Source organism: Nycticebus coucang, chromosome 24 (genome assembly GCF_027406575.1).
Source record: "Nycticebus coucang isolate mNycCou1 chromosome 24, mNycCou1.pri, whole genome shotgun sequence".
NCBI lineage: Eukaryota > Metazoa > Chordata > Mammalia > Primates > Lorisidae > Nycticebus > Nycticebus coucang.
In genome coordinates this window covers 23,845,116-23,916,792 of record NC_069803.1, presented here as the reverse complement: position 1 = coordinate 23,916,792, position 71,677 = coordinate 23,845,116, and the positions used below count along the sequence as shown (strand labels likewise).

The following is a 71,677-nucleotide window of genomic DNA, read 5'->3' as shown; positions in this document are numbered from 1 at the left end:
ATGCAGCTCCAACTGCAAATTCTGTGGAAGTTGAAAGACCCCGAGAGCAGAGCACGGCGAGTCTGCTGGCCGTGCAAAGGGGGCTGGCCCTTGCTTCTGCCCACCCAAGGGACGGCAGGGGACTCTGCACCTTTATCAGCTTCTCTCACTCTTCATGTCTCCTTCCTTTCTTTCCTCTAGATACTGTTGGCATCTCCAGATCAGGGGGCTGTTAAGGACTTTGAGTTGGGTTCACAGTGTAGGGAGAGAAGCCCAAGTTCAGCCAGTCACCTGACAACAAACAGCAGAGAGAGAACTGGAAGCTGCTGCTTCAACTTATCTAATGCCGGAAGACCTGCAGTTGCTTCCCTGATCCTCCTCACGTGACATCCCACTCCTCCAAATCCCAGGCTCACGGAAAACCTGGGTCTGCCCTGGGCCCACAGTTCCTCTGACAACCTGCCTCACCTACAAATGACCGCCGAGGGCCCCAAAGGGTAAACATTGCCGCAGAATGCTGCCAGTAACACCTAGCACACTGCACTAGGAGCTGCAGCCCACCAGGGACACTGTCACCAGAGGGCGGTCAAACTTTTCTCCTCCAAAGACTTCGAGTCTGATCCCCAGTGACTTCCTCAGTGTAAAGCAAATTCCTGGAAACAAATCAGATGCCTGTGAGTTGGTTGGACCCCACGTGCGTGTGTGTCAGGGACCCTGGAGAAGGGCTGTGGGCTTCTCCTCTGCTGTGAGATCGCTGCCACAGTATCCCTACTGAATCACGAGGGTCCCAATCAAATAGGCGGCCAGGAGTCCTTGGTGTCTCTAGCTCCCTCCCATCCTGGCCTAGCCCAGTGCTTCTTCTCCCGTCCAGCACCCACCCTACCCCATCCCTGAACACTAGGTCTTCACCCACCTTTCATGATGCCCAGAGTTCCCCATCAGAACAACCTCCATTTACGTTTTCGAGCCCCCACCACAAAAAGTGTCCTCCATCCCTAAATTACCTTTTCATTACCAGGCTTAAAATTCTGATTCCATAAGTTCCGGCAACCGGATGTGACTATAGTTAATAATAACTACATATTTGCGTATTTGAAATTGCTGAGAGAGTAGATCTCAAGCATGTTCACCACAAAGGGAGGGCAGTAACAGGTGAGGAGATATGTTAATTATGCAGATTGCGTTAATCATGTCACAGAGTACACATATCACCATATCATATTGTATACCTCAAATGTATATAATTTTTTTGGTCAATGATATGGAAGGAAAGGGCAAAAAATTAAAATTGTAATTCCCGTGTCAGTGTGATTTCAGCTAGCTGTGGGTGGGAATGAAAATCTATTTGATAAGAAGCTCCCGGTGATACAAAGAAATGAATGTGTCCTGGTGGCATTTTAAGTAGAATGCAGAAGAGAGAAAGATTCCGGAGGCTTGCGATAGATTAGAATCTCCAGGTTTGGGGGTTATCTAAAGAAAAGTTGAGTGAGGGAGAGAGAGGAGAAAGGAAAGAATAAGAGATTCTACCTAAACTCACTGGCGCTCCTCCCCAGAACCCACCTCAGTCGTATCAATGTGAAACATCAGCCGCCAACCACTAGGACCCTGTGTGCGCAGACAATCCCTGTCATGCGATGAGAAATGAGAACCACGTGCCCCACACGTCACATTCCTACTGTAAAGCATTGTGAAATACCCAGAGGTGAGGACCGTTTCCACCAGAAGTCAGCTCTAACGTCACTCACTGAGTCTGACAACCCTAAACTTTCCACGAAGACAATGGCAGCTAACTTAGGCCTTGGCGACGCGGCGGAGAGAGGGGGCAATGTGAGATGCCAGGAGCTTCAAAAGAAAAAGAAAAAATAAAGAAAAGAAACACTCACGCTTGTCCAGTAGCACCATCTAGGGGATTTATAAGGTAAAACTTTTCTTCAAGCAAGTAACTGAGCTAGGAGCATTCGCGATCCCCCACCCCGACCCAGCTGGGCAGCCACATCCGACGCCCCATGCCCAGGTCTAGGCATCTGTTGACAGTTGGCACACAACCAGGCTCCAGAAACGGGGCACTAGAGAGTGGGGGGAAGGAAGACTGTTTCTATGGACACTTTTATAATTCTGGGAAAGTAAAATATTGAAGATTCATGTTTCCAAGTCTTTGTACATGAAGATTTTTAACTAGGATGATTAATAGTTCAACATTCAAGGGATTTAACTGTTTTCTTTTGAACTGTAACCTTTTCATTTTCAAAGGTCATCAGCATTAGCATTATCTGACTTTATTCCTGAATTCCAAACCCCATCTGTAGCAGGCAGAGTTCCTTCAGTGAGATTGCTGGAAATTGTACCCACCAGCAGTGGGCGGGAAGGGGCCAGCACAGGGAGCCTTCCCTGCCTTCAGGACTTGAAGCAATAGGAAGAGAGAAGGTCCACAAAGTGGGGTCTTGGGAGAGTTAGGGGAGATGTGAGAGACCCATTCACTATGTCTGCAGCCTATCTGGGTCATTTAAAAGGAGACTCCAAAAAGTCCATTTACTCCGACCCTGATTTTAGTGATAGGGAATATGGACTCAGACATTCCCGTGTGATTTTTTTTTTTTTTTTTTTAGAGACAGCATCTCTCTTTGTCACCCTTGGTAAAGTGCTGTGGCATCACAGCTCACAGCAACCTCCAGCCCTTGGGCTTAGGTGATTCTCTTGCTCAGCCTCCAGAATATCTGGGACTACAGGTGCCTGCCACAATGCCCAGCTATTTTTGTGTTGCATTTTGGCTGGGGCCAGGTTTGAACTCACCACCCTTGGTATATGGGGCCGGCACCCTACTCACTGAGCCCAAGGCGCCGCCCCATCCCCATGTGATATTTAAAGGTAGGTTTCATTATTATTCAGATATAGCAAAGCCAACAGACCAGGATACTACTGCCACTGAAAAGATGATTTCTTAAAACAACAGCGTGATACCAGGACACACATATTAGAAGGGCCAGAATCAGAAAACTGACCACACCAAACACCAGCTAGGATCTGGGGCAACGGGAACTCCCATTCATTGTGGTGGAAATCCAAGATGGTACAGCTACTTTGGAAGACGTTTAGGTGGCTTCTTACACAACTAAGCATCAATCACCAATCACCATCCAATCCAGCACTCGTGCTTCTTAGTATTTGCTCAAGGATAGAAAAGTAATGTGCACACAGACACATGCACACTGATGTGTACACCACATTAGTCATAACTGCTGAAAGTTGGCAGTAACCACAGTATCCTTCAGCAGGTGAGTGGATCAATGGTGGAATGATATTCAGTGCTAAAAGCAAATAAGGTACTGAGTCACTAAGAGATGCAGAGGAAATTTAAATGCATATTACTAAGTCTGTCTGAAAGGAACCAGTCTGAAAAGACTGCATGCTTATTACTCCGATGATACGACATGCTGAAAACACAAAACTATAGAGACAGTACAAAGAATGGTGGTTGCTAGAGGTGGGGAGAGGAAGGGATGAAGAGGTGAAGCTCCTCTGTATGATACTATGAAAGTGGACACATGTCATTAGGCCCTAGTCCAAATCCACAGAATGTCCAACATCAAGAGTGAGCCCGAATGGAAACTATGGGCTCTGGGCGATAATGATTGGTTGATGAAGGTTCATTCATTGTAACAAATGCACCACCCTGGGGGGAGATATTAACAGAGGGGGGAGGCTGTTCCCATGTGGGACAGGAAGGGTGAAGGAAATCTGGGTACCTACTGTGATCCTAAACTACTCTAAAATATAGTCTATCCAAAAGATAATCTGCCTCTTTGGACAGAAGTATGGAGAATCCTCAAAGAATTCAAAATAGGCCTCCCATTTAATCCTGCCATCCCATTACTAGGCTTCTACCAGGAAGAAAAAAATTCATTTTATCTTAAGGACATTCGCACTAGATTGTTTATTGCAGCTCAATTTATCATCACCAAGATGTGGGAACAACCTAAATGCCCACCAATCCAGGAATGGATTAACAAGCTATGGTATATGTATGTCATGGAATACTATTCAGCCATAAAAAAGATGAAGACCTTACATCTATTGTATTAACTGAGATGGAGTTGAAACACATTCTCCTTAGTGAAGTGTCACAAGAATGGAAAAAGAAGTAGCCGATGTCCTTAATGCTAATACGAAGCCAGTAGATGATCTAATGCATGTCCACATAAGAGAAAAACACCATTCAATTCAAGCTGGGGGTAGGGGGAACGGGGACGAGAAGGGGGGATGAGAGCGCTCTGACTTAATGGGCACAATGTAAAGGTACATGGCACAGTTGTTGGTGCAGGTCACAACTACAAGAGGGACTCTACCTAACAAACACAAATATTGTAACCTAATTGTTTGTAAACTCACATTAAGCTGAAATGTTTTTTTAAAAGGTGGTTTGTTATTCAAAGTTCCGAAGAGGTGGGGATGGGGAGAGGAGGAGCACCCCGAGCCATGGAGGGCTATACAGGGAGCACTGGGGTAGCTCAGGAGGCAGAGGGTTTCTGTGGGAAAGATCTGGCACGTAAGTAAACAGGCTTGGGTTGGTTGGTGTGAATAATCTTAGCAGGCTTTGGACATGAGGGTATCCCTAGGTGTCTAGTACCTGGCCCTGGGGGAATTAGGGCAGGGGAATAGTGGCCCTGAGCATGAAAGCCCAATAAAGGAAGTGATTGAGGAATGGGCTCTAGGGTTGGGTTGATCCGCATTGTAACAAGGCAGGTCCTGAAAAAGGCAGGTCTGTTGCTGTCTGTAGAAAATGCCTAGCCCTGGGCCAGGCAGTCCCTCCAGCCTCAGGAGGCCCAGCTGTCAAAGCATCAGAAACACACGGTTAACACACCATGGTCACACGGTGCATTTCCTGTGGGACTCCAGTCTCTTCACCCAGTTCTCTTTTCCCTAACGTTTCCAGCAGCCCCTCCAGCCCAGCCCACACCATTCTCCTCCACCTTTCAAGCTCCAAATATTCTTTCTTAAGGAACTTACTTGTTTGACTCTACGCAGTTTCTTTCTCTAGCTCATCCTTTAACTTCGTCCTCTTAGAGCAACTTCTTTTCCAACAATGCTATCGTTTTTTATGCATGTGATACAATCCCACTGCACCCCGCTGGGGCTCATGTTGTAGGCCACTTTTTAAGACGTGTCTAATTAGCACACAGTGAGGCCAACACGTGAAATGAGCAGGAGCCGGCTCTCCATGTTCCCTCTGGGGCTGGACGGGGTTCCAGCCACCAGGAGAAGCTGTCCATGGAGGATCAGAGAGGCTTCACCCCTCACAGTTCAGGGGAAAGGGCAGTTAGCATCAGGGATATAGTATCTGTAACAAGATGCTCCTTCCCACAAGAAGAAACCCAAGCCCCAGGAGGAAGGACTCTGAAGTATAGACACACAGATCCTCAGAAGGTGCAGGTGTGAGCCATTGTGCTGCACACCCAGACAGGTGAGGGTGTACAGATCCTCAGAAGGTGCAGGTGTGAGCTATAGCACTGCACACCCAGACAGGTGAGAGTGTACAGATCCTCAGAAGGTGCAGGTGTGAGCCATCACACTGCACACCCAGACACGCGAGGCACCAGCAAGAGAGAGAGACAGACATGGCAGAACCTTCCATGTGGGCCAATAAGAACCCAAGGGGAAGTGAGCTCCTGTGACATCTGAACTCCTGGCAACCAGGCCAGACAGGGAGTCGACAAACATGGAATGAATAAAAGAACAAATGACAAAAATATATTGCATGCACAGCAAAGGCTGTGGCTATGAAACTTGGACAAAGAGCCCTGTTAAAAGGCCAAGGTCATCCATCATATATCATGGTGCAGAGGGAGCTAGGGAAATAACAAGACAGAGGTGTGTGGATTCAGGTCTGGATGGAGAGGAACAGTCACAAAGCTCAGCCAGTGGAGACTACTCCGGCCTCTGGTCAAAATTGGTCTGAAAACCGGTGCAGAAGCTGAGCCTGCAGCGGGCGATGAGTCAGCAGCCTGTCCTGCAGAAAGGCAATAGCAGAGGAAAGCAGGCAGAGTTAGGGTTGAGTTAGGGTTCATTGAGGGTTGGGGCAGGATTAGGGTTAGAATTGGCAGAGGGAAAGTAGATAATGGGGTAAGCAAAAAAAAAAGCTAATATTTATGCTTCTGAAAGCATCAGAACATCTTCAGGCTTGGGTAGTGGACCACGCTGGCCCTTCCAAAGCCGCCTTTATCCTATCCTCATGTCTTGCAGCAAAAAGAGGCATCTCTCTCCCTTCCTTCTCAATTCTCAAACCTGTATCACCATCCTCAGTTTGGAGAGAACATTTGATTTCAATCAGCACGAGGTTGAGAGCCCCTGTCCCCATGACACTGTACTTGTGTAACACCACTCAGCACGGGTGATCAGAGAGGCACCTTTGTAAGTCCCCTTCGTCTCCCACAAATACACATCGACACGCACACACACGCACCAGCTGTAGACCCATTATTCCTTCTCACAGCCCTTCTTACTTGGGCTGCTTCTTCAGTGCAATCTCTGTTTGAATATATTTTTACATTTTAACTTCCCTTTAAATGGGTCTGTAAGAAGAAGAAGAAGCCCAAGTGTCCATCAACCCATGAATGGATTAATAAATAATATGTATACCATGGAATACTATTTAGCATTTAAAAAATGGAGACTTTACCTCTTTTACGTTTACATGGATGGAGCTGGAAAATGTTCTTCTTAGTAAAGTATCTCAGGAATGGAAAAAAATCTCCAATGTACTCAGTACTACTGTGAAACCAATTTATAATCACTCACACTTGCATATGAAAAATGAAACACAACTATAGCCCAGGATGAAGGAGGGAAGGGGAGGGAGAGGGGAGGGGAGGGGGGTGGAGCGATAGAGGGAGGATTAGTAGGGGGACCCCACCTATGGAGCACATTGCAAGTACAAGTTGGATCTATCAGGTGTAGAACACAAATGTCTTAATGCTGTAATTGGGTAAATGAGGTGAAGGCTATGTTGATTAGTAGGCTGTAAGCGCTCCAATTTGTACAAATAATCAACATATGGAATCCCATAATGGCTAAGTGTATTTGTGATCTATGTACAAATGACCTAATAAAAAATAAAAATAACAAACAGATTGCAATAAGTCTGTCTCTGCATCAAGAGGTCATGTTATCAGAGGATAAATGTGAAGGATCGCATCCCTGTTTCCCGGGCCTCCCATCTCTGCTCTTCTGTGTGCTATTAGCTACCTCAATGCTCCATCATCACCCGTATTAAGCAGCTGGAATCCTCTTCAACAAGGCGGCTTCCTGCCCCAGAGCAGAACAGGAGAGAGAACACCTTGAGCGTGAGCCCTCCCAAAAAGGAAAAAGAAGATAACTGAAGGTTAAAAGAGACAATTGCTTAACGGGTTCTTCCTTTCCCTACAAAGGCCCCATATAAAGTGTATATGAAATCAGTACACCAAACCCCACATGCAGCAATGTGCACAGTTACAATTTAATAAAAAAATAAAATAAAATAATAAAGTGCGACAGTGCCTGGAAGCCCCAGAGAGCAAGCTGGTCGTGGTGGGGTCAACTCTGCAAGCTATAAATTCGCTCTAATTCCTTGCATTCTCTGCTAACTTCCTTTTCCCGAGTGGTAAAATGCCCTATTTCTTTAAATTCCCAGCTGGTCTTAGCTATGAGAAGAGACGCTTAAAAGTGGAAAAGAAAATTCTTAAGACTGGGGGCTCCACGCTAAGATGACTCCCGAAATAGAAGGGCAAAGTCAAAATGGCTTGGTCAGTGACCTCTGGTCACTAGGACACCTTCCTTTCTTTCATGGACATTCTGCATTTTTTGGAGAATTCTGCATTTTTGTTCTATAGCAAGGTGCCATTCCCACAGAGCTGACTCCAGGGTGTGGGTCAGGAAACTACTAAGTTCTCTAAAGCCCAACAATACACTTACCAAGGAAGGGAGGATGAGAAGGCGGTGAGTGGGTGGGCAGTGGGTCTCCTCCACTGTGGCCTCCATTGCGGGGACCAGGACCCATGAGGGAGGAGCCCCAGGAGGGAGAGAAGGAGGCTTCATAAGACTCATTTCCCTTCTGTGACATTTACTCCAGCGCTGACCACAGCCTCCTCTTCATTTGAGTTTAGAATCCAATAATAGCTCATTAGAAGTTTATCACTGACATCAAAGTTAACTCACTTATTCCTTGGTAAGCTAAAAACGTAAAGTCTCTTCTTTAAAATCTAGGGACATCCACTCTGTCCCCACCCTATCTTCTGGACTAGCAAGTGTGAACACACTAGGAAAATGTCTGGGCTGTCATTGGCAGGGAGGGGGTAACATGAGCGAATTCTGTCCCGGGCACAATTGCCGAAGGAAGGAGATAGGACAATTGGCGGAATATCAGGCTCCAGTGGAAGGCAGATAGGGCGGATTTGGAAATGAAGAGGAAGGGTATTTACATAGGCCAACGGTCTCCAGGCTTCGAACATGCAGTCACCTGAGTATCTCTGATAAATACCAGTGTCTGCCTCTTACTCCCAGACACTCTAATTTCAATGATGGGTCTGGGGTGTGATGGGGCATTAGGACTTCTAGAATCGTCCTGGGTAATTGGATTTATTTGCAGCAGTTGCTCCGACGAATCACCACAAACTTGGTGGCTTAAGAGAAAAGTCATCCTCTCACAGTTCCAGAGGCCAGGAGTACAAAATCAGGATCATAAGGCCAAAATTAAGGTAATAGCAGAGCTGAGCACTCCCTGCAGGCTCTGGGGGGAGAATCCAGTTCTTGCCTTTTCCTAATTTGACTGCATCACCCCAATCTCCGCCTCTGTCTCCACATCCGATTGTCTGTGTGGGTTGGAGGGGAAGTGGTGTCTAACCTCTCTCCACCTCTCTCTTGTAGGGACACTTAGGATGGCAGTTGAGGATAAGGGATAATGCAGAATTACTCCACTATCTCAAGATCCTTAACTTAATCTCCTCTACAAAGACCCTTTTTCCAAAGAAGGTAACTCTTCAAGCTTCCAAGAATTAGGACCCGATGTGTTTGGAGGCCAACCAAGCCAGTGCATGTCACAATCTGACCAGCAGAGGGCAGTGTTGGCTCAAAGTTGCCCCATGTCTCTCCACTCTGAGGCTTTCCCTCCTAACAGCATTGTTTCAGGAATTTTTGTTTTAGTAATAAAAAGAAAGGTACCAAAAATTACCCATTGTGCCATTACTTGCTTAAATTATATAAAGTAATCCCGACTCAAAAAGTTAGTAACTTGTTAATATTTGATTTGTACCCTTGCTCACTTGTTTAAGTTTAAACACACAAATCCACTGTGTATTTACACACACACACACACACACACACACGCATACACCCAAAGGTTTGTTGTTTTATTTTTTGCACATGTGGAACCCCATAAATTGTGTTCACCAAAAGCTCACATTTTTCACTTAAAAAAATACCACGCATGTCTTTCTTTCCAAATCCATACTTTTTTTTCCTTTTTTTTGTAGTTTTCTTGGCCAAGGCCAGTTTTGAACCTGCCACCTCTAGTATATGAGGCCAGCACCCTACTCCTTTGAGCCACAGGCACCGCCCTAAATCCATACATTTTTTAATTGGGGACATGCTATTTCATTGATCAATCATGAAAATGTATGTTAATTGAACATACATTTTTTTCTTAATTTGTTTCTTGCAAACACTTCTATTCTTGTTCTTGAACATAAATCTTTATTTAATCATGTCATGACTTTTGTAAAATACAAACAGAATTGTCAAGTCAAATCGCATATTTACTTTTCTTAATTTTCTGCGGTTTTGTTTTGTTTTAACAAATATTGAACACTTTCACAGTATATTTTGACATGTGCTATTCATTAAATAAACACCATACCAAATATTCAGAATCTAACTTTTTTAACTTTTTGGGGGTGGGGGGTTGTTCTTCTACAATTGGTTTTTTTTTTTTTCCAATTACAAGTATTTTGAGACTGGAATTTTTTGGCAGTGACTAAACCACACAGTGGATATGAGAGCATATTCTTTAAAATATACTCCACATTGGGCGGCGCCTGTGGCTCAGTTGGTAAGGCGCCGGCCCCATATACCGAGGGTGGCGGGTTCAAACCCAGCCCCGGCTGAACTGCAACCAAAAAATAGCTGGGCGTTGTGGCGGGCGCCTGTAGTCCCAGCTACTCGGGAGGCTGAGGCAAGAGAATCGCTTAAGCCCAGGAGTTGGAGGTTGCTGTGAGCTGTGTGAGGCCACAGCACTCTACTGAGGGCCATAAAGTGAGACTCTGTCTCTACAAAAAAAAAAATATATATATATACTCCACATCTATTCCACCATTAAAAAATTTGTTGTGTTGTCTTTCATGTCTTACAAAAAAACAGAAGAAATAATGCATATGGATATGTTTGTGGCTTTCCTTCAGACAAAATCAGAGAGGCAGGCTGGGCACGGTTGCTCACACTCGTAATCTAGCACTCTGGGAGGCCAAGGCAGGTGGATCGCCTGAGCTCAGGAGTTGGAAACAAGAGTGAGACCCAGCTGCTACAAAAAATAGAAAAAACGCCAGGTGCTGTGGAGGGTGCCTATAGTCCCAGTACTTGGGAGTCTGATGCAAGAGGATTGCTTACGCCCAAGAGTTTGAGGTTGCCGTGAGCTATGATGGCACAGCAGGCTACCCAGGCTGCCAAAGTTAAGATTCTGTCTCAAAAAAAAAAAATCAGAGAAGCAAATACACAGATTCCTAGTTGCACCACGGTGCTGGGATTCTATCTGTTAAGAATTACAGGACAAAGACTTCATCCTGCTATGGGAAGCCTAACCTTTTTGGCTTCCTCCAAGCCCTCTGTTCTGACTGGGAGAAAGGGATAATTTGGTTAAACTCCACTCATTACTCACACCACACTTGGAAACTGAGTTATTATCATCAGGTGATAATCAAGTGATAGGCTTTAGTGAGTTTCTAATTTGAAACCAAAAAATCTTGATGTCTTAACAGAGGAGCACAGAGGACCCTCTGTTTAAGAATCCGTTCGTTTGAGAGATTTTCTTCAAAAAGCATTTGGAGGGGAGCACATGATCTCAAGTGCAAACAGGTGAGAAGTCAAAAAAAAAAAGCAGGGGGACTCAGGACTTGAAGAACAGAAAACCCTTCGCGCCCTCCCCCTGGACGTCCACCACTGGGTTGCAAACTCAAAGCAAAATTTGGGTGCCCAGTTCAGAGAGGGGGGAGAAACCATGAAGTGTTTAAGAAATATTGTTTAACATCTAAGCAGATTTAAAATGACATGAAAATGAAAGAGGACAGTGGATTTTATAAAATCAGAGATTGAGTGGCAGGAAGCCTCTTGGGCAGTACAAGCCGGTTTGACCTCTTTCTAAAGGGTCTGGATTTGAAGTTTTCCTGGAGAAAAGCACAACCGTTTTCTCTTCTCTTTGGCTACTAGAGTTGCAAGTGCTTCCTACCTCACGACTCAGTCCCACCCTGTTCATTCAGCTATGATGTCTCGTCTGGTGGCGAACTGAAATCTAAACTCCTGCCCTGCCATGTTATGGAATAACGAAAGAAGAAAATTTTAAAATACGGTACCCAAGCAGCAGGAGAAAAGTTAGTTAGATGACATCTTAATCAGCTCTGTCAACATTGTGCTATCAACACCTAATTTTTAACTATTTCTCTTGCACATAAATGTTTTAAAAGCTAAGAATATCTGGTCGATGGCCGGGCACGGTGACTGGTGTATATAATCCTAGCACTCTGGGAGGCCAAGGTGGGTGGATCACTTGAGCTCAAGAGTTCGAGACCAGCATGAGCCAGAGCGAGACCTCATCTCTAAAAATAGCCGGGCATTGTGGCAGGTGCCTGTAGTCTCTGCTACTTAGGAGGCTAAGGCAAGAGAATCGCTTACGCCCAAGAGTTTGAGGTTGCTGTGAGCTGTGATGCCACAGCACTCTACCCAGGGTGACAAAGTGAGACACTCTCGAAAAAAAAAAGAAAAAGAAAAAGAATATCTGGTCGACTAGAAATAAAGGTTTGCCACTGCAGTGAAAGAACCATGTGAGATTAAAACCGAAGCTCAAAAGGGAGTAGAAATCTGATGCTCTGGGGCAGGTAAGGAGGGACTGCAGGACAAAGGTAACTCTACCAAGCATCTTACCAAATGGGAGGCATGACGCCCGTCCCAGAAAAGTGCAGAAGACGGCGTGTGCACATGCAGGTTGGAGAGAGAGCACGCTGACTGGCCTGCCTCATTATACTCAGAGGAAGATGAAGGGAGAATCAGTGTTGCTTGATGAACTGTGTCTCAGGAAGCAAAACGCCTGCTGGGAAGGCAGTGTCTCTACTGGCTGCGCTGACAGTAATTTTAAGCAGCCCCATAAACTCCTTCCATCTCCCCCCACAAGGAAATCATCTGTCTAGATGACGAAACGTCAAGATTTGTGATGATCTGCGCATAGAAGGCACTTTGTGAGCAGGAAGAACGCAAGGCCCAGACTTTTTTTTTTTTTTACATTTCATATTTATTAACAAAAAAGGTCAAATGATTGTGTCAAAGTGATAAGGTTTAAAATAAAAGTTATTTTAGCTGTATTTGTGGACTTTAATCAGACTTTTTTCTTTATTATTTTGAAACAGAGTCTCACTATGTCGCTCTGGGTAGAGTGCTCTGGTGTCACAACTCACAGCAACCTGCAACTCTTGGGCTTAAGAGATTCTCTTGCCTCTGCCTCCCAGGTAGCTGGGACTACAGGCGCCCACCACAACGCTCGGCTATTTTTTGGTTGCAGTTGTCATTGTTGTTTAGCTGACGGGGCGGGGTTCTAACCCACCAGCCTCGGTGTATGTGGCTGGCACCTTAGCCACTGAGTTATGGGTCCCACCGGTTATCCTTCCTCTTAATATGCTATTTTTGTTCTTTTCTTTTTCTTTTATTTATTTATTTATTTATTTTTTGGCAGCGTTTGGCTGGGGCTGGGTTTGAACCTGCCACCTCCTGCATATGGGGCCGGCGCCCTACTCCTTTGAGCCACAGGCGCCGCCCCTCTTTTCTTTTTTTTTTTTTTTCTCCAATCTCATAAAACTACTTTTATGATTGTTATGTCCATTCATGATTTGTTTGGTTTCAATCACCAATTTACCACCTTCTTGGTTTGCTATTCTTCTGTGGTGTCTGGAACTTCCCTTCTGGAATTACTTTCCTTGTACCTCAAGGGCATTGATTAAGGTCCACTGGTGAAAATGCTCTTTGTTAGTCTGATAATATCCTGCTAGGATACACAGCTCCAGGCTGTGTTTACTCCTGGTACCCTGAAGACACTCCTCCTCCCTCTTCTGGCTTCTCTGTTATGTCGAGAACTCTATCAATAAGCCAGCCATCCATCTAATCATTCTTCTTTGGAGTAACATGTCTTTCCTTTCCTTCTGCTTTACGATTTTCTCTGCATTTTGCAGCGTCCTCTGATGTATCTAATTATGCATTTCTAACCATGTTTCAAGACTGGGATTTGTTGAGACTCCACAATCTGAGAATTGATGTCTTTATCATTTGGGGAAAAGTGTCAGCCCAATCTCCTCCAATATTGCCTTGGCCTCATTTTCACTCTCCTTGTTTTGAGCACCTTCTGGAACTTAGGTGAGATATGTTTGACTTTTTGCTCCACCCTACTTTTCACAGTTTCTATCTCTTTGTCATTCTTTGAGCATTATCAGTAAGATCTGTACCTGCGTCATCTAGCTTACTAATTTTCTCTTTTTAATTTTTTTTTTGTTTGTTTGTTTGTTTTTTTGTAGAGACAGGGTCTCACTTTATGGCCCTCAGTAGAGTGCCGTGGCCTCACACAGCTCACAGCAACCTCCAACTCCTGGGCTTAAGCGATTCTCTTGCCTCAGCCTCCCGAGTAGCTGGGACTATAATTTTCTCTCTTGCGTCCAAGCTGCCTTGAAATGTGGCCAGTGACTTTCTAATTTTATCTGTTTATTTCCAAAATTACTAGTTATGTTTTAATTGGCTTAATTTTTGTATTGTCAATGCCCTTCGGACAAAGACTACCAAGCACACACCTGTAGATGAACACCTGAGTTCAGAATTCATGGCAGCGAGGGAAAATGTTCATTGTCATTTCAGTAAGAGGGGGGTTGAAAGAGCCTATTTTAAGACTCCAACTTTGGCTGGGTGATTAGAGGCAGGGTTTAAGGAAGCAGGGCTTTGCTTAAACCCTACCTCAAATCCTGGATGCCATCGGGAAGCAGGAATAATTCTATGATTTGGTATAAATATACAGCATCTTATCTAGAAGGAGGAAAGACCAGAACAAGACTAACGCAACAATTGCAGTCACTCAGATTAGCCAAGATGGGGGCTGATTGGTCACGTTTGCTATCAGGACAATGTTCATATTTTGTCGGACATGCAATGGCCTTGTGTTTACCTAAATCCATAATGGGCACAGACAGGCCTTCTGTGATGCTGATGTTCTGTGAAATGATCTATGTTCAACAGAAGAACAACATAGCCTGGGACTGAGGCTCACCTCATCACTCAGGTGACAGGGGCTGCTTTTCACTTTCTCAACAGTCTTTTACTTTTTTTTAATTTTTAGGCCTTTCCAAATATCTTTATACACAAGAAACATGTTCCTTTTGCATTCTAAGCCTGGATCATTTCAATATTTGAAATGTGTGGGGCCCTGATTTTGCTACCTGTGGTTTCCACTGGCCCTGGTTTATGACGCGTCGTGTGTCTGTACGGGCTTTGACTTCTGCCTTTGGTTTCGTATGCCAATTCCTGAGTGAATTCTGAGTCCATCACATATCTGCATTGCTTCCATCAGGTCCCTGAGGGCACCGCCAATCTATAAGTGTGTGTAACTAAACGACCAGCTTGATGTTCAGACCATCCTGGTAAGGTGAATTTGGGGTGCACACCTGTGCACCAGTCTAAGCTTGACCTTGCAGATAATGTTCTCTACCTCTGCCTCATTGACCTGCTGCATCTGTCTTTATAACTCCTGTGTACACAGAGAATGCCATGGCCTGGGGTCCCAGCTCTATGTAAAAAACCTTCGGTTAGTTTATTCCCAGTGATCCTTAGGCTCTACCTCCTTCTCTGGTGCCAGAAAAACTGAAACTCGAGTTCACAAGGATTTAGCAATGACTTTTGGGTGAAAGTTGCCTTCCCCGTTCTAATTACCTCTCTGCGTTCCAATTTTCACTTTGGGTTTGGGTTATTTTGTTGTGGCTGTTTTGCTTGTTTTAGTTTGTTTGTTTTTCACTGAGAATTCCATATTGTTATCATAGGCGGCCAGTACATTTAAAACAAAATTTTAATATCTTATCCAGAACTAGCCAGGCATTGGAGCAGGCACCTGTAGTTCCAGTTACTGGGGAGGCTGAGGCAAGAGGATCACTGGAGCCCAAGAGTTTAAGGTTGCTGTGAGCTGTGATGCCACGGCACTCTACCCTAGGGCAACAAAGTGAGACTCTGCCTCAAATATATGTGTGTATATAGGTGTTTGTGTGTGTGTGTGTATATATATATATACACACATACATATAAATATACATATATATATATATATTTCTTATCCAAAAGTATCAAATGAGTTCCCTTTGAGAAAAAAAATGGTCTCAGAAATGCATAATAAAATCCTCACTTATACCCCCGTGCGACTAGGCTCCTTTGAACGTATGTTTTAGTTTAAACCCAACATCACTCCACTATATCTTTTTTTTTGAGACCTGGGAATATCTTAGACCTTTGGAGTCAGAGGAACCTTAGAGCTCAGCCACCATCTTCCTCTATTAGAACAGGACATTAAGACCCAAAAAGTCAGCATGGCAGGGCATGGTGGCTCACACCTATAATCTTAGCACTCTGGGAGGCCAAGGCTGGCAGATTTCTTCGGTTCAGGGGTTTGAGACCAGCCTGAGCAAGAGTGAGACCCCATCTCTATTAAAAATAGAAAAACTAGCCAGGCATTGTGAAAGCCTTTTTTTTTTTTTTAAATTGAGACAGAGTCTCAGTTTGTCACCCTTGGTAGAGTGCCGTGGTGTCATAGCTCACAGCAACCTCAAATTCTTGGGCTGAAGAGATTCTCTTGCCTCAGCTTCCCTAGTAGTTAGGATTACAGGCACCTGCCACAATGCTGGCTATTTTTATTGTTGTTGTTGTTGTTTAACAGGGCTGGGTTCGAACTGGAGCTGGGTGCATAGCTCATGTGGCTAGCACCCTAACCACTGAGCTATGGATGCCCCCTAGCCAGACATTGCAGTGAGTGCCTGCAGTCCCAGGCATTAGGGAGGCTGAGGCAAGGGGATCACTTGAGCCTAAGAGTTTAAGGTTCCTGTGAGCTGTGATGCCCTGGCACTCTACCCAGGGCAACAGAGTGAGACTCTGTCTTTTTCTTTGAGATCGTGTCTCACATGTCAAAGAAAAAGCAAAGAGTTAGCAAGGGTTGTCTTTAGCAGAGATCAAGGTTCAGCCCCTAACAAAGGATATAGCCCTTCCATCCATGACATCAGGGAAATGTTCGTTAGAAAACCAATTGCAGGGTCCTTTCTGTCTTGTAAACTCCTGAGCAAGTGTAAATGTTTTGTTTTCTTGTTATTTTCTTTGGGTCCTGGGCTATCCTGCCAAGAAGAAAATGCCAACCGTACTTTTTCCTCTCTCTTTCTGAACTCGGATCTACCATGAAGGAGGGAACCACCCAGTAGCTTTGAGGCAAAAGAGCACAGATGTCTCTTGAAGCCTCATCTGGTCCTTTCTCCTGAGAGATGAGGCTGGCATGTAGGAGCTGAGAGCCTATTAAGCAGAGCTTGCAAAAACTGATGCCCTGGGCGGTGCCTGTGGCTCAAGAGAGTAGGGCGCCAGCCCCCATGCTGGAGGTGGCGGGTTCAAACCCAGCCCCGGCCAAACAAAAAAACTGATGCCCTGCTAGGGCCAGGGATGTATCATAAATGGGTGAAGTGAACAGGGCATAAAAGAAAGGCAGAGGGCAAGCCTAGGGAGCAATGCCCTACTGAAGGATATGGCTATGTGCGTAAATTGCTTCCTTCTGGGTAAAGGGGGTTAGATGAGATCATAGAATCTTGTGCTTGTGTTTGCACAGGAAACAGGAATGATTCCTCACAAGAAATCTACAGAGTGGCTACATGTTGAGGACAGTGATTGAAAAGGGGGGGGGAGGCAGGAATGAATGAGAGGAACATAGAGAATTTTTAGGAGAGTGAAACTATTCTGTATGCTACTGAAATTGTGGATACATGTCATGAAACATACATTTGTCAAAATCCATAGAATGTACAGCAGAAAGAGATCCCTAGTAAACTATTGTCTTAGTGAATAATAACGTATCAAGGGCGGCACCTGTGGCTCAAAGGAATAGGGCGCTGGCCCCATATGCCGGAGGTAGCAGGTTCAAACCCAGCCCCAGCCAAAAACTGCAAAAAATAATAATAATAATAATGTATCAAATATTGGTTCATGAGTTATAACAAACACCAAGGCAAGATGTTAATACTATAGTAGGGGATGTGTTGGAGGGGTATGTGGGAACTCTGTACTTCCTGCTGAATGTTTCTATAAATCTAAAATGCTCTAAAAAATAAAATCTGTTCATTAACAAACTGGAAAAAAAATTAACAACAGCGTGGGCCAACCCACCACTTCTGTAGGACCAGCAGTTAGTAACCCTTCCTTAAGGTAAGTGAAACAACCACCAACATACAAATGAACCCTATTTTCAGAAAAAGAAACCCGTGTAATACACCATCCATTAACAACTATCACAATTAGTTAATGACTGAGTCGTGACTAGAATTTAGGCCTCCTGCCCGATTGTAAGTTCCTGCCAACTCACCTTGCTGCAACATTTGGGGTCCTAACCCTAGCTAAGGATAGCTTCTGATGAAACTGAGTTTTAAGAAAAAGTGCACTAAATCAATAATGATCGTCACTTCCAAAAATGACCTGGGATGAGTCCTAGTGTCATCAAGAATGTCCCCACTGCCTAGATGCAGACAGACATTATGCCCCGGAGGGGGTCCCCCCAATGCACATGCCCTGCCTAAGACTGACGTGAAGGGTATAGCAATCAATGCCCTCGCAAATTGTCATTTTTTTCTTTCTATACTTTTAAGAATCTTGACAACTCGTGAAAATGAACCATGATCCTTAAGTCATTTCCAAGAAAAGAATGTCGTTTTTGCTTTTGAATAAAATACCTCTGCATGTATGCCTATGTATTGAATGTTTTTTTTTAATTTGTGTGGTTAGTTCTATCAATCTTTCTCTTGAGAAATTACTGCAAATCCATGGAAAATAAAACACTAAATCTTTATATGTAGTGAATGCTTTATATGTTGAAAAAGCATATTCACATAGGGTTCGCCTGCATAAATTCAGCGATACAGGTTACTATGCCCATCTTTCAGATGAAGACACTGAAGTTCAGAGACATTATGTGACTTACCCAACTTCATGCAGTAAATGAAGTAGCTACACTTACAGCTTGGTGTCTGAGACGCCTGTTCCTCATCACACACCTCACTGCCTCTCTAATCATCAACTCAGGAGAGAAGGGCCAGCCTCAGGCAAAAGGAAATGGATATTGATGGGTGTGGAGAAAAGCAACTGCCTCAAAATTTCTGTCCCTTGAGCTCCCAAATCTGAATCCCTTAGACCTTAGCTGTTCGTGGTGTGGTCTGAGGACCAGCAGCCTGTGGGAGCTGCAGAATCTCAGGCCTCACACTACTGAATCAGAACCTGCATTTTAACAAGGGGTCATTCACAGGCTCAGAAACCCTGGTACACACATCCAGCCCTTTGGGATGAGACGCAGTCTCCAGCCAGAACTGGGAAGTAGAAAAACAGATTAAGCCAAACACCCATTGTCATCAACTTTGCTGGTTAAATTTTGTTTGTTTGTTTTTTTCCTCTAAAGAGGCATGTTGTTCCAGGAAGTTTCAATGAGCAGGTGAGGATAAGACCTTGGACTATGAAGAAGGCCAGCTCTAAGGGACAGCTCTAGTGGGAAAGCTCTTGAATGGCCTGGAAGCAGTCCCAGATCGGGATGGAGCACCACGATCGGGAACTGCTTCCTTCCCAAGTTTCTCTACACAACCTTGACTGCAGTCTGGCTGGTGTCACAAATGGCAGGTGGATGGTCTGGTGGGGCAGAAGATGTTTAGTTCCTGGACTAGGAAGCCAAAGTCAAAAATCTTCTCCTAAGAAAATACCATGAAGGCTCTGTTAACCAGGTTGATGAAAATATTTCAAATTGTATATAAAACCAGCACATTGTACGCCCTCCTCAAAAAAAAAATCTTCTCCAGCCCGGTGGGAACCAGAACATCACCTCACCGCAGATCTAAGCCCAGAAGTGCTTGTGCAGCCTGGGGCAGGGCAGGTACTCAAGCCATGCACCTCATCTCCCTCTGTTGGAAGTTGGAAGGGTAAAATAGCATAACGCAAACTCAGAGCCTGGTGTGCAGATCACAGACCACCAGAAAGGTAAAAAGCACAGACCAACATCTTTTCAACTTACAGTTAACAATGCAATGAACCTGGGTCGCCATTCTAATACTGTTATCTAGATTCAAGTTAAAATAAATATTTACATTTTCTAAGTGAGTCAAATCAACCTAAACTATTTAGTAAATAATTGCAGGGAGGGAAGTGGAGTGTGGGAGGAGACGTGGCCAGCGCGCAGTTAAATGCCCGGGAAGGGCGCGCGGTCAACCTCAGCTTCACTCGCCCCCTCGGAGGCCAGAAGGGCGGAACAGGACATCTGGTCATGTGAGGGCTCCAAGTCGCCACACGGGGAGACGGAGTTGGGTTTGGGGTCCGCCGCGCCGCCCCTGCCCAGCCTGGGTCCCCCGGCCCGCGCGGCCATCGGTGACCCGCCCTGGCGCCGGCGGCCCAGAACCGTCAACAGGGCGAGGTGTCAGGTTTCCGACAGAGTTTGGGCCACCGCGGGAGGCTATTTGAATGACAATGACATCCTGGAGCCAAAGGGAAACAACCCCATTCCCTGTGGCGCCACGGGGTGTGGAGCGCAGGGAAACTGAAGGCTGAGACCGAGCGCGGAGCCGGGCAGGGACCCTAACCGGGTCCGGGAGACGCTAGTCCAGAAGGCAGAGGGGCGCGGGGACAGCAGGAGCCACAGCCGGGCCCTTGGAGCCGCGCCCAGAGCAGTGGCCGAGACGGATCACTCCAGATGGTGTCCTTACCGTTCGCCTGGTCACAGCTGTGCCATCACGCAGCAGGCACCCGCCCCTCTGCAGGTGTTGTGGCCCAACCTGGGCCACCCTAACTTCTCGGAGTGAGTCTCATAGTTCCAGAAGTCCGCGCAGTCCAGTCGTTGGTGCAGTGGACAGCTTGGCTTCAGAAAAGTGGAGCCCTGCGGAGTTAACAGCGCTCAGCCTCTGAAACCGGAGGCCGGATTTCTAATCAGGGATTTAAGTTTTCCTGGCTGTAATGTAGGGTCCCCAGCTCAAGCCACCGGGGTGAGGTTTAAATGGGTTCACATCTATAAAGACCTACCACAGTACCTGCCACCATGTAAATATTAATGTTCTCAAGAGCTGAAGGACATGGCTCTTGGCCTCGGTGGGTGTATGGCTTGAGCTCAGGAGTTCACCTCCAGCCTGAGCAAGAGTGAGACTCCTGTCTCTAAAAATAGCTGGGCTTGAGGCTGATGGCCTGTAGTCCCAGCTGGGAGACTGAGGCAAGAGGATCAATTAAGCCCAAGAGTTGGGTGTTGCTGTGGGCTATGACGTTGTGACACTCTACCCAGGGTGACAAACTGAGACTGGGGGGGGAGGAAAGAAAGAAAGTTTTTTTGGATTTTGTTTGTTTTGTTTTGGGTTTTAGCATGGGGGGGTTGATTTTTTTTTGAGACTACAGGCCCTGACGACTACTTCTTCCATTCTTTAAGAGTCAGGGTCTCACACCTGAGCTCAAGCCATCCACTTGCCTCGGCCTCCCAGAGTGCTAGGATTACAGGTGTGAGCCACCTCCGCTGGGCCACTACCCTTACTTTTATGGTAGTCATTTCTTTTCTTTTAATAATTGCATCACCTGAGCATCCCTAAAGAATACACAATACTTTAAGTTTGCCTGCTTTTCGGTCTTGATACAAATGAAATCATTTCGTATAAGTTCTGTTGTATCCAGTTTATTTTTCTGGACATTATGTCTTTAAGATTCATCCCTGTTGTGTGCACCTGTAGTTCATTCATTTTTCTTGTACAGTATTTCGTACTTCTTATTCCATACGTATTCTTCTATGCCACGCCATACCATTGATATGACACAATTTGTCTTATCCGCTTTTACTGTCACTGAGCATTTGGGTTGTTTCCACCGTGGAGCTGCTGCAAATAATGCTGCCGTGAACATTGGTACCTACCTCCTGGTGCACAGCGTCCACACCCTCCAGTAGGGTTGATTGCATGCATTGAATTTCGGAGTCATAGTGTGATTGGACCTGCAGCCTTATTAAACACAGCCATAGAGATTTCCAGTTTTCACTCCCACTAGCAGGGTCCAGTCTTCTGCCTCCCCCCGCCCCAGCCCACACCACCTGTGGTCAGGCTTTAAAGCTTCAATTTAAGCAGCTGATGTTGAGCATGATTTCTTCAGCTCATTGGCTATTTAGAGCTCTACCGGGAAGGGGTGAAGGGTGTCTTCCGTCCAGTCATAAAACTCTTATGGATATGGAACAGTTTGGTCCATATTCTGGATACCAGCTCTTTGTCACTGTGTACAGCAAAATCTCCCATTCTGGTGTGCCTTTTCCCTACAATACTGTTGGGCTTTTGATAACCAAAATGTAGTGTGATTAGCAATCTTTCCACTGCAGAGTGTGCCTATTTTAAGAAATCCCTCCATTGGAACACATTATTCTTAGTAAAGCATCACAAGAGTGGAGAAGCATGGAACCTATGTGTTCGATTTTGATTTGAGGACAATTAATGGCATGGTCGGGGGTGGAGAAGGGGAGAGCAAAGAGAGAGAGAGGAGTGAGGGAGTAGGCGAAAGGAAGAGCAGAGAGAGGGAAGGAGGGAGGAGGTGGGATCTCGTTGTGTGACACACCTTTGGAACAATTGTAAAAGAGACTTTGCCTGACAAATGCAATCAATGTAACCTGGTTTCTTGTACCCTCAAAGAATCCCCAAAAATGAAAAAAAAAAAAAAAGAAAGAAAGAAAGAAAAAGAAATCCCTCCCTGCTCAGAGGTCATAAAAAACATTCTTCCATGTCATTTTTAAATAAGTTTTGATCTTCTGCTTTTCAGAGTTTTGGAGAACAATTAGGTTTTGCAGACAAAACCAAAATGGAGTCACTCCAGCTAAATGTACATAATTAAACCGAAAATTTAAGAAAGCAGATAAATCTCCAAACAGACCAGTTTTTCCTGAAAACAGGAGATTCCAGCCTCCCTGAGTCAGGGTAATAAGGAAGTCTACTCCTTTAACCTTTACAAAAAATAAAAAAGTAACGTGATGCTAACCAATCAGCTCTTTCTCCAGAGTCCTGTTTTCTTATTCTCACCTTATAAACCCACTGTTCTGGGATTGCCCCATGGAACTCTCTAGAAGTTTTGTAGATGGAGGTTGCCCTAATTCACTGTGACTAAAAGGCAATTAGATCTATACCTAAATTTGTTGCAATGTTATGTCTTTTGACAATAGCAATGTTACTTATAAAAGGGAAAATTTGGACGAAACTTAAATATACCAAAAAAATCTCTAACTTTGAAAATTCTATAGATCCATAGGATAAAATATGTAACACTTAAAATGGTGTTACATACGAATTTTTGATGGCATGCACCATTTTTCATAAAGTAATCATTATGGAAGAAAGCAGATTAGAAAACCACATATCCATCTTTATTTCTCTAAAAGGAATTAATTATACATAGATGCAAAAAAAATAAATGGACAACAAAATGTTTTTCTAGGTGGTAGGATTAGGTTTTAATTTTTGTTTTTCTGTGTTTTCCCTTGTTTTCAATGCGTGCATTGCTTCTCTAAGAATCTAGTGACTTTTGAATAGAGAAAGAAGTGGAAAGACAGAAAAAAGGAGATTGAGATTGATTCATGACATTTCTAAAACTGTTTTGGCTCCTTGGCGTGAGGGCAGATCTGTCATCAAGGCTGGTTCCCACCATCTCAACTCTGAGCCCAGGTCTGCATTCCTTGAAAACTCAAGAGTTAAGGCAAGGACTGAGGTAACTCAAGCAGATAAAGTTGGGGAGAAGAAGGGAGGGAGAGGGAGAACCCTTGCTATTTCTTGGGTTGAGAAGACTGGATTTGCTTTTCTTTTCTTTTCTTTTTTTAAACTTTTCTTTTTGACAGAGTCTCACTCTGTCTCCCTAGCCCTGCCTGAGTAGAGTGCCGTAGCATCATTGCTCACAGCAACCTCAAACTCTTGGGCTCAAGCATTCTCTTGCTCACCCTCCCGAGTAGCTGGGACTACTGGCACCTGCCACAACGCCTGGCTAGGTTTTCCGATTTTTAGTAGAAACAGGGTTTGCTCTTGCTCAGGCTGGTCTCAAACTCCTGAGCTCAGGTGATCCCGCCCCAGCCTCCCAGACTGCTAGGATTACAAATTTGCTTTTCTAATCCTAGTTGTCCAAACCTCACCACAGGCTATCACTCTCAATCCACATTTAATTGGTGCTGACCAAGAGGAGTAAAAATGAAGGAATAAAATAAATGTATTCCTTTTTGTAATTGTCTTATTTCTCCTGTGCATCCTTCTCTACTCAAATAAATCCACTTCCTGCCAAATAAAACCTGTGTTTACTGTACTCAAAGGTTGTTTAACCCACCCAGACCACTGCCAGAGAAACAGCCAATCTGTGGTGACAAACTGGAGATTATCACCTCACTCCACATGGAGCCTGCCTGCAGCTGCTGGGTTTTACTCCCCTCTACTGTTCCTGAACACAGATCACACACACACACACACACACACACACACTCCTACACAGGCTTTTGGAAGCCTAGTCTCTGAGCAAGCATGTTCATTCTTTGGGTTTAGCCACAGAGGGTACGGTTGCCCACCACTTTCTTCAATTGCATTGCCAAGGTCACCACTGTTTTTAAATCCAGGATTCATGGCTCAGTCATCTTATTTGACCTGTCTTATTTGGGGGTCATTTCTTCCTGTTTTATGTGCTTTCTTAACTTGGTTTCCAAGACAGCCATTACCCTCTGCAGCTTTTCTGCTCCTGTCTAGAATTTCCTTTACTTGTTCCTCCTCTTCTCCCAAATATTTTTTTCCCTGTTTCATTTTGAAATCTTGAAAGTATAGACCAATTAAAAGAATAGTATAATCAATACTTGTTTGGGGCTTTGAGGGAGCTGTTGTTTTGCTTTTGTGTTTATTGGTTTGGCGTTCTTTTGTTGTGGGGGGCATTTTGAGACAGAGTCTCATTCTGTTATCCTGAGTAGAGTGCAATGGTGTTAGCCTAACTCATGGCCATCAAACTCCTGGGCTTCCAGGACCCTCCTACTTCAGCCTCATAGAGGAGCTAGGACTACCGGCACCCACCACCACACCTAATTTTTTTCTGTTTTTAGTAGAGACAGGGTCTTGCTCTTGCTCAGGTTGGTCTCAAACTCCTGAGCTAGTGATCCACCCTCCTCGACCTGACAGAGTGCCAGAATTACAGGCGTCAGCCACCACCACCCCAGACCTATAGTGAATATTTGTATAGCCTTCGTCTAATTATTCTTCTAACCATCCACTAATCATTGCCATTTTGCAATATTCATTCTTTCTCCATATAAATTTGTTGGACCATTTGAAAGTTGTATACAGGATGACTCTCAATCCTCAAACACTTTCCACAAAACCACTCTACTTCAAGCACATCTAAAAAAAATTAACATTAATACTATTATATCATTTTATATCTATTCAAATTTAAATTTCCCCACCTGTTCCATAAGCGTCTCTTATTGCTTCTCTTTTTAACCAGTATCCAATCCAGGTTCACAAAATGTTCATAGTTTTTGGCGTTAATGTTTCTTTGCTTTCTTTTAATCTAGACCAGCCAAGCATATTTTTTTAATGGCAAGGACCTTAGTGTAGAATTCAGACTTGTTGGTTTGTGAATGTCTCTGATTCTGGATCCCTGATCTCTTAAACTTTTGGCTGCCTAGGAATTTGGTTTGGGGGTTCGTTACTTCTCCATTTAAATACGCTTTCTTGGTGACCTCATCTGGAATCATGGCTTTAAATACAATCTATAGGCTCTCAAATACACATTCTCAGACTAAGCATGCCTCCTCAACTCCTGACTCCAAATGCTTAATGGTGATCTCTAGCTGGTGTTTCACAAACAGTGTAAATTTTGAAAGGAAACTTTTGGTTTTCCATGCAAAACTTCTTTTGTCAATAGTCTATCCTTTCTCAATTGACGGCAACTTTACTTCTCCATTTGCTAAAGCCAAAGAAACTTAGAATTATCCTTGACTCACCATTTTTATCTTACCATTGACATCCGATCTATCTGGACATCCTGCTCGCTCACCCTTCAGAATACACAGAATCGGGCGGCGCCTGTGGCTCAAGGAGTAGGGCGCCGGTCCCATATGCCGTAGGTGGTGGGTTCAAACCCAGCCCCGGCCAAAAACCACAAAAAAAAAAAAAAAAAATTACTCAGTCTTCAAAAAAAAAAAGAATACACAGAATCTCACCACTGTTCACCCCTCCATGGCTTCCACCCAGCTGTGCTGTCTAGATTACTGTAGTAGCCTCCAGACAGGTCTCCCTCCTCCTCTTATCTGCTCTCCTGCAACCTATTCTAACACATAAACGGCGGAAGGCTTTCCCAAACTTCTGTTACATTATATATTACTCAAAACCTTACCATGTCCACAGTTTCCCTCACATGTAAAAACCCAAGACCTCCAGCTCCCAAGGCCCCCTTACCTCTCTGATCTCACCTCCTCCTCTCCCTCTCCCCACCCCCATCACCCCATGCTTTCTACTCTCAGTACACTGATTCACAAACATGTCAAGCAGAATCCCACCTTAGGCCTTTGCACTGTCTGTCCACACTCCCTCCAGACATCCCCAGGACTCAGTTCCCCACCTTCCTTGAGTCCTTACTAAAGTAGCACTTTCTCAAAGAGGCCTGTCCCAACATCCCTTCTTAAAATCGCAGTTGCTGGCTTGGTGCCTGTAGCTCTAGCAGCTAAGGCGCCGGCCATATACACCAGAGGTGGTAGGTTCGCATCCAGCCTGGGCCTGCCAAACACCAATAACAACTACAACCAAAAAATGGGCATTGTGGTGGCCACCTGTAGTCCCAGCTACTTGGGAGGCTGAGGCAAGAGAATCGCTTAAGCCCAGGAGTTGGAGGTTGTTGTGAGCTGTGATGCCATGGTACTCTACCCAGGGTGACAGCTTGAGGCTCTGTCTCAAAAAAAAAAAAAAACTTTAAAAAATCGCAGTTGCCCACCTGCACACGCGCACACACCCGGAGGCAGGCCTGACCCCCTTACACCTTACTCCACATCCCATACCACATGCTGTGAAATTTACCTACATGTTATATTTATTGTTTCTTTTCTGCCCCTCCTCCACCCCACTCGCTCCCTTAAGACAAGAAATCAAAGTGACCCAAGGTGACCAAGGAAAGACCTGAGGAGTCATGAAGAGCCTTCTGGAAGAAGAGGACAGTGCTATAGGTAATGCCTTGTACAAATACATGAAAAAAGCCTATGGAAAGCACAGAGCCTGGTAAACACTGAGTTATTACCTACTACAAATAGTTAGTTCACACTTTATTCAAAGTGGAAAGGCAGTGCTCTAAATTTTTTTTTTTTTTTTTTGCATTTTTGGTTGGGACTGAGTTTGAACCTGCCACCTCCTGCAAATGGGGCTAGTGCCCTACCTTTCTGAGCCACAGGCACTGCCCCAGTGCTCTAAATTTTAGAGAATGGTTTGTTATTAAACCAACTATGTTTATTAAAGACTACTTGGCTGGGGTTGGGGGGCGCTAGATAAGGCAAGAAATGCCAAAAGCTGATATCCTACAGACACCTAACTCATGCCTAGGAGGCATGGTGCAGAATCCAGCATTCCCAGCCAAGCAGAATCCCTTTGCTTCTAAAGATATGCTCCCAGCCACATTATTTGATTTCTCAGGCCTGTCTGCAAAAACGAGCAGGATAGTTGATAAAAATAATTCCTAACGTTGAGTAAATTAATAGCCAAATATTAACTTTTGATGCAGGGACCCTCCTGAGAATTAAGACAGAAAGTGACAATTATTGTTAGGACTGGGAGCCTCATTCTCTATATAAACTTGGTTTGACACTCTCTCCTGTGTATTTAAACAAGCACAGTTTCAGGGCCTCCCTTCCTTTCTCTGTTCCCAGATCCTCAGAGAGATCAAAAAGGAATATAAAGTAAAATTCTGAAGATTTGGATATTGAACAGTCCACGTGAGGCCAACCTTTTGCACCCTTTTCTTACAATCCTTGTTTCTGTAACCTTTTCCCAGGATTTGGGAAAAGAGAATGGCTTATCAGCTTCCCTGGAGGTAAAGGTGTTCCCTCCTGCCCTCTACCCTACCCAAGATGTTCCCTGCATGCTCTAATCACAGGTCCACTCCGAGCCTGGTCCTGGAGAGAAACCCAAGTGACAGTGTAAGCCTGAGAAAGTCCTGCCCAGGGAAGCTGGATGAGATGAGAGGCTCTCCGGTACAGGGAGGGCCTTCTGGGCTTAATACTCTTAGAAAAAGTGGACCTGCTCAAAACATGAACTCTTCCCTGGGTGGGCTTTTAAATGAGCCATCCTGCTCTTGAACGCTTCCACCCAGCGTCAGACTGTCTGGGGGAGGAGGTGGTAGGGGAAACATACTTGGTTATCAGGATAATTGATCTACATGACACCAAACAACAGCACGCTGCTGTGCCTGTCTGCCCCATCTTTGTCCATGAAGTTGCTCCCCCTCCCTTGCCATTGTCACATATCCATGGAGAGTGGCCACTTGGGAGGGAGTAACAGGACAGGGCCCCAGCAGTTCCTTCAGCCGAGGCTCCCCACTCCCCCAGCCACTAACCTCAACCCTTTCTTTCTCCCTGTGTTTTCAGGGAAGCATTCACAAGTTCCCTGGGCAAGTGGGAAACATCTCAGAAGCATTTCCACTTTAGCATTCTTCCAAGGTTAAGAAGCATGGAAGCCTGTGACTATAAGACAAATTAAATTCTTTCTATGTGGGCAGCATCTGTGGCTCAAAGGAGTAAGGCGCTGGCCCCATATACCGAAGGTGGAGGGTTCAAACCCAGCCCCAGCCAAAAAGTGCAAAAAAATAAAATAAATAAAGAGTTTCAAATTTGTTCTATGCAAGCCATCCTTCAGGAACAGGTGGTCCCACAGATGGCCGTGGACCTGGTTGTTGCCCCAGAGGTCGATGGACTCTGAGTGCCCAGGACTTCATAGTGCTGTGTGAAGGTAAAACACCCTGAATGGTGGGGTGGGACCCCATTCACACTTCCATTGTGGGGAGCCCCCAGAGGGATCTGGGATGGATGGCATTTAACTATAAAGCTCACTTCACGGTTTCTTCCAACACGCTCACAATTGCTCTATTCTCTCTTAGTTTCCCTAAAAGGTTGTTCAAGTTATCTTTTAAAAATTAATTTCATGAAACAGTTAATTTACCCCCCAAAATGTTTTTAGTTAGTAAAACAAACTTAGAAACCTGGGATGGCTCTAGTAGGACATGAAAAGTGGGTGGGGGTGAGTTTAGGAATAATTTGGGGGCAACTTGCAGCTATGTTGAAGCAGGAAATTAAAGAGGTTTTTAATGGATTTTGTTAAGGGTAGCTGTTGTGTGTGTGTGTGAGACAGAGTCTCACTCTGTCTCCCTGGGTAGAGCGCCCTGGCATCAGAGCTCATAGCAACCTCAAACTCCTGGGCTCCAGTGATCCTCCATCCTTGTAACTGGGAGCTAAGTTTCTTTTCTTTTTTTTTTTTTAATTTTTATTATTTTTAGTAGAGACTAGATCTCGGTTCTCAAACTCCTGAGCTCAAACAATCCACCTGCCTCGGCTTCCCAGAGTGCTAGGATTACAGGCATGAGCCACCATGCCAGACCCCACAGTAGCTTTTTTGGGAGAAAGATTACATTTAGAATGTTATCCACTGTAGACATCCTACCCACAGCCAGTTAAACGGTGGACCTGTATTCAAGCTATATTTCAGAACCTGTTGGCATCTTTTACATTTGCAGAGAATAACAATAATAGTACTAAATAGCAATTTGCAGGTTGGTAATCTCTTAAGGAAGGCACAACTTGAAGCCATGGGCTCAGCACGTCCCACCCCCAATCCCTGAGGGGCAGACCTATCATTTGCCCCTCCCTGGGCAAATGGCTATAAACAAGTTATGAGACCCCTCTGCACCTCAACATCCCATCCCTGGAATGGAGAGAATGATGTGGGCCCTACTTATCTGCAAGGGACATCAGTGAGATCATAGAAGCCTGAGCTGAGTGATGCATCGGATACCACAAACAGCCTAGAAAGGGTCTGTCTGACCCTCAAGGTCACAGGATGTATGTTGAAACTCCCCTGCGGGCTCTGAGGATGCAGCAGTGTGCTTGATCACATCCCGGGCTTGGGAGATACTGCTGGGGCTTGGCAAGACTGCCAACTACTGGTTTACTGAATAACAGTGAAGTTGGTATCTGCCAGGGACGCAGGATGGCTGTGGTATCTGCCAGGGACGCAGGATGGCTGGAGTCAGCTGCTCCTTGGCTAACCGACCCCGCAGAGAACTGTGACCCTCCACAAGGCATCTCTGGGCCTCTCTGTTTATTTGATCTGGGTCTCTGCCTACACACACACACATCCCGGAGCTGCTGGGGCCTAGAGTTTATTTTTCCAGGGTTTTGTTGGAACTCTGAGGGGTGGTGGCTGAGCCATGGAATGTTAATTGAAGCAGAGCTGGGCGCAGATAAGTGTCGCCTGGCAGCGTCCCCACCCTGCGCAGCTCCCCAAACACCAGAGGGCAGGCCCAGAGGAGGGAAGCCCTGGCCACCAACAGGCCCGGGACATTGTCTCTCTCACTCTGCAGTCTGGAGGTGCCGGAATAAACTGTGTCCATCCTCCAAAGTCCAGAAGCCAGGGAGGGGGTAGTGGGGAGGCGATGTGGAGAAGTTGAGAAGCCTACCAAGCAAGCGGTAGAGTACATATTTTTTTTTCCTTTAAATGGTTAATTTATTTTTTTTATAAAAACAACGGCTCTACTCTCCACTCCACCCATGCTCCTCCCCTAATCCTGAGAAATTTGCACTGATTTTCAACACTTCAAAGAAAGGCCCCTGAAATCCATGTAGATAAGCCCTTAAAATGGCCCCAGCATTGCCATTCGGAAAAAAGATAATATTAGATTCTTACTTCACATCATATGCTTGAATTCACTCGAATGGAAGCAAAGACACCTTACAAATACTAGAAGAAAATACAGGTGATTTGAACCTTAATGCAGGGAAAAGTTTTTCAACTTAAATCCGGAGGTGACAGAGGAATAAGGCATGTGATTACATTTTTGACAAAAAGCACTATAAAAAAATAGTCAAAAAACAACTAGCAGACAGGAAGACAATATTTATAATAAATAGCCTATAAAACCAAAATCATTGATACAGAAAAACTTAAAAATTGATTAAAATATCAGAAAGAGACAATTAAGGTTTGCCTATGTGTTGTTAATTTTTATGTGTATTATACCTGTATACGGATGCCTATGTACACATATGTATATATCCCTTAAACATACAAAAAATGTTTTACCTCACTCGTAATTAGAGAAATGCAAATTAAAAACAACACTGAGATTTTGTTTCCCACTTATTAGATTGGTGAAAATTGAAAGGTATGACTATGTTTTTTTTTTTGAGACAAAGTCTCACTTTGTTGCCTTTGGTAGAGTGCTGTGGCATCATAGCTCACAGCAACTTGAAACTCCTGGACTCAAGTGATCCTCCTGTCTCAGCCTCCTAAGTAGCTGGGACTACAGGCATCCGCCACAATGCCCTGAGTTTCAGCAATCCGCCCATCCTGGCCTCACAGAGTGTTAGGATTATAGGCATTGAGCCACCACACCCAGCATAGGACTGTGTATTCTGTTGTCCTGGTTACCTGGTTACATTCCCATATAATGCTGGTGGAATGCAAAACCTATACAACCATTCTGGAAGGATCAACACCAAAAAAATTATGTACACATTTACTATTTATTTATTTTTGAGACAGAGACTCACTCTGTCACTCTGGGTAGAGTGAGGTGGCATCATAGCTCACAGCAACCTCAAATTCTTGGGCTTGGGCTTGAGCAATCCTCTTGCTTCAGCCTACCAAGTAGCTGGGCCTATAGGTGCTCATCACAGTGCCCTGCAAGTTTTTCTATTTTTAGTAGAGATGGGGGTCTCACTCTTGCTCAGGCTGGTCTTGAATTCCTAAACTCAAGCAATCCACCTGCCTCAGCATCTCAAAGTACCAGGACTACGAGCATGACATACTGGGCCCAGCTTAGTCGGTCCCACTTTTGACTGACTGTCCCACTTCCAAGCATATACTCCGAAGACACACCTTTAACAATAACAAAACACAAATCCCATTATTGTGTGTTATTGTGAAATACTAGAAAAATATAAATGCTCATTCATAGGACGGTGGTTGAATAAACCATGGCACATTCATGCAAGGGGATACTCGGTCACTGTAGCAAAGAATAAGGATGATCCCTTTGAACCCAGAGTGTGATTCCCAAGGTATGGCATTAAGTGAAAAAAAGCAAATTGCAAAAGAGCGTCTGTGAGAATTAATGGTCTTCTGGGGCGGGGCCTGTGCTAAGGTGTGTGAGTGACAACACGTGTACTTACCCTGTGGCAGCAGAAAAAAGATGCACCAGTGATCAACCATCTCTTAAATATGATAACTAGATTCACATGACACATTTTGATGATAAAAATGTCATTGTAAATAACAATGTTACCTTTTATTGAGTGAGCAAAATGAAGCACATTAATGACAGTCCAGCAGATAAAAGTTCACGTGTCGTCCCTCTCCCAGCACTCCTCCCCCACTGAACTGAATACTCCTGGAAGTTCCCGATGCCTTACAAGGCCTTGTAAGATGACTTATATATGCATAGGGTCACCATCTGTCCCGGTTTGCCTAGGACAGTTGTGGTTTATGCCTGGCATCTTGTCTAGTTCCTGTTGCCTGTCTTCCTAAAAATGTCCCAGTTGGTATGACAGATTATATGATTAGCTTTTCCTTGTGTACTAGGCACTCAGAAAATACTGTAGGAACATTCCCAACCAAATAAGGTAAATACCTTTCTCCAACAAATATGCGTTGAAGACCTACTACATGCCAGTTGCTAGCCTAGGCCTGGGGACACAGCTCTGACAACAGATCCAGAGCCCAAGTCTAGTCTAGTCTAACAGGGATCCTGCACTTGAGTTAAAGATGGCTGATTTCCCTGAAGCCCAGGGGGCCCACTAAGTGACAGACTAAATGTCCATAATTGCTTGTTGCATATAGTATTTTTAAGAGGAAATTTCTTCATTTTGTTTTATAATAGTTTGAAAAAAATGAAAGATATGTATCCTTTGTTAGACATGGATGAAAAGAGGTTTAATAAATACATATACATTCCATGTGATTGTGCAAGGTATCACACTGCAAGGCGATCATTTGAAAGTCTTTCTGCGCCAGAAGACAAGTTTAGATAATAGGCCTGAGCCCCTTCATTTCTTCAATATCCCCAGAGCAGGTGTCTGGCTGGCTCATGGCAGGCACTTAAAATACTCCATGGACCTGAGTGGTGCAAGGCAGATCCGATCTCATCCCTCGCACTGCTGGTCCATCTCATTTTAAGAACAGAAGTGATGATGTCTCCATTCAGGAGCAAGGGAAGCAAAGACACACACCCCTCCCCACACTACACTTCCAGGGCTGACCAGAGCCCTGCCTAAGAGTCTCAGAAATCCCCAGCTGCCCTCATTCTTCTCCCCTTCTGCCACTGAAGCCTGGGCAGGTGGTGGTTTGCTGGAGCCTACTTCTTGATGCTGGGTAACTGCAAATGCTCCCTGAATTGACCCAGAATGGGCAAGATTGGAGTTAACAGTTTCACTGTCCTCTCAGTGGGTGGCTCTTAATGCTCCCTGGCACTGGAGAAGGAGGAAGGAAGAGGGACACCAGGTGACCTGGAGATGGTAAGAACCAAGACAATCTAGTCAGTAGCAGAACACCCAGTGCTGCATCACCCAAAGACAGTCTCTCTGTAGGAACTGGACAAGTGTGATAGGGACACCCCTTCTTAGATTTGCACAGGGTGCTACTGACCCCGAGCCAAGGCAGTTCTTTCCCTAACAAGGTCTCCTGTTTGCGCTGCTTACACGACGGATAGAAAGCATTTTCACATCCAAAAGTCATGTGTGATTCTCAAAGCAAACCAGAAAGACTAGGCTGAGGGCTGGGATGTGAACTCCAGGTCCTTCCCAAGATGTCTTTTCTTCTACTATTTGCTAGAGCACAACTCTCTGGAGGGAGAGAATTCAAAGCTTTAGGTTCTTATCTGGGTGGATGGCCCTATCTCCTAACCTCAGCACTTAGAAGGTGGGAACAGCTGAGTGTGTTTTTCCTCCACTGGAGTACAGAGGAGAGAACCTACCGCAGTCCTCCGAAAGGAGACATTCTAAGTTGATGTCTCTCAGTGGTGTCTGGAGGTGGCTGTACATGCCTAGCAACCAGACATTCACCTGCACCTCTGTGGAAAGGTTTTCTGGCAAGTTGTGGTATGTTTTATGAGCATTAAACCATTTGATTCATTAATGTTATTTCTACATAAGTATCCCGAGGAAATCATCCAAAATACTGATAAGGATGCTGGCAAAAAGATTAAAGGTACAAAACCAAACCCTTATTTACAGTGATGAAAACATTCACATTCTCTAAAAGTATAAATAACCAGTTATGGTCCATTAAAATTATGTTTATTTACAAAAACTTAAAGTACTGGATGTGCGTATGGTATAAATTTAAACACATACAAACTGGCATACACCCGATGAGCTCCTATATGCAAAAACAGAAGTGTACTAAAATGTTGTGTCTGGATCAATGATTTTTTTTTTAACTTTTCTCAATTTTTTCCAGGGTGCATGATGACATTTATAATCAGAAAAATAAAATTTAAATAAAGTATGGGTTATCACAAGGTTTTGAGATCTCTGAGAGCAAAATAGGTCTATTTCAAAAAAAATTTTTTTAAGGAAAGAGAGAAAAGGTTTATTGTTTTGACCAGAAGAGAGAGAAGGTTTATTGTTTTGACCAGAAGCCACCCCGTGAGGATGCTCTTCCATTAAAGGACTGGACTACCTGGTGAGTTACTTACCCTCTCTGATCTAGACTCCTCACTGATAAAAGTTGCAGGAGACATATAGCCTTGGTGTAAAGATTAATCTGTAGTATATATCAGATATATATCAGTGGCTGAATGATCAAGTTATCTGAAAATTTTGCATTACTTTTTGCAGGAAATTTTGTTTGTTTTGAGACAGAGTCTCACTCTGTGGTCCTGGGTAGAGTGCCCCTGGTGTCATCTAGCTCACGACAACCTTCAGCCTCCTGGACTCAAGCAATTCTCATGTCTCAGCCTCCCAAATGCCTGGGACTACAGGGGCCTGCCACAACTGCCGCTAGTTTCTGTATTTTTAGTAAAGATGGGTCTCACTCTTGCTCAGGCTGGTCTCACCTCCCGCCTCAGCCTCCAGCCTCCCAGAATGTTAGGATTTCAGGCCACTCCGCCCACCTGCAGGAAAATTTTCACCCACTAACCTGGGGAGATGAATTTGGTTAACTAGATTTCAGGAAATAACGTCCCAAGAGCTGTTGTAACATTGAATTTGAACAAGAATGTTTAAGAAACATTTGATCTGGACTCCCAAAAAGAACCTCATTTTAATTTTTTGTTGTTGTTGTTAAAAAGCCCCTTGGATTGTGTGCTGATGACACGAAGTCATGTTTTCATCATCCATGCAGCCTGTGTAAGAACAGCAATGGACATTTGTTGCTGGTTTCATACACAGTATCTCACTTAATTCTCCCCCTCATCCTATGATGAGCAGGGAGTGCTTAGGGAAAAATCAATGCTTTGCCCCCAAACCCACGCTTAAGTTCCAGATCAAGGGCTGGATCTGTTGCCGCCCCCCCGCCCGCCATGTTCCTGACCATTGCACCTCACTGCCTCCGTTCACTGGACGTCTCTAGTGACCAAGGCGTCCTCCTGGACACCTAATGCTGGTCAAAACCGCGTTTGTTCACGAACGAACACTTGGAGCAATCAGCTTTGAAGAAGGTGAAAGGCAGGAAGCGAAGGAGCTGGGGACGAGGTGAGCCGCTCTCCGGGCACCTTCGCGCGGGCGAATCACTCGCCTTCCCCGCCCCCAACCACGCACCGAGCCCTCCAAGAGACCAAGAGCTCCCCAAATGTAGCCCCACACCCCTACTTCGCTCCCAGAGCAGAAGTGGCGCTTCTGGGAAGCGGTGAACGAATCTGGAGTTCGCAGACTTGGACTGGGCGCAAAACGAGACGTTTCCACCTCAATACAGCCCCTGGAGAGTCAAGACGCGCCGGTGCTCCGCGGTCCGGCCTCTGCGCCCCTGAGACTGTCCCGCCGGTGCCCAGCGGTCCCTCCCTCGGCTTTGCCGGCCGCCTGAGAGGAGGGTTGAGCTGACGCCGGGCGGATGGACCAGCTCGGGTGGTACCGAGAGGCCTGCGCCCCCAGCCCCGCGCATCCCGGGCAGGGGGGTGGTTCCCTGCGCACCCGGGTTTGACGTCGGAAGTTCCCGCTGGTACCGTATTGACGCAGGTCGGAGCCGCGCGCAGCACCGTCAATGCCAACCGAGCCGTCCAGGAGGGCGCCTGGGGGGTGGGGAGGGTGAGAAGGCGCGGGAAGGAAGCGCGCGGGGAGGAAGGTGCAGGATCAGCACGTGGTTTCTGCGCGAACCAATGGGGTGCGCCGGTCTCGTGGTCCAGCCCGGGTCCCGCGACCCCGCAGGGTGGCCCCGAGGAAGGCGGGGTCCCGGACTCTAGGTGTCTGTCCTAAGCTTGGTTCTGTCCGCGAGGCCTGCAGCCACAAGACCGGACGTTCAGGGAGCCGCTCTCCGCGGGGCCCGCGAGCTGTTGGGGGCCCCCCTCCGCCGCGGGGATGCTGCTGACCCCGGTTGCCGCCACACCCTTCTCCGTCCACGACATCCTGCGGCTGGAGCGCGAGCAGGGCGGCCCCGCGGCTTCGCCACACCGGGAACTGCGGGGGAACCTGGAAAACTGCCCGTATCTGCGAACGGACTCAGAGACCCAAGGGTCGGAGACTCACAACGCCCTTGGTGGTGGCGGCGGCGGCGACAGAAGGGAAGACGGATCGGAGCCGCCTGGGGGTGCGTGTGAGGCGGTTACGCAGATGGACTCAGAAACGGTGGAGAGGCCAGGTGAGTAAGCGCCCAGGTCGCGCCTCCTGCGGGGGAGAGTGGCGGGAGGTGGTTACAGGTGCGTGGGGGGAAAAGCATTTCCCAGTCTCCAGGGTCTGAGATCTTCTCCCCGTTTTGCCTCATTTAAGGAGGCAAAAGCCTCTCGCCCCCACTTCCACTCCCTCCCGACACCAAGGGAGGTTTCCGGGGCCCCTAACGTAAATGATGCCCTGGAATTTGCGGGTTCCCTCTGCCCTCCCCCCCCGCGGCTCCTGTCATCCCACGCACACATCGCTGAGCTCACTGCGCGGTCCCCAGAACCTCCAGCTTCCCATCTCCACTGTGAAACAGGACTTCAGCTGCGCTCCATCACACCCTTCCCTGCCTCTCCTAGTCTCTCCCTACTCCGAATCGTCTCCAAAAAATCGGTAGCCATCAACGCAGGGAAGCTGTCCTCCGTGCTGACGTCCGTGTCGGCCGGCCGCCCGGTCAGCTCCTTGTCCCTCCCCAGCTCTGCACACGTTCCTCGTCTGAAAAACCGGAGCTGGGGACTGAGAGCGTTTGAGTCCCCCGAAGTGGAAAGCCCTGGGGAGAGTGCTAGACGCTTAGGGATTAGGCTGGCCTGAGGGGCGGTTCCCCTCTCCGAAGTTCTGGCCCCTGCCTCCAGCCCTCAGGAAGAGAAGGGGCTGCTCTGACAACTTGGGAGTCTTGGGCAAGAGAGGCTGGATATTCTGAGGAACGAAAAAGCACCTTCCTCTTGCCAACCCTCTGCACCCAGGTGGGCATTTGCAGCGCCTGGCAGGGCAGCTTCCTCTGCTGGGTGCCATGGCGTCTCCATTCCAGGGGCAAACGAATCCAATAACATAGAGGCTGGATTGGAGTTATTCGCTAACATGCAGGCTGGTTATTCACTAACTCCGGAAGCTTGGAGAGCATCAGCTTGCTGTGTTCACGAAGGAGATGGTGGGTCTTCTGTAGGAGACTCTAAACACTAAAACCTCAGCCTGCTCAGCCAACGACAACCATTTTGGCTTTACTGACAAAAGATCACGCTCCTAAGACCACCACAGTTTGTTGCCTTGCAGCCAAAGGCAAACCAAGCCTTCTCCCTCCAGTGAAAACCAACCCCCGGAGAAGCTGCCTCTCTTCTGCTGCTGCTAGAAGCCAAGGAGGGGTGCCTGGGTCCAGATACTGAGCCCAGGGCCCCAGTGGCACTCGGGGGTGAAAAGGGACCTTTCTGGTGGGCTTCACAGCCTCATGGCCCCCAGCCAACTTACCTTGCCTTCAAGGAGGCTGGGCTGAAGATCCCCCAATGGGGCCTGGAGGTCCAGGATGCTGGACCGTTCCAGGATGCCTTGACCACTCTTCAGCCCCAGTGGTCAGTGACTTTCAAATGTGGTCCTGCTCTCCACACACCATCACTGAAGGTGGGCTGTTCTTTGCAAGGTGCTAAGAAAACAAGACCGAGTCGGTATTTTTCCTCTTTTCCAGGGGAGATGCCCTTAGTTTCGCAAAGTACAGGCATCTTGGAAGGAACTGTTGCTTTCTTCCAGTCATAAATACAAACAGCTCCATTCCCCGGGAGATTATTCCAGCATCTCTAGGGAAAAAGTGGGGTTCCAATCCATAAGCGCTTTAATTAGGAGTGTCCTGCTCCACCCCACTGAGTACCTGCACCCCCTCCATGCTCCTGGTTTTCTCCTGGGTTGAGTTTTCCTTGAAATTCTGCATTTCCTTTCTACCAAACCTTACGGATAAAACAGACCAGAGAGAGGTGAGAAGATGGAAGAAAAGGCTGCATCTTGTTGGGATTCAGGCCTGGTTTCTGCCGTCAGGAGTCACTTGGGGGAAAGAGGACTAAACAAAAAGAAAATTACTGTCCTTTAAAAGCAAATCCATTTTTTTTTTAGACAGTTTCATTTTGTTGCCCTCTGTAGAGGGCTGTACTGTCATAGCTCACAGCAACCTCCAACTCTTGGGCTTAAGTGATTCTCTTGCTTCAGCCTCCCAGGTGGCTGGGACTATAGGTGCCTGCCACAACGCCTGGCTATCTTTTGTTGCGGTTGTCTTTGTTGTTTAGCTGGCCCAGGCCGGGTTCAAACCTGCCAGCCTCGATGTATGTGGCTGGCACTGTAACCACCGTGCTGTGGAAAGGAGTAGGGCACCGGCCCCATATACCGGAGGTGGCAGGTTCAAACCCGGCCCCAGCCAAAAAAAAAAAACTGCAAAAATATAAATAAATAAAAGCCAGCGTGGACCTCAACTTCATTTATCTCTCCATTTCCAAGCCAAGAGTCAGGAAATGTGAACCTGGCTGCTGGGCTTTGAGCGGAGTTCCATACCAGGCCACAGGGCTACAGGGGCAAACGTGAGGGAGAGCGCCTCATTGAGTTCCCACTTTCTTGAAACTCGGCTTTCTCTCTTTCCTCCTCTTCTTCCTCTTTCTTTTCTTCCCTTTACGTCCAAGAATGGCTCAACGCCCCAATCTGATAGGACTCCATGCACACACTGATCCTCACAGCAAACGCTTCCCCAACCTGAACCACCTTGCACACACATTCTAAAAAAAAAATGGAGCTGTCTTAGACTCTTGATCAAGAGTTTATCTTCTGGACACCTAGGAGTGGTTGTCATGCCTGTAATCCTAGCATTTTGGAAGGTGAATAGAGTTCAGAGACCAGTCTGAGCAAGAGCAAGACTTCTCCTCTCTACTAAAAATAGAAAAACTAGCCTGTTTGGCGAGGGACGTCTGTAGTCCTAGCTATTGGGAAGGCCGGGGCAAAGGATGGCTTGAGCCGCAGAGTTTAATGTCGCTGTGATGCCAGGGCACTCTACCCAGGGCGACACAGTGAGAGTCTGTCTCCAAAAACAAACAAAAAAAAATCTATTTTTTTTGAAAATGGCATGTACAGAGGGGGCTGTAGAGTGTCACAACTTATGTTCCAGCGGGCACAATAGCCACAAGATTGGAGGAAAGGGGCCCAAGACCAGGTTCAGCGGTCCCAGGAGGGAGGGGAAAGCTTTGTGGCGTGAAGATCCCGAGGCGAGTGTGGGCCTCTTGAAAACATGTAAGCATCGCTCCGATGAGCCTTAAGCTGAGCGCTGATGATGTTCCTTCCTGTTCCTTTAGAGCCTGGCCTGAGCGTAGCCTCGCACCTACGCGGGGGGACCAGGGTGCTGGAGCGCGGCGTTGGCGACGGCGGGCGTGGTGGCGGCCCGGAGCAGCCCAGGGCGCGGCAGCGGCGGAAGCCGCGGGTGCTCTTTTCGCAGGCGCAGGTGCTGGCCCTGGAGCGGCGCTTCAAGCAGCAGCGGTACCTGTCGGCGCCCGAGCGCGAGCACCTGGCCAGCGCACTGCAGCTCACGTCCACGCAGGTCAAGATCTGGTTCCAGAACCGGCGTTATAAGTGCAAAAGGCAGCGCCAGGACAAGTCGCTGGAACTGGCCGGCCACCCTCTGGCGCCACGCCGGGTGGCGGTGCCCGTGCTGGTGCGGGATGGCAAACCCTGCGTGAGCCCGGGCGCGCCCGCCTTCCCCGGCCCCTACGGCGCCCCGGTGTTGCCCTATTCTTGCTGCGGCAGCGGCTACCCCGGCGGCCCCTACGGCGCGAGCTACGGCGATGGCTGCGCGGGCGCGCCCTCGGGCCCCAGGGCACCCACACTACTGGCCAGCGCGGGCCTCGTCCCCGGTGGCCCAAACGCCACCCCACAGGACCATCTGGCTGCCACGCTGCAGGGTGTTAGGGCCTGGTGAGGCGCCTCCACCCGGCTATGCCCACCAGGGCCAGCTGCTGCGTCACCGCCCTTTGGCCTGAGAGTCGCTGCGACCCACCGATCCTTCCTCCCCGGAGCAACCTCTGCGACTGCAAGTGAGGAGCCATCCGGCCAACGGGCCTGGGGACGTTCTTCCCCCCAGGGGATGGAACAGGGGACTTCTGCCAGCCACCCAGGGAGAGAAGAAAGCCTAGGGCTCTCGGGTCCCATATACTGGAGGTGCCAAACCCGGCCCGGGCCAAAAACTGCAAAAAAGAAAAGAAAACCCAGGGCGGCTGGCAGTTTGAGACGTTGGAGCAGCAAAGAGAAGACAGTTGGCTTTGGGGGCCTGAACTGCAGAGACCTATCAAGCTCTTTAATTTGTGTGCAACTGGCTGGGGCACTGGGGTGTGAATGGGAAGTGGTGGTCCGCAGGGCCTCTGTCCTCCAACTAATGGCACCAGGACCGGGGACCGGAACGGAGAGCTGGGGAGAGAGGGGAGGATCCCCGAGGTTCATGAAGAGGGACCTCGTATGAGGTTTAACTATCACTCCAAGGGCCAGGCTCCTGGGGACTCCATTATCCAAAAGATTGCTCTGCGGAAGGTACTTCTACATTCCTGTTCCCTGCGTCCTGTCGCTGCATTTTATCTCGTATGTACAGCACAGAATCTCGAATAAATTCGCTAATCAAGTTTGTATGTGTGTGCTCGAGGGTGTGTGTTGTGGGTACGCTGTTCCGCTGTTCCGTTACCTCCAAACAACTTCCGATTAAAATAAAAATGAAAGCAGAAGTTCTAAGGACTGATCCAACGCTGCAGGTAGGTTACCTAATTTCTTCTTTTACACGCTCCTCCCCCTTTTTGTACGTTTTCTTTTAGACTATGGTCAGCTTCTAAATTCCACACCAGGAAAGGAGGCCCCTAGTGGCCATAAGTCCTAAAAAGATGACCCAATACGTGTGAGGTCATGTAAATTGCAGCGTGTAAACAAACTCATTTTATTGATAAAGACATGGGATCTAATAGAAAGTTTGTCTTTGGCAGGACAAATTTTGTAAGAAAATCCATTTGGGGGCTCTTGGATTATGTTTTTTAGACAACGAAAACTCTGATTCTTCATCCCCCAGCCCCAGACCACTGACATAGCAAAGGTTAAATTCTCTTGTCTAATAAATTCTCATGTTTAAATAAAATGTACAGCTCCTGAATTTTCTCATTTCTGAACATGTCGTGAACTATATCTGAGTACTGATAGCTTATGTCCCTTAAAATTTATATGCCTACACTTTAAAGAAAGTTATTGTTCATTTTTTTCTTACTATTTCCTTCCATTTCCTTTCCTTTTGGCTTTCCTTGCTTTTCCCTTTTATTATTCAGTTTCAGAGCTAGTAAGTGTATTTAGAAACTTCACAGAAGCTTTCAAATTATGGTTGTGCCCCTATGATTAAAATGTGAGTTTGTGTAGTTGAGATTTGGAAATCTCAGTAAGTACTCCTTGGCCAACAATACAGAGAAACAAATAGAGATCAAGGTTAAAATCTCCATCACAACAGACGTGTCAAACAGTGTAACCATTCTTTCGCTTTGGAAATTATTTCTTACAAGATGGGAAGTTAGACACTGGTCTTAGAATCATGGCGGTGAGTTTCAGTTCAGTTTTGCCACTGTGTGATGATCTGTCTGGCCCTCAGCTGCTAAACGAGTTGTATTAAATTTTTCTCATATCAGATTCTAAAATGCTGTATGTTAATTTTTAAAAAGATGAGAGGGTGTGGGTAAGATCTGTACCCTAGAAATGTAGAATGTCCATCCATTGTAGAATGGGTGGACAAAGTACTTGGCACAGAATGGATTAATAAATGTTCTTTCCCTCAGCCTCTCACTTCCCTCTAACATAGAGAAGTAAAGAAGAAGTTACCAGACCTGTGATGTTCTGAATAGCCCTTGCCTCCTCCTGAGTTAGGGAGAGTGAATGACTCCCAGGTCCCCTCCACACCTTTGTGACCATAGGGAAAAGCAAAGAAAGATCAGTGATAGTCGTGGGCAAGGCTCCAAGTGAATGGAGAAGAAAGGGCTCAGTTCAATCACCAGTAGTAACTCAGTCATCACTGAACATTCCTGGCAGGGAATTCCTGCTGCCCTGAAGGAATGCATTATCTAATGGGATAGCAAAGACCAACAGGAGGAAGGTATCTAAAAATATAAGGTGGTATATGCTGCGTGTCACATGGGACAGACGTGAAGCTACCTCTAGAAAGACAGTAAACCCTGTAAAAGCTGGGGTGCTCAGAGCAGGCTGCATAGTGTAGAGGAGTAGTTAAGCCTGGTGATTAGCGTGGGAGAGACATTTTACTGCAAGAGGCTCCAGGAAAGCTCTTGGACTTTGCAATAGAGAAAAGTAAATGGGCACATGCCAAAGCCGGAATTGTGTTTAATAATAGTTGGAGATTCATTTCAAGTGCTGCTGGGAATTGGGACACTGCCTTCAGTTGACTGAAAAGGTGTGGGAGCTGGGAGGGAATGTTGCTCCCATGTACATCCAAGATCCCTTAGATGTTCCATTTGTCCGCCACATTTTTTGTTAGGTTCCTCCACATGGCTGTGGTATTTATCACATTGGGCCGGCCTTCAATATGTGTATATGTATATATACACACTATACTATGTGTATGCATAGAACAAATATAGATACTATATATATAAAGGTAAATATTTGTATATATATACAAAAACCTTGTCTGTGTGCCATCCATGTGAGTTTTTCTTCGGAGCACAGCAACAGGACATTTGAGATTCACGTGACACCAAAGACTTATTTTCTAAAGGAAAAGAGAGTGGAGGAAAAATCTCTTTCCCCATCGCCCCCCTCTCTGCCTGCAGGATTACTTCAGAATGCATCCATCTCCCAGCTCATCAAGCCCACCCCCAGCTGCCTGTCTTCCTTCTCTGTAATCTCCCCTTTGCACTGAAAGCTGCCGCTTTCTGTGTGTATCTTACCGACAACTGCTTATCCTTAGCAGGGCTTTTACCAAGGAGCTCCTCTGTAAGCAATCAGCCTCTTATCTGCCTCGTTCAGTCCCGTCACTCCAGTCACCTCTTAATGTTCACAAGTTCCCCAAATGGGAAGTAATTAACCTCTAAACAAAACAAAAAAAGCTCTCAGAGAGATAGCAGAGGTTCCTTTCCTGACTGTCCCAGGGCTAAGGGTCTCACCTAGGCCAGGTGGATAAGTCAATAAAATTGCAGACTTCCTGGCTCCCTGTCCTTCCTCTCCCAGACCAAGCCCTGCTCCCAGCCAGCTCCATCCCCACACCATCTGTTAATCAGATGGAACACGAGTCTAACCCTAGATCACAGCCTTGCTAGAAATTTCTGGTATTTATTTTTTGTAATTTTATTTATCATTATTATGATAATCACCATTATGATTGGGGTGCATATCTAAATCCTTTTAAATTCCATTTGAAAAGTATGTAAAATCATCAATGTTTATGATTAGGGTTAGGATTACAGGAATTCTTTAAATTGTACATATATGTTTTTTATTATTATATAAGCTTGACAACTGGCCCTTTTTCTTTTTCACAGAACAAGGAAACTCCTAGGCTTAAAGGCTGTTCCCCACCTTTGCTTTCTCCTAGGAAGAGGCCTTGCCAGAGACTTCAAGGTGGTGGAAGAGCCCTGAGTTAGGAAATGTCTTGTTTTAGTCCCAATTCAACTAAGAACACACTCTGTGACCTTGAGTAAGGCTCCTAACCTCTCTGTGTTTGAGTCTCTGCCTCTATAAAATGGAGAAGATGGATCTCTGAGGCTATCATTCTCACTTAGGGTGGCTCCCTGTTAATATCAGAGGCCTTTAATTTTTAAAATTATAAAATTGATCATACATCCAGAAGATTACATAAAACATATATGTACAATTTAAAGAATTCCTGGAAAATGAACGAAGACAGGACTCCCCCACAAGATAAGAAAGATGGGGTGCCAACCTACCAGCAGCCATTCTTCCCGTACCCATTCCCAAAATTCAAACCCATGTCTCCATCATCTTCACTCAAAGGAGACACCAGCTATTCTGACTTCCGTGATAATAAGGTTCAAGTTTCTTTTTATGCATTTACCTATATGGATACATCTCTTAACAATGCGATTTAATTCTGCCTGACTTTGAAAGTTCTGTAAGTAGAATCATACGATCTACATTCTTCTCTGACTTCCTTCTTTTATTCAATTTGAGGTTTGGGAGATGGGACCATGATGTTGCTTGTAGCTTTCGTTTGCTCATTTTCACTGTTATATCATGTCCCACCGAGTGCATGTACCTCAGGGATGCACGCACTGAACATGTAGGGAGTGTCCAGCTGGGGACTGTAACAAAGCCTGTGCTCCATAGCTGGAATGTGTCCTGGGCTCTCTTGCACTTGTGACTTGGTGGGGGAAGGATTCATCCCTGCTAGATTTCTAGCTATATAACAAATGGCAGCCTTGCACTGGTATAGCCTTGGAATGATTATATGATTTCATTCTGTACTCAACACCCATCTCGGGCAGAGTATGTTACTGCTCCCATCCACATAGGAAGACGAGAGGGTCAGAAACATGACAGCAACACTGTAAGTTAGTGACAGAATGGGGACTAGATCCCAGACCCTCAGTCCACTGGCTGTGAGTTCCTTCCACTGAACACTCAGCAAGGAGTCAAACGCTCACACAAATCCAGTGACTATCGAGTGACACTGTTTCCTTTATGTCCTATGTAAAAATGCATAAGAGAGGTAGAAGCCTGCTAGAAAGTATCAAATACGAAGCAAGACCCTAGATCAGGTGGGGGAAGGAAGAGAGAGACGGAAGAGCATCTTCCGGCTCTTTCCAATGCCTGTGGGCAAACAGAATATCTGGAGACCCTGATTTTAGTGTTCTCTTTGCCTGTTTTTATCTGTTTTTTTCCTTTGCACTTCGAAACCCTAGGGACACTGATTCATGCTTTCAAATGGCGAACTCTTTGTGAGTAGGGACATCCAGCCCCTGAGCTATTCCCCCAACTCAGTTCTACCCACCCCACCGCCCCGCAGCAGACAGAGGGAGAGCTTCGTGGGAAGTCGCTCTGCCTTCCTTGCTGGCTGCCCAATTAAACTCTAGCAACCTCTCTCCCCCCTTCAACCCAAAAGAAAGATGTAGTCTTAGTGACATAGTCCAGATTCCACTGTAAGAAAAGCAAAGATATGCCCAGCAGCCATGAGCCCTGACCACAAGTCTCAGAGCGCTTTCTAACTCAGTCCCTACAGGGCTGTCCTCAAAAGCTGGTCTCAGTCAAATCTGCCTCCAGCCTATCTGTGCCTCAATGACTCCCACCTGCTCCTGTCGCCAGTCCTGTTCAATTGCCTGTAACCCGAGGGTCCAGGATTGGAATCCTAAGTAAGGAATTCAGTGGTCCAAAAAGGAACCGTTCCCTTCATGGCTTCTGTCTCCAGTCATCCCTGAGCGCCCCACACACACACACTGCTGCCTCTGGACCATCCCCGTGGGAAGCCTGTTTTGATGCCCAGATTGGATCAGACCCCCTTGGCTGTGCTCCTGGAGCACCTCAGATGCCCCAATTACAATGCAGTGACTCTCCTTGTCTGCCATCCTTTTAAACAATCAGCCCCATGTCTGTCCTGTGTATTTTCAATGTACCTTGCACCTGTCACAGAGTAGGAGCCCAAACTACTTGTTGGTCTATTAAATGATCAAACAAGTGAATGGCTGTCATTTGGCTTCCTTGCATGACCCACACTGTTTTTGTTAAAGACCCAGGCTCTGAGCTGGCTCCTCTGGAAGAAATCACTATGTGGATAGGGGTCCAGCTTCTGGCTGGGTTTGTCTAAGCCCTGATCACAGGGACCCTATGAATTTCTGTCAGCCAGCGGTCCTGGCTATGGAGAAAAATTCAACTATGAAGAAAAAGGACGTTCCTCTTTCGATTCCTCCTGCCATTCTCCTGTGCATAGATTTAATTCTAATTGGCAAATACCAAGGATTATAAGGCTGAGCATTATAAAGGGATATAAGTATCATTACAAATATTTATGAAGGACCTACTAGTAAGTGTAAATCTCTTTTCTAGGTGCTAGAAAGGGAAGAGAAACACATGGACACATAAAACAGAGTTCCTGTTCTCAAGAAGATTAAAGACTAACAGGTGAGGGCGGCGCCCGTGGCTCAAAGGAGTAGGGCACAGGCCCCATATACCAGAGGTGGTGGGTTCAAACCCAGCCCTGGCCAAAATAATAATAATAAATAAATAAAAACTAGCAGGTGAGACAGAGCCTCTACAGTCGATTATGCTACAGGAAATACTAGAAAAGGCATATTACAAGCGTGTAACATGAAAGCACAGATAAGGGAACAATTTAAACTGACCAGGGTCAACTCTTCATTCAGTTAATTGAGTACCTACATTATGACTCCTACCCAGAAGGTGCTTATCATGGGAGACAAGGCAGGCACATGTAGCTATCTTCCAATATCTATTTCCCCCTTTCGCTGTAGTAATTGAATCCTAAAGTTTTAGTGAAGTACATGGTCTTCCAGCTAAAGATTACATTTACTTGCTAATCAAAACCACCTGGAGATATCACCTAACCCCAGTGCGAATAGCCCACATCTCATCCATGGTTATGACTTTCACCTTGTCTCCAGCTGCCCTCATCTGAAGACTTTATTCCTATTTCTAAGCAAATAACTCCCAAATCCCACACTCACAGCCCCAGATTGAATTACTGCTACTTTCTGGACATATTTAAAAGACAACTCAATCGAAAACAGAGCTCATTTCTCCCCAGACCTGCTTGAGACCTTCCAGACCTGCAGTACTTTCTACATCTCCTCTTTTGTGAGTGTTTCTCCATCCTGTCTGTAACCCAGGCAGAAACCCCAGCGGCCTCCTTCCCTCTCTGTTCTCTGCCCTGTTTTAGGTCCCCACTGCTACTCTCTGTCAGGTCACCATCTCTCACTTGGCCATGTGCAGTAGTCTCCTAACCGGTATTCCCACCTCCACTCTTTTCTCTCCAACCCATTTCTCATGCTTCTATACGATTTTAAAATATGTAAATCGGGCGCCATCTGGGGCTCAAAGGAGTAGGGCGCCAGCCCCGTATACCGGAGGTGGTGGGTTCAAACCCAGCTCCAGCCAAAAAAAAAAACTGCAAAAAGAAAATATGTAAATTGATATATATATATATAATATGTATATACAGTCCAGGCATGGTAGCTTGCACCTGTAATCCTAGTATTTTGGGAGGCCAAGGTGGGAGGATCACTTGAGGCCAGGAGTTCAAGACCAGCCTGGGAAACAGTAAAATCCTGCCTATAAATAATAATAATAAATATAAATATATATATATAATCTGTGTCTGTAGGTGTGTATGTATATACGAAGAAATTTTCAAAGCATAGTCCATATTCTTTTACCAAACACACAAGAGCCTCCACAATCTTATTCTGACCTACATTCCATCTCTTTTCCTGCCAGATTCCTGAATGCTTTCTCTGGCATATCCTCTGGCTCTCAGAAACACAGTAGCATGTCTTCCCTTTCAGTTTCTGAGGCCCAGCTCCACTGCCTCATCCTTAAGGATGGATGTCTCATGCTCACAGTTGTGACCTGGGTAGCCAGGGTTTACCAAACTCTAACAGTCCATGGTTTGCTCCCTGCTGGAGCACAGCTTTCAATCTTGGATAGTAGTTACCCTGTTTCCCCAAAAATAAGACAGTGTCTTATTTTAAGGTGTGCTCCCAAAGATGCGCTAGGTCTTATTTTCAGGGGACGTCTTATCTCTCCTGTAAGGAGGTCTTATTTTCGGACGATGTCTTATTTTCGGAGAAACAGGGTAGTAGTTTCCTTAATTTCTTCTCAATAAGCCACTTGATTAAAGAAATTATTTGGGGCCCATTTTCTGTATTTTTTTAAAATTTTTATTGAAGTAGAACATACCTAGAGAAAAGTACATACATAATGCACAGGCCCCAGATGAAATTACACAGAACGAACTTCGCAGGCCATCAGCACTCATTTCATGAATCACAACATTAACATCCTCCCCCAGAAACTCTCTGATACCTCCTTTGCCATCACCAACCACTAAAACAAACTACTGTCTTGACTTCTAACACCATAGATTACTTTTGCCTGTTCTTAAAACAGGCGAAAGTAAACAGAACTAGAATCGTGTTGTGTAATCATATAAATGGAATCATATGGTGTCTGCGCTTTTTGTCTGGCTCCCTCCACTCTACTTTGCTGTGAGTAGCTGCAGTTCATTCATTCTTATTGCTCCCCACTATAGTTTTCCACTGTATGAATAGACCACAAGGGATTTACCTATTTTACTAAGGGATGGGCATTGGGGCTATTTCTAGTTTGGGGCTATTATCATTATTGCTACCAGGAACATTCCTCTGTGTGTCTTTGGTGAATCTGTAAGCACAACTTCTGGTCAATATGTACTAGCTGTGGAAATTCTGGGTCATGAGAGATGCAAATGGCCAGGTTTAGGAGACCCAACTATTTATCCAAATCAGTCGTGTTAATCAGATTCCCACTAGGGGCATTTGACAGCTCTGGTGGTTCTACCTTCTCAACACCCCTTGTCAGTTGTCCTCTTAGCACTCCCTTCATCCACTTTCTTGCTCTTAACAGGGCAATACAGACAGTCAATGAGTGTCCCATGAATATAAGGGTACAGTTGGGCTGAACCAATGGAGAATCATTGGGGAATTAGACTGAAGAGGTCCCTAGTCAGTGGGTAGAGCAAAGCAATGCTTATTAAGCCCATACTTCGTGCTGAGTCCTTGAGATACATTATACCATTTTATTGTCGTGACCACTATCTAAATGCTGTGGTCCAGTGGAGCCCAGTAAGTTCCCAGATCAGGAAACTGAGGCTCAGAGAGATTAAGAAGCTTATGCAGAATCACCACCACTAAGGGTAGAGGTGGAAGCCGAGCCTCCAAAGTCCATCTGCTTTTCATCGTATTCTGTGGCCTTTTCATAATCGTCACAGGCTGCTGGTCTTTACTGTTACTTAACTGCCTAAACATGCAGCTTTGTTCACTGATTCAGCACCCAGTGTCTGCTTTTTGACTCACTGTGGTACCTTTCTGATCCTGCTATTTTTTTTTTCTTTTTCTATTCTTTTATTTTTTTGCAGTTTTTGGCCGGGGCTGGGTTTGAACCCACCACCTCCGGCATATGGAGCCAGAGGCACCACCTTTTTTTTTTTTTTTGAGACAGAGCCTCACGCTGTCGCCTTGGGTAGAGTGCTGTGCCATCACCGCTCACAGCAACCTCCAACTCCTGGGCTTAAGCAATTCTCTTGCCTCAGCCTCCCAAGTAACTGGGACCACAGGCACCCGCCACAATGCCCGGCTATTTTTTGGTTGCAGCCATCATTATTGTTTGGTGGGCCTGGGCTGGATTTGAACCCACCGGCTCAGGTGTATGTGGCTGGCACCTTAGCCGTTTGAGCCACTGGCGCCAAGCCTGATCCTGCTATTTTCATCCCAGCCTCAGAGGGAGTAAATCAGAGGGTAACAAGCCTGGCCCAAAGAGCACCTTCAGATGTTTGAGATGGACAAGATCTTAGAGACGCCCCTGGACTCTGATCTCCATCCAGGGATGTCTACATTCAAAACCAGTCCTATAAACTCATGACACAGAAGTATCTCAACATGTATAATATTCATGTAAAATGAATCTGTGTTTAGAAATCCGTGTTCAGTAGTTGCCAAGAACATCTGTGTTGGAGATAGCAGTCCCTGTGGAACAACCAGCAGTCACTGCTTGCAGAACTTAAATGTCCCACAAGGGGATGCCATTGCCTCCAGTTTCCCCGCTATGGGAAAGAGGGAATTCTCCCAAATTCCTTGAGCTTCCACTAAAGCCTTTGCATTTGACTTTGCGCAATGCTCCAGGTTTCTTTTGCGGGTCAAGCCTTTTGTCTTCCTGTCTGGATATTGACAGTTGGAAATGAACGGAAGACATTGAAGATAAAGGCTCCACAGACACCAGCTGTTGTTGGCAATGAGTGATGCTGGTGGCTGTGATCACTAGAGTGCTGTACGAGGCACAGATGTCCTGCACAAATACTGTCTCATTGAATTGCCATATAAGAAAATATTGTCACACAGCTGAAGAAACTAGGACAAGCAAGGGACTTACCCTAGGTCACCCAGTTTATAAATGAGAGTCAGGATATGAACCTACTAACTCTGTTGATACATCCTCTGTCCAGGGTTGAACTTCTGTATCTAAAACATAACTGTGTTCGGTAAGGCCCCACATAATGAATACAACATAGGGGATGGCACACCTCCTTGGTGAAGGACTCAACTTCAACCTGGATTTTACCTAACAAACACAAACAATGTAACCTAATCATATGTACCCTTATATTCATCTGAAATTTTAAAAATGAAATGAATCTGTGTTTAGAAACTAACCCTGAAGGGCTGATGAAGCAAATAATCACTAATAGATTAACTAATCTATTAGCTAATAGAGACTCTGATTTCCTGTTCACCTCTGTCCAGTCTCTCAAACACCTGGAAGGGACGGTGATCTAATCAACCCCTTAATGCTGAACTGTTCCTAACTGTTCCCGAGTTAGGGACCTCATTGAATTCACTAGATTCTAACTTAGCTCAACCTGTGACCAGCATGGTGATGGAGGACAAGTTACTTCATCTCTTCTGGTTTCAACTTCATCTTGGAGAAAATGGAATTAGTTAAACCAGCTGTTATCTGTGAGACTTCTGGGATGTAAGTAACAGGAACCCAACTCATACCAGCATGAGCAAAAATTCCAAGGCAATTTCCTGGCCCACACAGCTGAATAGCAGAGAGGCTTAAGGTGGAGGGGACTGAAACCAGAGAAGGCAGTGCCATTGTGGGGCCTCTGTGCTCCCCTGCCCTGTGGACTGACATCCTCCTGACTATAAATAGCCTTATCCGTTGGGAAGGGTGGACCAGGCTGGGATGCAGTGGTTGGATTGCTCCCAGAATTGTAAGCTGTGGCAGCTGGGAGGTGACACAGAGGGGAAGTAAGAGGAGAAGGACTTGGCTCCACACAAAAAGCTCAAAATCGTCAGAGGCTGATGCACATGAAATCCAGTCCCTATAACTACCAGCCCACCTCTCCCCACACACACACACACTTACACCCCAGCTCGCTGTCCTGAGGGCAGCAGGAGACACCTGGTGGTCTCACGTCAGCCTGCAGCCTGCAGGGGTCCTCTGACAACTGCTTTAGCCTTTGCCATGGGCTGACCAGCCCTCTCTCTGTGACACAGTGGGAGCAGGGCAGCATATGGACCAGGCCTTGCCTCGGCCCTGCAGCATCCCACAGAGGGCTCCACTCCAGGGCCCCCTGGTTCTCTCTCTTCCCATAAGCAGCTCCCTCAACTCTGAGACTCAAAGGTCAAGGAGCAGAGTCCCAGCCTTTGTGACAGCTGCGTCTAGAGGTAATGAATCCACAGTTCCCCCAAAGATGCTACCAAAGCTGAAATCACTTTCTGCACACAAATCGCTTCTTGCTCTTCAGGCACCCTGGGCTCCGAGGCCGGGTGATGGAGCTGTTGACAAGGCTTATTGAGGGCGAGCTGATGGGAGGGAGGCCGCGCTTGCTCCCCTCTCCTCTATCCCTACAGGGAATGGACGTGACTTTACTGTAGGGGTGCGGGGGAGGCGGAGGGCCTCTTCACCTTTGTGCCCTCAGGCTGGTCAGGGCACTGAGCCAAGGACTTGGCATATTTCCTCCATCCTCAGCACCTTTGTATGTGGCAGCTGCCCTCGGGACTCCCATTTATCAGGAGAGGTAGCTTAGACCAGGGCAGGTTAAGGGATTTACCCCAAAACATGCACTTTGCAAACGGCAGGACTGGGATTTAAACTTGGCCTCCCTTCTCAGGCCCACCTTCCACCCTCAGGTAACCATAGTACCCACCGGTCCCTCTGCAATAGCCTCTGCAGAGGCCTCCTCAGACCAGTCTCACAGCCCTTGGCCTCCTGATGTTTATACAATCCGTCTTCACTTCTGCTGTGCTGTTTTTCCCAAACACAAATTTGATAGTGTCACTTCTCTCTGCTCCACAGCCCTCCATAGCCCCTGAGTGGCCTATTGTGTAAGAATCCTTCTGTATGGCAGGAGAGCCTCTCCCCCTTCCTCCTTCCTCCTCCTCCCCTCCTCCCCTCCACCCACTCCAACCCTCTCAATGTGTTAAGGGTCCTTTAAAAGCTCACCTCCTCCAGGAAGCCTTCCATCCTGAAGCTGCCAGTCTCTCAGAGGGCCTTCTGACTAATGGTTTTCTTTTCATTTTCTTTTCTTTCTTTCTTTTTTTTTGAGACAGAGTCTCACTTTATCACCCTTGGTAGAATACTATGGTATCACAGCTCACAGCAACCTCAAACTCTTGGGCTTAAGCAAGTCTCTTGCCTCAGCTTCCCAAGCAGCTGGGACTACAGGTGCCCACCACAAGGCCCGGTTATTTTTTTAGAGATGAGGTCTTGCTCTGGCTCAGGCTGGTCTTGAACTCAGGAGCTCAGGCAATCCACCCACCTCTGCCTCCCAGAGTGCTGGGATTACAGGCGTGAGCCACCGCACCCAGCCCTGCCTAGTGGTTTTCAAACTAGGTACTGCAGTCACCAGGGTCCTCAGGCCCAACACTGGGTGTGTGTGGAGGGGAGTGGTCATTAGCTCCTTGCCTCTGCTCAGAGGAGCAGCTTCAACTTTATCTGTCATGTGTTTGGAATCCATGTAAAATTTCACCTAAAAAAATTCCTGCTGCTTACAAAATAATGTATAAGTATGTGTTACCAAAATAGTACAATGACAATAGCAAAATGAATAGTATCTGGCCCACCCTTCTCTCTTTACAGACAGTGGGCTCCCACAACACCTGCTGTCCACTGTTAATTTGACATTTCACATATTCTACCCCCCTGTAAGTTTAGTTGTCTCTTCCTATGTATATATATTTGTCCCTCCAATTTGGATATAAAACTCTCTGGGGCAAGAAGTCTTATACTTGGTTATCTCCAGAGACTAACAAGACTTCAAGTACGTGTATGTATTGTGATTATGTAACTATCTGCTTCAGATACTTCTATAAAGACATAAAACTAAAAAAAAAGCAGATAAAGCTAAACCTCTGCCTCTCAATGCCTTCCTCCTCCAAGAGCTAACAACAACTCCGGAATGAGTGTGGATTATTTATCTGTGTTTTTAAACCCCATGGAAATACATTCTTTTGATATTGTAGACCAAGCGATCTCACAGACAGATGTGGGGTGAAGATGGCTTCTTCATACCCATGGTGTTCCCCAGTTGGACTATAAGCTCCTTGAGGGCAGGCAGCATGGTTTGTAACCCCCCGACACTCTTCTTTCTGATTTAAGTCGCAGGCTGATTCCAGGGACAATTCTTACTCATCCCTTAAGAATGTGGCATTTAGCAAATTAATACATTCCTTTGGAAAGATGTTTGGAGAACACTTAGGGATCTAAAAATAGACCTGCCATTTGATCCTATAATTCCTCTACTAGGTATATATTCAGAAGACCAAAAATCACATTATAACAAAGACATCTGTACCAGAATGTTTATTGCAGCCCAATTCATAATTGCTAAGTCTTGGAAGAAGCCCAAGTGCCCATCGACCCACGAATGGATTAATAATCTGTGGTATACGTACACCATGGACTATTATGCAGCCTTAAAGAAAGATGGAGACTTTACCTTTTTCATGTTTACATGGATGGAGCTGGAACATACTCTTTTAGTAAAGTATCTCAAAAACGGAAGAAAAAATATCCAATGTACTCATCAGCCCTACTATGAAACCAATTTATAGCTTTCATATGAAGGCTATAACCCAATTATAGCCCAAGAAGAGGGGGAAAGGGGAGAGGGAGGGAAGGGAAGGGAGGAGGATGGATGGAGGGAGGGTAATTGGTGGGACCACACCTATGGTGCATCTTACAAGGGTACATGTGAAATTTATTAAGTGTAGAATATAAATGTCTTACCACAATAACTAAGAAAATGCCATGAAGGCTATGTTAACCAGTTTGATGAAAATATTTCAAATTGTATATAAAACCAGCACATTGTACCCCATGATTGCATTAATGTACACAGCTATGTTTAATAATAATAATAATAAAAGAATGTGGCATTTTCTCCCTCTCAGGGGTCCGTGCCCAGGAGGGATGCCAATAAAGGCAGCATCCCTGGTGGTTAAAGGTGCAAGACCGGGGGCCAAATGGCGCATACCTTGGCTTTGTCACTGACTAGCTGAGTGGCTACAAGAAAGTCATCTTCTCCCCGCTTTGGTTTCCTTTTCTGTAAAATGGAAGTACGAATGTATTATAGTAACTACACATGGGGTTGCTGTGGGGATTGACAGAATCAACATTGATATTAATATACAATTAATGGATATAGTAACTGATCCCATCAATTAGTACCAGTACAGTCTTTGAATAGCACATTCTAAGCGTCAGGTAAGAATGAGCTACTATTGTTTTAGTGCCAAGCTTGGGTTTTCTGTATCACTGAATTTCATTCCTTTAGAAAGACCTGTTTCACATAGACTGAATGCAATGCTGGGTCAGGTCACCCTAAAACATGGACATGAACTGGGCCTCCCTTGCCAATGCTGAGCCTTCTCTGGAGGGGTAGGTAAGTCTGTCCACCAAGATCAGGTGTCTCACCTGGCCTCCTCCTTTCTCCTGCTCACTTTTTTTGCTCCTGCTCAGATCTCAGATGGCATCAAAGAGCTTCTATCCCACGTGAGGGGAGGTAACCATCAGGAATATGTTGCCCCCCCAACCCACCCCCCGCACACTTGGGCCTGGTTTCTCAGGGACTTTAAGCCAAATTCAATGGTCAGAATCCAGGTCCCCACCCCCAGTCTTGTCCCCAAGACCACCTGCTTGGGCCAGACCCCTCCTTGCCACCTGCCAACCCCTGCTCTCCCCCATCCTCTCCAGCGGGCCTCGGTTCTGTCCAGAGGCCTGGGAGAAAGAGTTGCCATGCTTGATCTGGCCTGTCAGTTTCTCTATGTACAAATCAGCTGACGGCTGGCTTTGGTGGGAGGATATATTTAAACATTTTATAGTAAAAGGAGGTAAAAATAAAACTGACCTACACATCAAGAAACATGGGCTAAAGTTCTGGCTTGGTTGCTAACATGGAATTTTAAATGAGCCACTTAGATTCTCTGAACCTTAGTTTTTCCCATTTCTAAAATGATGTCGGAGGCCTGGTATCATCCGAGTTTGTGAATTTTTAAGAGGGAATGCCCCGATGGCTCCTGTTTCTGGACATTGCCCTCTTTCTAGTGTACTTGGTTTGCACATCTTCCAGTCTGTTCTGTCTTCCTTTCTTTTCTCCCCCTGAGCCCTTTCAGAAGGGAAGGGATCCTGGAGAAATGTAAGGCTGGTCCCTGCAAAGCATTGCAGGCTGCAGGGCACTGCTGCCGGGTGGTCCCGAAGGGCTGCCCTCCCTCCTCCAGCATGAGCTGGGAAAACACCAGCAGGACTCAGCCTGCCTCCCTCCCTGGCAGCCACAGGGGCAGGACCCGCCTCAGGACAAATATAAATGCCTATCCAAGCTGCCCCCCAAGTGGTTCACAGCTGTGCTGTGCCAAATAACTTTCAGGGAAGTGTCCATCAGAGAAGCCTGAATCAGAAGTCCCTGGAAGACAACAGATTTGGGGGGAGTCAGCCTCTCTGGGTCCCCAGGCCCTAGCTAGTGTTATGGGTCAGGAGAAGCCTCTGGAGAGCCAAGCAGAGCCCTCAGCCCACCCTGTGCCTAGAAATTGGCTCTGCCTCCTGCCCAGGTGACTATCCACCCTGGAGATCATTTCGGGGCTCCACAAGCCTACCATGATCCACTCAGCTTTACAGCAGGCTTTGAGAGCTGGAGGGGGCTGCTGAGGGAAGATCTCAAATGGTTTCCGGTAGGCAGTGCAGGGTGGGAAGGTCAGAGCCTCCTTCCCTAGACAAACAGCCCCCAATGTGTCTCCTGGGCAAGGGCCTCTGTTAAGCTGTTGAGCAGACAGGCTCTGAAGGAGAGTGGCCACCCAGTTAGAGGGCAGGGAGACTTCTGCAGATGCAGGCCTGCAGCCTGGGGCGCTCGAGAAATCAGCAACGAGGAGTGGGTGAAGGGGAGGTGAGCAGAGCACCACTAGCAAAATACTCTTGGGTTCCTGTTGCCCCATAAATCTCCCCGATGGTTTTCTTTGGGTGATGAGCACTAGTGAGGGGCTGGAGGAGGCTGAGTTATCATCTGCCGCTGAAATTTCCCAAACCCTGAGCTCACTGGGCTCATGGAAAGGCCTGCAGGGGAAGCCAGCATGCACTGCCAGACTGGGGGAGTGAGGCCTTTTTAAAGGATCTTGGGATGGAGGGGGAGAGGCCTGTTGGCAGGAATAGGATATAAAGCCGGAAGGGGCTTCAGGGTGAGATGAAGAACACAGGAACATCTGAGGCCTGGGTCCCTCAGAGAAGAAATGGAGCTCAGCTCCTGAGCCTGGAGTGGCCTCACCTCCTCCTCCGTGTCCTCCTCCCTCCTCACTGAGCTGCTCCCCCCTCAAAGGGGATGGGCAGATCTGGCCAGCCCTGCCCGCATCACCAAGAGTTTGTTAGAAACCCAGATCTTAGGGCCCACGCAGACCTACTGAAACAGAATCTGCATTTTAACAAGATCCTCAATCTCTGAGAAGCGCACCTCAAGCAGGTGGGAGCCTGGCCCTGCCTCGACACCTCTCCCTGGCCGCTGTCCCTGTGCTCCTCCCCTCTTAGCTGCATCTCACACACCCCACAGCTCTGTCCTCTGTCAGCCACCAGCTCAATACTCCAGGTCTGACTAATCCATGCCACTATGGGAATGGCAGAGGGTCGCATAATGTGTCACCAAACTCATGTAGCATGTTCATATGAATGCATGACAATTATCTTAACCCAAACGCCACATGGAAAAACAGAGTGAGGCAGGTGGGAGGTGCTGCGGGGAACCCCTGCAGGGAGGCAGTGGTCTGTGATCCAGGCTCACCCCGTGGGGGGGGAGGTTACATCTGCCCTCTCACCCCTCTCTCTGATGGCTCCCTCAGGAGAAAAAGAGAGAAGCCAGGAAATAGGGTCCACTGAGCAAGAATTCTGGAAAAGCCATGGGCAATGACACTTAGGAACCATGTTCCATCTGTCCTGGCCCTTTTCATGCTATGAAATTGGAGCATATTTTCTTATTTTCTAGTGTCAGCCAAGACAACAGCACCCGGACTCTCAAAGAGCCTGGCTTGTTCTCAAAGCCATTTCTTTCTTTCTTTTTTTTCTTCTTCTTCTTTTCTTTTTTTAGAGTACTGTGGCATCACAGCTCACAGCAACCTCCAACTCTTGGGCTTAGGTGCTTGTCTTGCCTCAGCCTCCCAGTAGCTGGGTCTACAGGCACCCACTGCAACACCTGGCTATTTTTTGTTGCAGTTTGGCCGGGGCCGGGTTCAAACCTGCCACCCTCGGTGTATGGGGCTGGCACCCTACCCACTGAGCCACAGGTGCCGCCTATTTTTTTTTTTTTTTGAGGCTTACTTTGTCACAGTAGAGTTCCATGGAGTCATAGCTCATAGCAACCTCAAACTCTTGGGCTCAAGTGATCCTCTAGCCTCAGCCTCCCGAGTAGCTGGTTTCGCCCTTGCTCAGGCTGTTCTCAATCTCCTGAGATCAGGCAGTCCACCTGCCTCAGCTTCTCAGACTGCTAGGATTATAGGCATGAGCCACCTTGCCAAGCTCAAAGTCATTTCTGACTATCCCAGTTGATAGGTGTTTATTGGACCTTGCTGTGTGCCCCGTGCATAGTATGTAGGGATGGGCACGGAGTTTGAAGCCAGAACAGCCCATGTTATCCGTGTGCACTTGGGCACGTTACCTTCATCTCTGAACTTGAGTGTCCTCATCTGCATAAAATAATTCCCCATGGGCCACAGTGCTGATTAGATGTCTACAGAGAGCCACAGACTCACCACAGAGGGGTTAGAGTGAGTGTTCAGTATTTTCCCCATTTTCTCTCCCCTTTCCTGGTGTGGTGCAAGAAAAGGCAAAGCCAGGCCAGGAGCTTATACAGGGATCAATTCTGGCTCTGGTCATACGTCCTATATTGGGGGGACAGCCCCAGAGGGAGGTGAGGTAGGTAGGAGGATGGAGGGTGATGCAGTTGGAAAAGTCCACTGGGCCTGGCGTTTAGGGTTCTTCACTTCCCATGACAGTTCTGTAGTCTCTGCAAACCTAAGGCTCCTTCCTAGAAAAGCAAGAAATTTTACTAGAGGTCTCTTCTAGCTCTTACAGTTTTTAAATATGTAATTTTTAAATATGTATGTAATTTACGCAATGCGTAAATGCTTCTGTAGAACATGAAGTTCAGAAAGAAAAAAAGGATATAAAATTACATTTACCCTACCACTGAATATGGCTGAAGACTAGATGAAAATATACAAAGAAAACAGTAGCAAACAGTGTGATGAAGGGCTGGATCATGGGTTCAAACATATATTTCAACTGTAAGGAAAAATAAAAGACCCAAAGTTCTTGTCTGTTACAATCAAGGCAGAGCTGGTAGGCCCTCTCTCATCATTTCTGTTCCTTTTATAATGCCCTCATATTCGTTTGCTATTCAACCTGTGGGTCGCGACCCCTTTGTAACAATGAAAATACATCCTGCATATCAGATATTTACATTACAATTCATAACAGTAGCAAAATTACAGTTATGAAGTAGCAAAGAAAATAATTTTATGGTTGGGGTCACCACAACATGAGAAATTCTATTAAAGGGTCGCAGCATTAGGAGGCATTAGGAAGGTTGAGAACCACTGCTCTAGAGACAGGATTTCTGTCATCTAGGCTGGAGTGCAGTGGCATCATCACAGCTCACTGCGGCCTCAAACTCCTGGGCTCGAGCAATCCTCTCGACTCAGCCTCCTGAGTAGCTGGGACTGCAAGAGTGTGCCACCACACCCAGCTATTACCGCCTTGTTGCTGTTGTGACAAATTAGCATGAAGTCAGTGGCTTAGAACAACATGATTCATTATCTTACAGTTCTGGACATCAGAAGCCCAAACTGTTTTACTGGACTCAGATCAAGGTATTGGCAGGGCTGTGCTCCTCCCTAAGGCCCTCGGAGGCAATTGGTTTCTTTTCCTGTTTCTAGAGGCTGCCACACTCCATGGCTTGTGTTTCTGCTCCATCCTCAGAGCCAGCAATGGCCAGGGGCTCTCATCACTCTGACTGTAATTCGGGGTCACGTTTCCTTCTGTGAATCTCCTGCCTTCTTCTTCCACATACGAGGACCTCTCTGACTCACCTGCATAATCCAGAACAACCTTCCCATCTGAAGGTCAGCTGACTAGCTCCTTGAATTCCATCTGCAAGCTTACCTTTCCCTTGCCATGGGCATAGCATATTCACAGAATCTGGGGATTAGGAAGTGGCAGTCACGGGAGGGTTGGGGAGCATTATTCTGCCTACCACAGCCTCTTTGTGACTCCCTGGTCGCCCTGGCACATTTTTTCCTCCTTTAAGCTGCATAAAGGAAGCAAGGAAAAGAGGAAAAACTTTCTACTGTGATTTTTCTTGGGGCTCCTTGGCCCCTTATGGATAATTCTGCCAGTCATGAGATGTCTCATAGTCACTGAAGCAGGACAGTCAGCTAGCAAACATTTATTGAACACCTTCTGTGTGTGCCAAGAACTATGCCACATGCTAGGGATGACACAAATATAAGGGGGACACAGTCCCTGCTTAAGGAGCTCACAGCTCAATAAAGAAGACCCATCCACAGAGCCCACAGATAGAGCACAAAGGGAGGAAAGGTGAAGCCAGTGAGACAGAGTGCCCCGGGCTGCGTTCTCATTCTGCAGGGAGGTCTGAGGCCAAGGTCATGGTGGACAGAAGGCCATTCTCAGCTCCAGCTCTCCATTTTTAATTTCTTAAATTTATAAAATGAGTACAAGAAAATTCACCCTGTTCCCCTCTCCTCCTTTCCTTCTCCCAATCTGCTGTCTCCCTCTCACTGAGCAGAGATAATTGCTCTATTGAATAAAGAAAAAAAAAAAATGTAGTAGAACCTCCATAGCTGACCACCTCCCTACACTGACCACCTCCTTAAGCTGACCTAATTTTCAAAGACTGGACATGCACCACATGTGTGTGTCAGTACAGTAGGCCTAGTGCCTTATGTTCACCAGGTTGTTATAGTCCCTTGGGTGGTTAACTTATAGAGGCCCTACTGTATAGGTATATATTCTTCCAGATATATTCTCTATGCTAAAGTGTTCAAATGCATTCTGTAGATAACATGTAGCTTCTTTTTTTTTAACACAATGGGTTCATTCTATAACACACTTTGTGATTTAGCCAGGCTGACCAAGCTGAAGATATGTTCCCACGTCAGCGCCTTGTGTATTTCTAGGGCAAATCTCTCAACATGGAATAGCTGTGTCACAGGATATGCTCAGTGTTAATTTTGACGGATATTGCCAAATCGCCATATGAACAGTAATGCGTTGCTTAACAACAGGGACACATTCTGAGGAATGTCATTATGACTTATACAGAACTGACTCTCCCTTAGTAAGAGTACAGCTGCTCCTCCACCAACACTGAACATTATCCACCCTTACCAATCTGACAGGTCGAAAAGGGGCATTTCAATGTGATTTTGATTTACATTTCTTTTTTTTTTAATTTTTTTTATTTGGGATTTATGGAGGGTACAAAGAATTAGGCTACACTGATTGCACTGGTTAAAGTCCCTCTTCGATTTGCATTTCTTTAATGATGAGTAAACTTTATTTAAACTTTATTTTCCTTGTGTCTGTCTGTGCTTTACATCTTTGAGCCATCTGGGATTTATTTTGTTATAAGAACAGAACTTTATATTTTCCAAATGGCACAGCAGTTATTAAATCATTCACATTTTCCTCACTGCTTTGAAATGCCACTCCACTCTAAATTTTACCTAAACCTTACACCATATACAGAAATTAATTCATATTGAATCATGGATTTAAGGGTCAAGTATAAAAACTTGAGAAGATAACACAGAAGGGCATCTTCAGTACAGGGCAAGGCAAAGAGTTCTTAGGCAAAACACCAAAATCACATCTGCAAAATAAAAATTAGTAAACTGGACTTCACTTCACCAAAATTGAAAACTTTTGTGCTATTTAAGGGATGGAAACACAAGCTACAGACTGGGAGAAGGTATTTCCAAGCTGCCTCTCCAACAAAGGTTTATAGACTGAACACATAAAGAACTATCACAACTCCACAGTAAAAAATGAGAAAATTCAATTACAATGTAGGCAAAAGCCCTGAATAGATATTTCACCAAAGAGGAACTGTGGATGAAACATAAGTACATGACAAGATGTTCAACATTGTTAGCCGTTTGCGAAATGCAAATTAAAACCACAATAAAATAGCACTTTGTGCCTAGTAAATGGCTACAATAAATATAGTGGTAACATCAAATGCTGGCAAGGATGTGGAGAAACTGGAACTCTCTAACAATTGCTTGTGGAGATGCAAAAGAGTGCAGTCACTCTGGAAAATAATTTGGCAGTTTCTCATAACACTCATGTGTTTACTGTATGTCCTAGCAATTGCCCTCCTGGATATTTATCCCAGAGAAATGGAAGCTTGTGTGCACATAAAAACTCATACATGAATGTTCACACCACTTGCAGGCATAATAGCAAAAAAACGCTCCAATGTTCCTCAGTGAGTGAGGGATTGAACAAAATCTGGTAGATCCCTATGATGGGATAAAAGTCAGCAATAGAAAGTATAAACTATTAATACATGCAACAACCTGAATGGACCTCGGGAACATTATATTTATTTTAAAAAAAGAAAGCCAATCTCCAAACTGTACAATGTACGATTCTATTTCTATAACATTCTCTAAATCAGTGGTTCTCAACCTTCCTAATGCCACGGCCCTTTAATACAGTTCCTGTGGGTCGCCACCCACAGGTTGAGAACCGCTGCTCTAAATGATAAAACTTTAGAAATGGAGACAAGACTAGAGTTTACCAGAGGGCAGTAACAGAGTGAAGGGTCTTAGGTGTGCAAATACAAAGATGGGGCACCCAGGAGTCCTTTTGTGGTGATGAAGCCACTCTGTGCCTTGATTGTGTATTTATCACCTATGTATATGTGTGATAAAATTGCATGGAGCTATACACACATAAATGAATGCAAATTCTAAAATGAGGAAAACAGAATGAGGTCTGTAATCTAGTAGACAGTAACGTACTGATGTTAATTTTCTGGGTTTTTTTTTTTAATATTGTCCTACAGTTAAATAACATGTCATTGGGGGACACCAGAGGTATATTATTTTTGCAACTTGCTATGAATGAATAACTATTTCAAAAGAAAGCATTTGAAAGGTTTTGTTTATTTGTTTGCTTTAATGAAAAGATCTAGGAAAGATGAAAGAAGAAAACCAGCTTTGGCAAAGACTTTCCCCTCGCACAGGTAAAGAGAAAGTCTTTCTTGGGCAGTAGCATTTTTACAATAACCATTAGCTTGCCCACCTCCCCAGACATACAACATACCATTGTTTCCAAGGAGACTTAATGGAAGGCGTCTTAGGCCAGAAAGGACACAAAATTTGCCTAAAACTAGTTCAAAAGAACATAGCACACGTTGTTTCCTGATTGCCCGTTCACTCACCTTGTGGGACCTCGCTGTCACTCACTGTTTCTGCAACGTTTGAAGTTACACACATCATGCGCCTACATACACCAGTGCTTATTCCCTAAACATGTTCTCGTATACAATCCAGTGCAATGTTTAACCAGCAATTTTACATTAAATCAATACTTTCATTGCTCCTGCTCCCAGTAACGTTCAGTAAAGCACCCAGCCTGGCAGCAGGCACTCCACCTAGTTGTCACGTTTCTGAGAGTCTTAAATTTAGAATCTCTGCCTTTGCCACCAATCTCCCCTCATCCCGGGCACCCAGAATTCTCATCTGTAAGGTGTGGAGCTAGTGGTGACCCGCTTATCTGTCTGTGGGCAAAGGCGAGAGTATTTCTCTTTGGCGTCCTCGTTCCAAAGAAGCGTCTCATCTTCTGTCGTGGGTGGGTCGGGGCAGAGGAGATTCGTTTTGGTTTCTCCTCTCGAGAAAGGAGGAGGGACGTGAGCCAGAGGAGAAGAGGGAATTGAGGAAGGAACCCTGCGTGGAAGAGGGGCGCGGACAGTGCGGAGGACTCGCCTTTTCCGCCCGGTCACCTAGAGCGCAGGGCAGCCAATCGGCGGCGCCGGCCGGGTCCCCGCAGCCAATGGGAAGGCGGCGCGGCGCGCTCCCCCGGGGCTATAAGCGGCGCCGGGCGGTGGAAAGTGAAAGTGGTGCGGGCCGCGCGGGAGCAGCCGCCGCCGGAGCCGCCCGGGCCCGGAGCCGCCCCAGCCCAGCCGCCGGGATGCTCCGGGCGCCGGAGCCGCGGCCGGAGGAGGCGGAGGCGGCCGCTCGCGGCCCCAGGGCCGTTCCGCCAACCCCGTCCAAGCCGCTCACCTCCTTCCTCATCCAGGACATCCTGCGGGACGGCGTGGAGCGGCGCGGCGACCACACCGGCAGCCTGCGACCCCCGCGCCAGCCGGATCCGAGGCGCGACCCTGCGCTGGAGCCGGGGGAGGGAGGCGGCGGCGCTAGGATGCCGAGGGACGAGCCGACCTCCTGGTCCCACGCCGCCCCCGGGGAGGCCGACATGCCGGCCGAGACCGAGCCAGGTGAGCCGGGGAGGCCGGGCAGGTCCCGCGGGACGGGTCCCAGGGCGACGTCGGCGCGAGCCGGGTTGCGGGGACGCGAGGTCCGGCGGCGACAGGAGGACGGACCTCCCCGCCTCCGCAGCCGCCCGCGCGCTCCGGAGATTTCACCCCGAGCCACAGCGTCAGGGCGACGCAGGATTTGGACACCCGCGTGACTCGCGCGGCTCAGTGCTCTCGGCTCGGCTCGACTCCAGCGCCAGCGCGCAGGCCGGGTGCTCTGTCCTTCCAGCTGAAAACCCTGACCCCGGGCCACCCCGGGGGGCACCAGCCCGCGTCACCCGTCGGCGGTCACCTGAGCTGGTGACCACTCATTGATACTGAACCAGCAACGACTCCCTTTCCTTCCCAATCCCCTGGGCAAACAGTAAATCTGGGCGTTCCCTTTGGTGTTTTGGAGATAACACAACCTTCGCAACATTCACAGTAGATGTTATTTTCTTTCCCATCACTTGTTACGAAGGTAACCGCACGGCTCCTTTGGAGAAAGGGGGATTAAAGCCCCCAAATGGGGTTGCGTTTGCCTCTCCTGTGCACAAGCCCTCTCTTGCCTACCTGGACGCCTTTCGGTCCCCCTTACCCTGGAATTTAATTCCTCAGCGTCTGTCTTCCCAGCTGCCCTTCTCCCACCTCTGCTCAGAACAACGTCCAGTTTCCATTTCATTCTACTGGGTACCACTTAACGCCTCTCTAACGCAGGGCTCTTGCTGATTGTTAGAAAATGAATACATAACATACACATTTACTAATCACTCACTCCAGAGAGTCCCTCAGTCATGTGAAAAAAGTGAAACTTATCCAAGATGACAGTGGGCTGTTTGTTCACTCTCTGAAGAGATAAGGGTGGATTGAATTCTGTTCTCTTTCCCGCTAACTTGTAACTTTTTCCTTCCCATCTCTCCTTCTCCCCTCTCCTTTCCAGATGGGCACTTTGGGACTTATCTGCTGGACTGTGAAGATGCTCCAGGCACCTTACCAAGCCTTCCCCAGACCCCCAAGCAGCCGCAGAAGCGCTCACGAGCCGCCTTCTCCCACACCCAGGTCATCGAGTTAGAGAGGAAGTTCAGCCATCAGAAGTACCTGTCAGCCCCTGAAAGGGCTCACCTGGCCAAGAACCTCAAGCTCACAGAGACCCAAGTGAAAATATGGTTCCAAAACAGACGCTATAAGACTAAGAGGAAGCAGCTCACCTGCGACCTGGGAGACTTGGAGAAGCACTCCTCCTTGCCTGCCCTGAAAGAGGAGGGCTTCTCTCCAGCCTCCCTGGTCTCTGTGTATAACAGTTACCCCTATTACCCCTACCTTTACTGCGTGGGCAGCTGGAGCCCGGCTTTCTGGTAATGCCAGCTCAGATGACAACCACATATGATCAAAAACTGCCTTCCCCAGAGTGTCTCTGGGGAAAGAAAAAGGGGGCAAGGTCAGGGAGCAACGGCAGTTAAGAGCTGCACAGACCAAAGCCATTGGAGGTTCGCCTGGAAATCCCAGCATCTTCCCTGGTGGGCCACTGACAGATCTGGGACAGTGAATGCTTTAATATCTAAATAGTTCCCCCAGTGCATACTGTAGGTCATTGTTGCTTTTAGCTACCTGATTAAAGTGGGGGGGGGAATTAACTGCTGTCTCCAGTACTTTGTATGATTTTGAATGATCACCTGAGGTTCTGTTTCTACAACTTCATCCTGTTGTGTAGCTGAGCAGCAACTCTGAAAGAGCAAACCTAAAGGTAGAGAGGACAGCCAAAACAAGGATGTCACCCGCTGAATTAAACTTCAGTTTTTGTTGGCCTTGGAATATGGCCAAGGTTTCTCTCTGTCCCTGTAAAACAGAGAGAAAACAGAGGGTCTCAAAGAGAAAGCCCTCATGCTCAGCCCACATTGGCATGGGAGAGGCAGAGGGGTGGGGGGAGCTGAAAATGTCAGCTTCCTCGTATTCCTTTTAAAATACTATGCCAATTTAAGTATTTGCAGGGTGGCCCAAACAGAACAAGATGCACTCACTGTGGTTTTAAGACAAGCTGTATAAACAGAACTCTACTGCAAGGGGTGGGGCCGCGCCGGAAGAATCTCCACATGTCCAAGACAGGGGCCTAAGGACAGTCACTACTCTACTCCTGGGGCCACTTTTTATTAGCAAAAGGTGGACTGGCCACTTCTGAACACTTTTGTCCTGGGCTAGAGAATTTAGAATTAAAAGTTTCCTGGAGTTTTCAGGCTATCATTCATACTATATTATGACAAATGACATAATTCTTTACAATATGGTCCTTCCTTCCCTCCTTCTTTTATTATTTTTTGTTTGTTTTCCTCCAGCAATCACCCTCTAAAGGGCTTTTTTTTTTTTTTTTTTTTTTGGCCGGGGCTAGGTTTGAACCCACCACCTCTGGCATATGGGACCGGCACCCTACTCCTTGAGCCACAGGCACCACCCCCTCTAAAGGGCTTTATTTCAGTCCTGAATTTTCGTCTGGCGATACCTAACATTGGCCTTCCTTATTTAGCCTGAGATCTGCCCCCCCCCTTTTTTTCCTCCAAAGTTTTATCTGTCCTAGGTTTAAAAAAAAAAAAAAGTAAGGGGAAGTTTCTGAGCTGGCTAAAAGACATTTTTCAAACTAGCAACTCTTATTTCTTTCTTTTAAAAATATACGGCATTAAATCTCAAATCCTATTTAAAGACCTGACAAGCTCAAGAAGGTCACCGCTGCTTTTATAGGTCTTTCTGGGGGCTCTGTTGTTACATTCAAAGTCTGACAACCCTTGAGAATCTTTGCAGGCAGGCAGAGAAGGTAAGAGGTATTGGGTTTTCACATAGAAGGAAGAACACACGATAAAACGAAGGGCCAGCATCATTGAGCTGTCCTAGGGGAAAGAGAGAGCTTGGGGCAGGGTGTAGAAAGAAAGGCAGCCTAGGCCTTAGGGAGCCCAGTCCACGGACCAAGCAAAGGGGCTGACAGCACTTTGCAGAAAGAGGCTAAGGAAAAGGCAATCATTTTCGAAACACAACACTGCGGCTTCTATCAGAAAATAAAGTAAGAAACTATCCAAATGTTTCAGGAATTGTGTTTAATGCCCATCAGGAGTTCCCCCAAAATGGGTCAACTGGAATGAGCTCAAAGAGAATGAGCAGAGAGCAAAGGAGAAATCTGACTGTCCTTCCATTTCCATCCTATTATCTCAGGTGACTTGATAGAGGGAAAACAGTAACAAAAATAGCAAGGCCCGGAATTTCTCTTGGTCCCACCAGTTCTATCTAGTGATAAACTTTTCAACTTTCTCCTATTAAAAAGAGCCCATTTATGGGCGGCGCCTGTGGCTCAGTGAGTAGGGCGCCAGCCCCATATGCCGAGGGTGGCGGGTTCAAACCCAGCCACGGCCAAACTGCAACCAAAAAATAGCCGGGTGTTGTGGCGGGCGCCTGTAGTCCCAGCTGCTCGGGAGGCTGAGGCAAGAGAATCGCGTAAGCCCAAGAGTTAGAGGTTGCTGTGAGCTGTGTGATGCCACGGCACTCTACCAAGGGCGGTACAGTGAGACTCTGTCTCTACAAAAAAAAAAAAAGAGCCCATTTACTATTGGGGTGGCAAAACTGCCAAAGTAAATAGAAAGTTGGCCATTTTCACCCCATTTTTCTGTGATCTGGGCTCCACGGTGAAATATTGTTCGATATCACATGCTGCTAAGTAGCACATGTCCTCAGTAGCACAAAAGATAGACCGTCGTAACTAGCTTTCTCCTTTCCCACACATCTTTGAAAATTAGTGTTTAGCATTCAATCTCTACTCAGTCCTTTTTCTCTCTCCACCTCTCAATTTCATTCTTTCAACCTGAAATTCTGCAAAGATTAAACATTTTACTGTGATATATACTGTGTTGCAAAAAAAAAAAAAGGCATTTTAAAAAATTGGTTGTGAATCCATATACTTTTTTCCCATTGGAACAGTCCTTGGCCTGTATCTGAACCTTTATCAAGAAACATTTGGAGAGCTAGTGAGTATCTGCCAGGTGAACTGGGCAGCGCTCTGAACCGTTTCACCCAGACAGCCTGTTTCTACCCTGTTTAATAAATTAGTTTGGGTTCTCCACGTATAACAAATCCTGCTTGGATCTGAAACACTAAAAGTCTGTGACTTGAAGTTTAGAAAAGTAACCCCACCAAACTTTATTTTTCTATGTATTTTTGCAACCTATGAGTGTTTTTAAAATAAAGTATCTATGTCTTTATCAGATCCATCTGTGTGTGATGTTCAGTTTCCTAAAAACTGTAGCTATTTCCACTTAATAATTCTGGCTACCATGTCCCTCACCCTCAATCCATCCGAAAAACCTATGGTGATCAGAAAACCAAAAGTAGCAGCTTTGCCAGCAGCCAATGACTGTGTCCTCCACTACATGGGGAAAGAGAAAGACTTTTCTTGTGTCTCCAGTTTAATAATCACCTACTCCATCCCAGGGATATGTTTCCTTTCCTTTTTATTTCTTTTCTTTCTTTCTTGAGACCATCTTGCTCTATCACTCAGACTGGAATGCAGTGGTGATACCACAGCTCCCAGTAACCTCAAACTCAAGTAATCCCCCCACCTCGGACTCCTGAGCAGCTGGGACTACATGCCTGGCTAATTTTATTTATTTATTTATTTATAGAGAAGTCTCACTACGTTGCCCAAGCTAGTCTCAAACTTCTGGCCTCAAGCCATGCTCCTGCCTTAGCCTCCCAAAGTGCTGGGATTACAGATGTGAGCCAGCACGCCTGGCTTTGTTTATATTTCTTGAAGGGAACACAGGGACCATAGCAACACTTCTTTAAAAACTCCCCTTTCCTGTCCCATGAGCCCCTTGCACTACAATTTCCCCCACCTTCTGGCTCCTGTATCTCCCCCCAATGTCACCTTCATCCAGAACAACAGATTTGCAAATGACATCTCTGAATTGGAATCAGGAGTGTGGGAAATAGGTTTTATTAAATATGTTAAAATATATAAACAAAACGTCCTCATCCCCCTGCACTTAAACCTTCATTAAATCGCACAAGCAGCACGTTTCATACACCTGATTTCTGAGAGAATTGGTGGCTTTCTACCCTCTCCTTCAAGGAAATAGAAGCTTAAAAAGTTAAGGTGCTTACTGTAGATAAAACATATCATAATTTCAAAGTTTGCTCTAATCCTTTAAGCACATTGTACACACAGGTGGGACTTCTCCAAGTAGGCTCACATCGTGAGATTTCACTCTTTGCACAAATCGGTCCCCATCCTCCCCTGCCCTGGAATGCCATCCACTCTCAAATCACAAAGGCTCTTGCAGTAAATTAACAGATGTAGATTTTTTTTGGTAAACCATTTAAAAGTAACTAATCCAGGGAATTAACTAAGAAATCTCTTAAGAAAGTCATTCTCTTTTCGCGCCTTTTCCAACTTTCCCTCAATAGCTCTGCTAATCTCACACTCATCTTCTTTCAGGAACTCCCCTTAGCCTGCCACATGTTCGTGGTGTTTGGAATTCCTCTGCAATCTTCTCTCAAGTTATTTCCCCATGTAAGCTTCTAGAGCCACTGCGGCTTTGTCCTGGGTGGCTACCACTAGTCCTCTCCAGGTCGCCTTAGGAAGATGGTGGCAGCCAGAAGAGGAAGTGAACAGAGACTTACACCTAACAAAATGTTTTCTTTCTAACCACAAAGCAAGTCATTTTTCTAGGGTGATATTAATATCATGCATCTCGAAGCTGACCTCAAAGGGAGCGATGGCCATAAAGAGGAAGTCACTTAGGTTAGGTACCCCGGAAATAGGTCCTGTGATGCGGAGTTGTATGCAGAAGCTTTGTTGAGACTGCGCTCAAGAGATACACGTTCAAGTGAGGAAGACAGCGTGGTGAACAAGGAGGAGCTGACCCACAACACAGCTGCAACAGAGGCCTTGCCCAGTACTTTAAGAAGCTTCAAAGCCACTATGTCCCAGTTTGAGGAAAGTAGGCTCAGTGTTGTATCCCAGCATCAGCTACCTCCAGAAGGTAGAGGTAACCTTGGACATCACAGTTCCATCATGGCAAGGTGATGGCCATGAAGGGACCTGGCTATGAGTCATTGTACCAATATTCCCAGCAGCTGGTGGTAGGTGCACCCACCCTGCCCAGAGGGACTCGCTGGAGCGCACAAATTCCCTGTAAGACAAGGGTCCTTTCCTTTGTCACTCTCGGGGCCACAGGCACCAATATTTTTCACAATGAGGGTCTCTGTGTCGAGAGGGTGAGACTAGGCGTGGAGCTCTGAGCGCTACACTCAGACATCCAGACTCTGCCCCTCCCATGGCCACCATGAACCTGTCAGCAGGGCATGTTTTTCAAAGCCAAGAATTATTTACTGCTCAAAAAAAGAACAAGAACGATAGCCCCGGGACACGAAGAGCGCCTAGTTTAGCCTAGACTTGGCCTTCATGCAAACTTTCCCAGACAGACTATCCCAAGAAAAGGGTTATCTAAAGTCTACAAGGGATAGAAGAAAAAAATCTCTGTTTCTCTAGTATGTTCTCCCTTCACCTTTGCAGAGGCTGCAGATGAAGCCATATTTCCTGAGCTTGCGTGGGTCTGATACCGCGTTTAGGGTAGATTTAGGACAGATCCCCAGTCTCTTCTAACTGGGCAGCCTCCACCTGTTTCCAACCAGTTCAGTCATGGAGGAGCCCATGCTGGGAATGGGTTATAGGGTGGAAAGAAAAGGGTAAACCCCTGTTGGGGGTGCATTATGGGATGAAAAGCAAAGGGTGATGTGCAGAGAAGAATCTCATTTTCTCATTGCTTTTCATTGGAGTGACTGTGGGATACTTGTAGGGTTTTTTTCCTTTTTTTTTTTTTTTTTTTAAGCCTAGAAACCCATGGTGGTGCCTGGGAAAATAAACACTGACTCTGCTCTCTTAATGGTGGAAATCCAGGAGTATTTAGTCTCCATTGGGTCCACATTCTCAGTTGATTTGCAGGATGTCCAAGCCCAGGGGTTGTCAGTATTGACCACATTTAAGAATTTCCTGGGGGGCTTCAGAAAAGCATACAAGGCCTGAACACCAACCATCTACTATGTCCCAGGACGGAGGGCTCAGATAGCAGTATTTTTTAAATATACTTATGTCCAAGGTTACAAACACTAGCCTCTTTTCAACTGGTGTATCTACTCAGCCTTTTCAGCCTCACCAGCGCCAGGACAACAGAAAGACGCCTAGAAGCACCCGCCAGGAAGGGAGGAGTTGGGGGTGGGTTTTCTTTCTTTGGTTTGCTTTAGACTTGCGCTTTCTTTTTACAGACATGAGATGTTCGACTTTTCCTACCTTGTTCCCAAGCCTCCTCATCTTGGAATTTCTGACATCATCAAATGCCCTGCAATATCCAGATCCTTCTGGAATCCCTTACTGGAAGCTTACGTGTAGGCGCTTTTGCTAACCTGATAATCTGGAAACATTTACCACGCATCTCCAACCCAGGCCGACGACATACTCTTTGACTCCTCCAGAGAGGAGATGGCCTACTCCCATGAAAAAATGGAAAAGAAAACCCAATCTTTGTCTATTGCTGAGAAGTTTTCAC

General features: G+C 46.3%; 2 protein-coding genes across 2 annotated transcripts; both read left to right on the top strand.

Moving 5' to 3' along the window:
- The first annotated feature begins 36,235 nt into the window (after positions 1-36,235).
- NKX2-6 (NK2 homeobox 6) lies at positions 36,236-40,244 on the top strand. The gene is made up of 2 exons (XM_053578181.1): positions 36,236-36,515; positions 39,625-40,244. Exons 1-2 carry the CDS (start codon positions 36,236-36,238, stop codon positions 40,242-40,244), a joined length of 900 nt encoding a protein of 299 aa, XP_053434156.1.
- Positions 40,245-63,611: 23,367 nt separating this feature from the next.
- NKX3-1 (NK3 homeobox 1) lies at positions 63,612-66,443 on the top strand. Its single transcript, XM_053578538.1, has 2 exons — positions 63,612-64,079; positions 65,038-66,443. The coding sequence occupies exons 1-2, from the start codon at positions 63,635-63,637 to the stop codon at positions 65,454-65,456; spliced, it is 864 nt and encodes a 287-aa protein (XP_053434513.1). The 5' UTR covers positions 63,612-63,634; the 3' UTR covers positions 65,457-66,443.
- The last annotated feature ends 5,234 nt before the right edge of the window (positions 66,444-71,677 follow it).

Coding starts and splice junctions, on each gene's coding strand:
- NKX2-6 (XM_053578181.1), top strand. CDS start 36,236: ATGCTGCTGACCCCGGTTGCCGCCACACCCTTCTCCGTCCACGACATC. Junction 36,516..39,624: donor AGAAACGGTGGAGAGGCCAG/GTGAGTAAGCGC, acceptor CTGTTCCTTTAG/AGCCTGGCCTGAGCGTAGCC.
- NKX3-1 (XM_053578538.1), top strand. CDS start 63,635: ATGGGAAGGCGGCGCGGCGCGCTCCCCCGGGGCTATAAGCGGCGCCGG. Junction 64,080..65,037: donor GCCGGCCGAGACCGAGCCAG/GTGAGCCGGGGA, acceptor TCTCCTTTCCAG/ATGGGCACTTTGGGACTTAT.